Source organism: Protopterus annectens, chromosome 2.part1 (assembly GCF_019279795.1).
Source record: "Protopterus annectens isolate FY-2018-M chromosome 2.part1, PAN1.0, whole genome shotgun sequence".
NCBI lineage: Eukaryota > Metazoa > Chordata > Ceratodontiformes > Protopteridae > Protopterus > Protopterus annectens.
Window position 1 is genome coordinate 1,563,220,918 of NC_056729.1, and position 72,089 is coordinate 1,563,293,006.

Genomic DNA, 72,089 nt, shown 5'->3' on the forward strand with positions numbered 1-72,089 from the left:
TGAGTTGACGCATTTTTCAAGGATTTTGGAGATTGGGGAGAGAATGGCTATGGGATCGAAAGTTAGTGATATCTGTGTTATTGCCACCTTTGTGAAGGAGGATGAAGACCTTTTCCAGGCAATGGGAACATAGTACTCTAGAATGGATCTGTTTATAAGTATGCTTATGGGGCAGGAGATACTGTCAGCAGCTATTTTCGGGTATTCTGGGTGAAGATTGTCAGGGGCATTAGAGCAGGCTTTTAGTTTTAGCAATAGTCATTTTATGGTCGATGTTGCAGTGGACTTTAGGGAGAAAGAAAAATGCGCATGTGTATTGGGTTCTTCTTAGGACTGGGTGTGAATTGGGGAGGGGTGGGTGTGCCAAAATTTGTCTGGGAGAATTTTGTAGTGATGTTGGCTATGGAATTTTTGAAAAAGGAGTTAAAACAGGTGGCTTATCTTCTGGAGTTTTATCAGGATGAGGGCAGGAATTTTTTTGCCTGGGTTAAGAAGTGAGGTAATGGAGATCCAGAATATCTTTGGGTTCTGTTGGTGGCTAAACTGTCATTTTTGGAAGTATTCTTTTTTTATCTTTGTTTACTAGTCTTTTTACACAGTTTATTTATTTATTTATTTGCAATTTGATTACCGGGGAAGTCCACTGGGCCGAACTGACCCATTTTCAGTGGAGGCCCGGGGAGAAAAGCTCCAAGAATCATTATACAATTTAGATACAAATGATAGTTACTATTAAAGGTGTTATGTAGAATAGTTACTCATAAATGCATTCAATATCATGCATAGTTAACAAATTCATTGAGCTCGAAGGTAGGGATCACACAGTTTCATTTGAGGGAAACAGATATGAGTTAGGTGTGGAAACAGTTTACATACCTTTTAAGAAAATGTAAATACGCTTTACGTACACACATCAACAGTAGAATGCTATTTACAATATTTGCAAGGTTGGGCTGTGTGAGGGTAACTGTAGGAGGTGAGAGCTTAGAGAGAAGCTATAGAAATTGTTGAGAGCTTAGATAGGCTCATAGGAAGATAGCTATGAGAATTGTAGAACTTGGGAACCAGAGCGAGAACCCCCTTGGTTTAGGTTGGGTGAAGGCAGGTACATTTCCATTTAGTGGACAGGTGTTTGAATAGTTGGGTTTTGAAGTTTTCTGAGTTTGGTATGGTTCTTAGTGTGGAGGGAAGGGAATTCCATTTTTTGCCTAGTGAGAAAGATAGGAGAAGTTAGCCAGCAGGACGTTTAGGTTTATGGATAGTAATTAAGTTCTGATTTTCAGATCTGAGAGCTCTGTTGGATGTATAAGGGGGAAGGATGTTAGAGCGGGACATTTTGTTGGGTGAAATATGAGTCTGTGTGCAGTACTGAGTTGGAGATAGTCTAGGTAGTTTGGGAGTTCAAGCCAATTCAGGGTTTGTAGGGTTACGCAGTGATGGGTGGTATTTTTAGATTTAGAGACAAATTTAGAGATTTTGTTGTAGCAGTTTTCTATTTTAGAGGTGATAGAGGAGGACAGGTTGGTTAGGAGAGGGGCTCCATATAATAAGGAAGGAAGAAGATAAGTCGAGGCCAGAGTTTGCCTGGTAGAGTTGGAGAGAAAGCGATTATTCCTATACAGCATACCTAGCTTTTGGTGAGTTTTCTTAATATTTTGTTGAATATGAATATCAAACTTGAGGTGTTCATCTACAGTAATGCCAAGTAGTTTGGCAGAGGGGACTACTTCTATAGGTGAGTTGGTTTGACTATAGACTTTGAAGTTGTTTTTATCGTAGGAGAGGGGCTTTGTGGGAGGGAATAGTCGAATCTTTGATTTATTTGCATTGAGAGAGAGCGGTAGTTTTGGCGCATCCAGTTTTCAGTTGTTGAGAAGGCAGTTTGGGTTTTAGTCAGCAATTCAGAGAGGTTTGAGACAGAGCATACTAAGGCTGAATCGTCTGCATATTGAATGATTTTATCATCAGGAATAGCAGTGTGAACGTTATTGATGAAGATGTTAAAAAGCATTGGCCCAAGGATGGATCCCTGTGGTACGCCAGTTGGGGTAGGTAGGAAGGAAGAGATGGAGTTATTCCATTTGACTGCCTGTGATCTGTCTGATAGATAGCTGGAGAACCAGGATAAATCATTATGTGAGAGATTAAGGTTTGAGAGATGACAGAGAAGGTGCTTGTGGGAAACAGTATCAAAGGCTTTTAGACAGATCGAGTAAAACAGTAGAAATTAAGTGGCCTGAATCTTGGGCTGATTGACAGTTTCTAGGAAATAGAGTAGAGCGGTTATTGTGCTATGGTCTGGATGGAAGCCATGTTGGGTAGGAGTGAGAAGATTGTTTTGGGTCAGGAAAGGCATCAGTTGGAGGTGGGATGTATTTTTCTAGGATTTTGGAGATTGGTGAGAGCAAAGCAATGGGGCGAAAGTTTGAGATGCTGGTATTTTTGCCTCCTTTATGAAGAGAGAGAATATAAGTTGAGCGCCAGAGTTTGAGGATGTATGATTCTTTTATGGACCGGTTGATAATGATGCTGATTGGGAGTGCAATGCCATGAACAGCACATTTTAGGAAGGAAGTGGGAATATTGTCGGGAGCTTTAGAGCAAGGTTTAAGTTTGGACAAAAGTTTTTTTGTAAAGTTAGTGGAGATGGGCTTGAGTTCAAACAGATGAAGTGAGTTAGAAGGAGAGAGTGTAGAGCAGTTGGGTTATTATTGGGAAATGTATTGATGAGGGTAGTAATAGTGTCTATGAAAAATGAGTTAAATTCAGAGCCTAGTTCGAGATCAGATTTACTTGGGTCAGGACAGGGATTATTCTTGGAGCCTGGCTTGAGGAGTGAGTTTACTGAGTTCCAGAATTTTGGGGGAGGTTTATTGTTATTGGACTGAAGTTTGATATAGTAGGATTTTTTGTCTTTGATGATTAGTCGTTTTGTACGGTTGCGGAGCTGTTTATATTGGAGCAATGTATTGTCTAATTTATTGTTTTGGAAAAGCTTCCATAGTTTGTCTCTGTGGTGCATAATCTGTTTGGTGTCTTTGGATAGCCAAGGAGCAGTTTTAGTTTTTATCCTTTTGTTCCTTACTGGGGCTAGTGAATTTCAAGGAAGACAGAGTTGAAGTATTCTATAGCCTTGTCAAGAGGAAGGATGTTTAGAATTTGCCAGTTCATTTGTTTGAAAGTATTTGAGAAAGTAGTTGGGTTGAAGCTACTGAGGTTATGAGTTTGAATGTACTGATGCTGGTGTGGGGAGGAACTAGTTGAACGATGCATGAAGGCTGGGAGGTGGTCGCTAAAGGTATCAGGAATTGTGCCAGAATTGGTTATTTTATTTGGATCTGAGACTAGGATCCAATCTATAGTGGATCCAGGAGGGTTTATTTTGTTAGGTCGAGTGATGGAGAGGATTATTTGAGTGAAGTTATAGAGGTTACGGGATAGGGAAGGAGAGGGGCAATTGATTTTATTCCAATCAATATTCACATCACCAAGAATACAAGTTTTATAGTTAATTTCAGTAGAGGCCCATAGGAGAATATTTTCGAGTGTAGAGATATTGTTACCAGGTGAGATATATAGGACAATGATGCAGATATTTTTATGTTTATTTAGTTTTAGAATTCCATCAGTTAGTTCAGTGTTCTGGAATTGAATATGGGGATGAATTAAGGTAAGAAGGTTGGAGTAGACTAGGGCAGTGCCTCCACCTTTTTTATTTAGTCGGTCATTTCTGAGACAATGAAATCCTCGGGGCAGAATCTCAGAGTCATAGATAAAGGGCGTGAGCCAGGTTTCAGAGATGGCTAAGATATCTGGTTGGTTATGGCTTAACCAAGCTTGAAATTGGTGTACTTTGTTGTTTAGACTTTCTGCATTAATTGTAAAAATCTTTAGGGTGTTGAGATAGGAGGAAGATGGTAAGGGGTGAGTGTTGTTAATAAAGGATGTAGGACCAGGGTTAGGATGGATATCACCAGCTTGGACTAGGTTGTTGAAGGAGATATCCTTTAGCCATATTGGTCTGCCAGGCATGAATTTTGGTAGATTGTAGATTGGAGCAGGTGACAGTATCTTGATTTTAGAGGAGAGGAGTTTAGGGTGGAATAGGTGCAGAGGGTTGGGCTGAATGAGAGAAGAGGAGATAGAGTGGAAATGGGAGTAAGAGTGAGGGGGAAGGTGGGTTTGTATGGTAGTTGTCTTTGTAGGTGGTATTGGACAAGCATAGGTGGAATATGAGGTAGCATAGTATAAGGGAAGTAGGAACAGAAAGAGGAGGCTGGGGGACTGGAGGGTGTAATAACTTGAAGAGAGCATGTTGGAGCAAAGAGAGAGTGGTATGAGTGGTTAGGAAAATAGAGAAGACTATGAAGAAGAAAGGGTTTAAGAAGTGACGGAGGTATTCTAGAGATTTAAGGAAAGAGGAGGGGACTATGGTTGGAGTACAGATTACAGAGTTGAAGGATAGGTATAGGTGGGAGGAGTAATGAGGGGGAGCTGGTATTGGGTAATTAGGCTGAGAGGGTGGGGTAAGATGGGAATAAAGCTAGGAGTACTGGGGCGGGTGGGAAATGGGGGCAGGGTAGGGGAGCCGAGTGAGCCCATAGGGCGAACGGAGCGGGAAAGAACACTAGAGGTGAGTATGGCAGGAAAGGTATCAGCAAAGAGCAGTTTAAAGGCTGTAGTTGGAAGGTATGAGCTAAATATTTCCAGCCAGAAAAAGAAGGCTGCCTTTACAGAGGGTGGTTTAGCAGGGGGGAGAAGATATTTACAGTCTAAGGATATTAACTCATAACCAACTGTTTGTGAAAAAATAAAACTTGTTGGGATTATAAAGAATATCTAGGATTTATATTGGTAGATGCTGCCACCTAATGGTAGAAGAGATAGCAGACAGCAGGAATAGTTGGACCAGTCTTAGGTTTAAATGTATTCTAGGGTAGTGATAACAGGAGGGGGAGAGGGCAGATGGTCTGCGGTAGGCTGCTAGAACGCACACATGGGAGGGCAGATTAACTCTATAGATAGTACATCAAGTCTACATTTAATTAGTGTTAAGCAACATACATTTACACAATCTTAGGGGGGGGGGGTCTTCTCCGTAGTATTTTTCTAAGTACCAGGCAAGCTGGCCAATTCAGGGTGTCTTCATGTGATGACCGGAGGTATTCCTTTTGCATTTAAAGCAGGGAGGGAGCACCCAGGATGGATTACTGTAGAGGGAAACAACACTGAGTTATTTAATACTGCAGATGTTGAGGAGAAGGTAGAAGGTAAGGGATGTTTAGAGAAGAGAAGTTGCAAAGTTCTTTGTGTTTTTGTAGGTCTGAGATATTTCTGTGGGTTTGCCATGACTTCTATATTTTGTCTCTAGTATGCATGATAAGTCGAGTTGATTTGGGTAGCCAGGGGATGTAGTTATTTTTTATTCTCTGTAATTATAAAGGTGCAAGGCTGTTTAGAGTATTCATGAAGGTGTTATTAAAGTACTCAACTGCTTCATCTAGTGGGAGGGTTTTTAGCTGTGCCAGTTAATAGATTTTAGAATGTTGTTAAAGATTATAGGGTTAAATGAGGACAGCTTCCTTGTTTGTGTATATTGATGCTCCCTATGATCCGGAGGGGATGCTTGGATGATAAAAACCTGGAGATTGTCGCTGAGTGTGTTTGACAGTATTCCATGCTGATGTTATTTTGTTAGGGTTTCAGACCAGGATCCAGTCTAAGATCCATTTTCAGTCCCTTTGTTTGAGTAGGTGGGAGAGTATAAGTTGGGTGAAGTGGAAGAGATTAATGTTTGATGAGGGGTGGCTGGAGTTAAGTTCAAGCCAGTTAATATTGACATCGCCTACTATGAATGTTTTGTTTTAGATATTGGTGGAAGTCCAGGCTAGAATATCCTCCAATATGGGTATGTTATTACCAGGGGGTATATAGAGAGCTGTCAGGCATAGTTTTCTGTTCTTATTTATATTTAGGAATGATATGAGAATTCCTGCATTTGAGAACTGTGATATTGGGTTAGTAAATGGAATAAGACTGAGTGAGTTGGAGAATGAAAGAGTGAACCCACCTCCTTTTTTGTGTGTCCTGTCTAGTTGTATTGTCTGAAAACCTGGTGGGCGAAATTCAGTGTCTTTGATTTGGGATTTTAGCCAGGTTTCGGTGGTTATAATGATGTCTGGTTGTTGGTGAGTGATTCAAGCGTCAAAGTCAGAGATTTTATTTTTTATGCTACAGAGGTTTAGGTTTACTGTATATAGAGAGATTTTTGAGAGTTTTTGTTGTTGGATGTAGAGAGAGGGTTGTGTGTACTGGGTCTTGGATTGGGTTGTATGTCCCCAGACAGAGTTATGGTAATAGGGATGGGGGAATAATAAGATGGTGTTGAGCTCGTGATGATAATGGAATGATATGTTAGGAAGTATAAGTTTGGTAGTAATGGTGGTTGTATATGACTTTTAAATGTTGAATAGATGGGCTTTATTTTGAGATGGAGGAGGGGGGGTTAGTTGATAGAGACTTGGACAGATGTCACAAAAGCAGTTGGGAGAAATAGAGGGGAAGCTGAGGTCGGTGATTTTGGAGGGAGGTTAATAGGTGAAGGGTTGGGGTGTTTTGGGTAATGAAACAGTAAGGATAAAAGGAGTATGAGGAGTGGAACAGCAATTGAGATAGTTTTAGTAAAGGTCATGTTATTTGGAGTTGTATAGTTGTGTCATGGACAGGGTAGGAGATAGGGTTAAATATTGGGTGGGAGGAGAAAGAGAAGTTTAGGGAGAGGTATAGCTTATATGGAGGAAGGTATTACAATAGTAAGTAGTGTTAAGTATATGAAAGAAAGATGTAATATAGAGTCTAGTGAAGTAGGTAGCAGATGGGAAGTACTGTGGGGTGGCCTGAATTAGTGTTAGGTGATAGTTTACCTGGTGGTATGTGGTGGAGTAGTTGATTGGGGGTGGATAGGACTGGACAGAGTGATTGGGGAGTTACCCTGTTCTGATTGGTTAGCGTTAATGAGGGGGTGGTGTAAGTATAAATTTGGGGTAAGTGGGGGTGGGTGGAAATGGGGATAGGGGAGCAGAGTGAGCCCGAGCGTAGTGAGTTGCACCAAGGCTGGAAGGGTGAGTATGCCAGACAGTATAGTGACTGTAAGTAAATAACTTTGAAATTATGTTACCTTATAGTGTATAATTATGCTTGAAGTTGATGTAAAATATATACGGGGAGTCCCGGTTCTGTATGCAGGGGAGCTACTGGGGAAAAAGAAATAAGGAAGAGGAAAAAGACATTAATAACTAGGAGGTTTGCAAAGAAAATATGAAACATGATAGGTACAGTGCATTATTTTCTAAATCAGATAATAGCAAGTCTGAAAGGTCTCCAAAACAGAAAGTATTTCAGGGGAAGAAATGATGGTAGCTAAGCTAAAAACACAAAAATACTGGGGTAGAGAAGAACGAGGGTTTAAGTCTACACACATGGGAGGAGAGAAAACGTACAGTGCATATGTAGCTCTGTTTAGTTAATGGGGACTAAATGCAGTCTGCTTGCAAACAATTATGTTGCAAATAGGTCTGATATTGCACTTGTTTCTCAGTTTGTTACTTTAAATATCTGTAACTTATATCAGGTAAAGTCGCTTTTTCAGCTCTCTGAAGCTTGGATTACTCTGCTGGCCACCACGAGGATCTTGTGCTGAGTAGGTACAAGCCAAAAAACGCGCGTTTAGCGTTTTTTATATCAGGGGGCTGAAAGAAGCTAGGAACTGGCCCAAAACGACCAATAAACTACAAGTTGCTGGCTGAAACCTCACAAAACTGGACCAACAGGCAGCTCAATGCTTCCCACTCCCACTGGATAGCAAAGGAACTTCCTCCTTTCCAAATTAGGTAAAGAATCAGTAACAGGAACTGCAAACAAAGTCCAGGGATCAGCAAGCTCTGAAACTGGACTAATCTAGCTTAGCAAGGCGGGTAAACAAGAGATATTTTTGGGTTTTTTCAAGAGACAAGCAGAACAGATACAGTAAACACTTATAAATGCTATAAATCGGCTATCACAGCCTACACAAACAATTTGCAACAGTTACAGATATTTAAAGTAACAAACTGAGAAACAAGTGCAATATCAGAATAAATGCAGAATAAAACAGTAGCAATGTATCAGCAAACAGGCGAGAATACAGTAGCAAGATAAATAGAAGTGGAAAGCCACAAAAAAATACTTATATCAGGTAAAGTCGCGTTTCAGCTCTCTGAAGCTTAGATTACTCTGCTGGCCACCACGAGGTTCTTCTGCTGAGTAGGTACAGCGTTTTTTATATCAGGGGCTGAACGACCAATAAACTACAAGTTGCTGGCTGAAACCTCACAAAACTGGACCAACAGGCAGCTCAATGCTTCCCACTCCCACTGGATAGCAAAGGAACTTCCTCCTTTCCAAATTAGGTAAAGAATCAGTAACAGGAACTGCAAACAAAGTCCAGGGATCAGCAAGCTCTGAAACTGGACTAATCTAGCGCGGAAAACAAGAGATATTTTGAGACAAGCAGAACAGATACAGCAAACTCTTATAAATCACAGCCTACACAAACAATTTGCAACAGTTACAGATATTTAAAGTAACAAACTGAGAAACAAGTGCAATATCAGAATAAATGCAGAATAAAACAGTAGCAATGTATCAGCAAACAGGCGAGAATACAGTAGCAAGATAAATAGAAGTGGAAAGCCACAAAAAAAAGTTCCTAGCTTCTTTCAGCCCCCTGATATAAAAAACACTAAACGCGCGTTTTTTGGCTTGTACCTACTCAGCAAAAGATCCTCGTGGTGGCCAGCAGAGTAATCCAAGCTTCAGAGAGCTGAAAAAGCGACTTTACCTGATATAAGTATTTTTTTGTGGCTTTCCACTTCTATTTATCTTGCTACTGTATTCTCGCCTGTTTGCTGATACATTGCTACTGTTTTATTCTGCATTTATTCTGATATTGCACTTGTTTCTCAGTTTGTTACTTTAAATATCTGTAACTGATGCAAATTGTTTGTGTAGGCTGTGAAAGCGGATGTATAGGATTTATAAGTGTTAACTGTAGCTGTTCTGCTTGTCTCTTGAAAAGATTAGACCAGGTTCAGAGCTTCCGGATCCCTGGACTTTGTTTGCAGTTCCTGTTACTGATTCTTTACCTAATTTGGAAAGGAGGAAGTTTCTTTGCTATCCAGTGGGAGTGGGAAGCATTGAGCTGCCTGTTGGTCCAGTTTTGTGAGGTTTCAGCCAGCAACTTGTAGTTTATTGGTCGCTTTCCCCAGTTCTTTCAGCCCCTAATAGAGCTGCTACTGTTGCACACTAGGGCAGCGCCCGGTTAAGCAGATTTAAACTATTAGGCTACCTAAATTACACTCTTCAAATTTTCCCTTAAAACTACCTTCCTTGAACTATACTACTGATCTAATCAGCGTATCCTATAACTAAAGATCATCTCTACTTGACTCCAAGTAGACTGTTCTCTATCTGTTAAACCTAGCACTTGCTCCTACAGTACTTATTACCTTGATACGGCACTCTTGCCATAGATAGTACCCCAAAAGGCAAACCCCATTTCTGTCACCCACGCCCCCGAATCTTTTCAAACTTTTTGTCTATTCCTTCTAGCATGTCGACGGATCAGTTGCTAGTGTCCTCTCCTGCTCAGCTGGTGAACCTGGGAATTTTGAGGCAATGTTACAATTGCCTCATGTACCTGAACAACCCTCTCCTCCTCCCACAAAACACAAATACATGCGAGAGATGCAACTATACGGCCAAACTGGAGGCTGAGCTCTCTCAACATAGGACTGGCAAGACCAGTCAGGAGGAGAAGGTTACCACACACACTATAGACCCAGTCTCACATAGTACCATCACAACCTCAAATCATACACATAAACACACAAAGACATACTCGGAGGCTCTGAACAAAATCTACCAAAACAGCAGAGGCCACCTAAGCAGACACCCAAACAACCACCACCTCAGAACACAGCACCTGCAACACATAGACCTCACAGTCAGAGTGTCAAACAGTCACAGCCCTTAAGGCCAAACACAATGCCAGACACACTAGTCATTGGTGACTCCATAGTCAGACACACTGACGTCCGCTCACCAGACTGAGTAAGGAGAAGGTCACAGTAAGCTGCCTGTCGGGCGCTAGAATCCGCCACATAGCACTCAGGTCTCTCAACAGCAGGTACAAATATGACTCAGTCATTGTCCATGCTGGTGTGAACGACCTGAGACGTCCTTGGACTACATGAAAAGAGACATTGAGGAGCTCTCTGATTATGTAGCCCAGGCAGGTATGACCCTGACCTTGAGCAGTATCCTACCTTCACCAAGAATGATGCCACAATACAGAGATAAGATGATCAGCTTTAACAATTGGCTTAACCACTGGTGTCATTCAAAGGGGATCCAGTGTCTGTCTGCCTGGGATGACATGCTGGACAAGCCACCGGCTTGCACCTGTCACCCTGGGATTCCGGATATTGGCAAAGGCTCTTGCCACCCCATAGTGCCTTTTAGGCAAGGCTCAAATTCTAAACCTACCACCCTAGAACACAAAGGAAAAACCTAAGGGTAATGCTGCTCAATGCCAGAAGTCTAAATCTCAAAATGCACGCACTCGAGGCCCTTCTCAATATGGAGAACATCGATGTCTATGCTGTGACAGAAACCTGGTTCAAGGCTCCTGAGAGCACCCCAGCACTATCAGGTTTTACCTCATATCATGCCCGCCCCAAAATCCGGACAATACCAAGAAAGGAGGGGGGGTATCCATATTCATCAAGGACACCCACACCTCAAGACTGGTGGAAACGCACGATGCATCGGAGACCATCCAGGTGCAATTAACCATAGGCAAGACTGCTCTACAAATTGTAGCATGTTACAGGCCACCCTCACAAACTCAGGAACCTCACATGGCTTTCCTGAAAACACTAGAGGGGATAAATGTATCACCAAACACCATCATACTAGGTGACTTCAATTACCCTAATATAGACTGGGAACACTACTCAAGCCCAAACACCCTAGCCCAAAAGTTCCTGGAATTCATAAACTCAAATGCCATGGAACAACTAGTCACCATCCCCACAAAAGGAGATAACATACTTGATCTCATCATCACGAACATGGGAGCACAATGTTCAACACCAGAAGTATACCCCTCACTGGTGAGATCAGACCACAAACTAATCTCGCTGGAGGTCCTCATCCCACACCCACCTGAAATAAAAAGACCAGAGTAAAGCCGACTTCACACTTCTAAAGACTAGTGTGGTCTCCTTTAAGGCCCCGAGAAAACAGTACTCAAGCCGCTGAATCACTCACAAATGCCTTCTACCAGCACCTGCAGGACTGCATGGATAAGGCAATCCCAAGCAAAACAAAGACTCTCTGTACCAAAGGCAAGCGTCCACTCTGGTGGACCCCAGCCATAAACAAACTCTACAACAAAAGGAGAAAGCTACTACAAGATAGAGCAAAATCCTTAAAAGGTAAGACACCCTTGATCACTATAAGTAAAAACTAAGAGCTCTCATAAAATCATCCAAAGCAAATTTTGAGAGAAAAATAGCTAAAGACTCAAAAGACAATCATAAGGCATTCTTTAGCTATGTTAGAAACCTGGGAGGAAACTCCCAGATATGCTCAGAACTAGTCAAAATGATGTGAAGATTACTGATCCTACAGACATTGCCAACATACTGGCTGACAGGTTCAGTGCAAACTTCTCCCCTCCCCAAAAGGAGAGATATCTATACCAAACGATTGCAGCATCCCAAACATTTCCGACGCTCAAGTTAAAACTGCTCTCTCCACAGCAAAAAACACAGCATCCATGGGACCCGACGGTGTCCCCGGCTGTGTGCTCCACGAACTCAATGAGGAATTAAACCCACAACTAGGACAGCTATTTAATCAAAGTCTTACCTCTGGATATGTACCCAGGAGTGGCGCACTGCAACTGTGGTCCCACTTCACAAAGGCGGTGCTTCCACCGACCCTGGAAATTACCGCCTATTAGCTTGACAAGCCTTATCTGCAAAGCCATGGAGAGGATCATAATGGACCTCATAAATAAAGACATAGGGAATTTGCAGACCTTGGATCCAACCCAGTTTGGCTTTGTCAAAGGCAGATCATGCCTTTTAAACTTGGTTGACTTTTTCAAACAGTCACCAAAGCCATTGATGAGGGAAAGGCAGTCCATACAGCCTACCTGGATCTGGCGAAGGCTTCGATACAATACCTCACTGGTATCATTGAAAAACTCAGCAGCTTAAATGTTAACCCATACATCACAAGATGGGTTGCAAACTGGCTGAGTGACAGAACCCACAGGGTCAGAGTTGCTGGCGCCATGTCAGACTCAAAGCCTGTCACAAGTGGGGTCCCACAGGGCTCAGTCCTGGGCCCACTCTTGTTTGGCATCTACTTTTCCAAGTACAAGCAAACACAGGAGGGTTATGGCTGACAAAGTTTGCAGATGACTGCAAACTGGGAGCCATAGTAGAAAACACATCTGACACAGATATCCTTCAGAAGGGTCTCACAGAAACGGATAACTGGTGCCAGAGCCATGGCCTAAAGTTAAATGCCAAAAAATGCATAGTCATACCCTTCGGGAAAAACAAGGTTACCCCTAGCTACCAAATAGGTGGCAATCCACTGAGCACAGAAGAAGTTATCAGGGACTTGGGGACCCAGGTTGATTGTAGTCTGTCATTCGACACCCATGTAGCTAAAGTAGTTAGGAAGACCTTCTACATTGCCCACCTTATCATGAAGGGATTCTCATCTAGATCAAGGGAGGTCATGGTCTCCCTTTACTCATCACTCATCAGACCAATGATTGAGTACAATGCACAATTCGGAATGTATCTGACCCGACACTTGCAGCAGCTGGAGAGACCACAAAAGTTCCTCACCAAAAGGATAAAGGGTCTCAAAAATCTGTCCTATGCTGCCCAACTGAAAGAACTCCAGCTCTATTCAGTCGCGCTTGCTCAGAGGTGACCTTTGCCTAACATACAAGGCCATGTCAAACCCAGATTTGATGAATATGCTTCACCTCAAAAAATCTAGATCCACCAGAGCCACAAGGGCGGGAGACTTAAACCTCGACACGGCTATTAATAGGACGTGCTGGAGGGATAGATTCATCACCCAAAGACTCCCTATGCTGTGGAACAAAATCCCGGTATATGTGAGGCAGAGCACCTCGCTGGCCTTGTTCAAGAGAAATCTTGACCAATGGATGGGAGATCGCAAATATACCCCAGGGATTACCTCAGTGTCACTGCTCGACAGAGGCACAGCAAAATAATGGGTATAGTTCCCCATACTTAAGGGGTGGCGTAAGCCACAAAACGATGGGCTAGGCTTGTAAATGCCCTCGGGCAGATAGCCTAGTATGAACCTATGAACCTATGAAAAAATGAGCTGCTACAGAGCCTGGATACACCAGTATATCATACTTAGACTCGCTAACATCTAGTCTGCCATGATCATTTACACAAACCAATATTAGCAGTATAGTGAATACATATTAACAAAACAAATGAATGAATGAATAATACCTGAGTGGGGAATTGTGTCCAATGCTTTGGCCAGGTCAGAGTAGGCAGTATGTACTGTAGTACCCTCATCCATGGCCTTAGCTGCTTTCTCAAAGAAATTCACAAGATTCAGTAAGCATGCCTTGCCCTTGACAAAGTTGAATTGCGTCAGGTTCAGTGTGTGAAGTTTTCCTTTGTCATTCTGTCAGGTCCATGATATTCTTTCCATGGCCTTACATATAAGACTAGTCAAACATATGGGTCTCTAATTTCCAGGGTCAGTAGATGGTCCCCCTTTATGAAGGGGAATGATTTTTGCTATCCTCCACTTTATCAGGACAAAACCAGTCCAGAGGCTGTGGTCAAGTGCTCTCCCTTATTTGTGAGTACCAGATCTAGTATATTTGTTCCTGTAGTTGGAGCGCAGGCTGGCTACTCCAGGGAATTTGAATTTACAAAATCAAGAAATCTTTGGGCCTGCATGTTAGTAGCTGTGTATGCCTCCTAAAATCACCCATGAGTATACTGCTGGGCTGGATGGTGAGTGATTCTAGTAACTTCAAGTATAATGTGTGGGTTTCCTGGTTCATGCTGCAGCCAGCGAGGTATAGTAATTGATTTTTTTCCCATGGTTAATGTCTCTTGTTTGAGATGTCACATATCTACATCCAAGCCAACATTAATTCTGTCCACAGGTGTGTATGGCTACTGTGGCCACCACAGAGAAAAGCTAAATTTGCTCTACCTACAAAATACAACTATTAAGGAGTTTTTGACTTGAAGACCTAACACAGATGGAGATATTAACAGATAATGACTTCTAAAAGAACTCTTCTGTAAGCCAGTGTGGTGCCCCAAAGGCAGAGATTTACAGTAATTTGTTGAACTAAATGGGGCAAGAGAACAAGGATGGAGAAAGTAGCTTCCTCCAGGAAGGCATCCTTTGTTTTGGAAATGTTATCTGGTGACATGAAACCTCACTGTGCTTTCAATTTACTTAAATTTTACATTTAGCTGGCCGTATTTATGTCTGTTTACATTATGCTGGCCATAAGGTTAAAAAATAAATATCCCTACCTAAACCAGCATTTCTCAAGAGCCCTAGTAGGACTGCCTCTTAGTACTTACCTGAATCACAAAAACCTCCTAAAAGTAACCTATTTCATTTGCATTTATTTATGCTTTTGTTGATCACATTAGCCCCTCAATGCTGGGTAGCCTCTTTTCAGGGGAAAACTATGGTGGTATTTATGCCACTACTAAGAACCTAAGAAACTAGTTCACTCAGGAGCTACACAAACACACAAAACAGACAGTATACACTGTGATATGTACATCAAAGAGTAGCACTGACTTAGTTCAAAAGTCCATAAGGAAAACCTGTAGTGTACACAATCCAGTCTCCTTAGTCATAAGTGACTCCATAGTGAGACATATCTATACACTATGCACCATGATCTTCAAGGAGAGGGTCATGGTCAGTTGACTTTCAGGCACCAGGATTCATCACATTATGCCAATAGTCAGTGATGAGCCTCTTAAAAGTGACCTACCTAAAACACAAACCTCCTAAAAGCAACCCAGGAAAGAAGTACCGTCAGCTATCTCACAAACGGCACAGGCAACATCCCTGATGAAACATATATCTGAGAGTCACACTGATTCACTTTAAAAGTCCATTATGCAAACCTGCATGTAATCCGATGTCCCAAGTCGTAGGTGACTCCATAGCAAGACGCACCAAAACACCATCCTATGAGCTGTGCAAGAAGAGGTTCAGGTCAGGTGTCTATCAAGCTCTGGGATTCACCACATTACACAAGCACTCATGTCCTTGTACAAGTATATATATGACACAGTCATAGTACATGTGAATATAAATGACTTGAGACACATCTCCCTGGACTGTATAAAGAGAGACATGATAGAGCTCCAGTAATATGTGCCTGAAGCTGATATGAACCAAACCTTGAGCAGCATTCTACCATCAGCAAGTATGATGCCACAGTATGAACAAAAGAATATTGTTTTTAACAATTGGATTAGCTTGTGGTGTCATTCGGAGGTGGTCCAGTATATAGATTATCCTGGGAGGAGACAGTAGGCAGCCCTGCTTTACCAGGGATTGTCTGCACCTCTTTCCCCAAAGCTTTTGTTTATTGTCTAAATTATTGCCCACTCCCATAGTATTTTTAGTCAATGTCAGTCTTCTAGAACTTCCAGCATAACAAAACAGAATCCGGATTACATTAAGATATTGCTGCTCAGTTTTAGGAGCCTTATAAAAAAAAAAAAAAAAAAACTCCACTAGTTACCCTGGAAAACATCAATATATACATTGTCCCAGATACCTGGTTCAAGGCAAACAAAAGCACTCCGTCAGTGCACATTTTCATCACCTAAAGCACTAAAGGTGGCATTATCTCCAAAAATATACTTCACCTCTGGACTCATTAGACAAGATAACAACCTGGACCTCCTACTTGTCCAACTTACTATTAACAAAAATGTATGTCCCTTTCAGCTCATACCTCTTGCCTAGCTATTATTGAGTCTCTGTGTATTAAGCCAACCACCCATTCTCCTAAGAGACTTAAACTGCCCCTCCATAAACTGAGAGACTTGTACATCCTCAAACATGTATGCCATGAAATTTGTGGACATCATCAATAAAACTCTCTAGACCATTTTGTCTGCACTGCAACCAGGATCAACAAAATTCTGGATTTTATCCTTACCAATATGATGGAACTTTGCTCCCCACCAAATGTAATGTCCTACCTTGTCAAATCAGACCACTAATCAGTCACAATCACATTCATCATAAGGTTGAAACCTGAAGTAAGTAACTTGCAATACATCTGTATTCAGAGATTATGCGAAGGTTATTTTTCTAAAACTGAGTTGTAACCTGGCTAAATTCAAAGGTCTCTTCCATCTTGTTGACGCCGCTGCTTAAGTGAAATCCTTTAACTGCCATATTCTATAGACATGTAAATAGCTGCATATTTCTTTCCCTCTCAGAAATAAATATAATGCCAAATTGAACAATAGCTCCCGTAGTGGAATCCTAATATAAACAAACTCTGTAATAAAAGGGAAAAAAAATAACTGCATACAAAAATAAAATGCACATACTAAACAAGTAACTCCAAACCACGATAAACTTAACCAAAAACAGATATGAGGTAAAAATAGACATCAAGGTGAAGGATAACCACAACACTTTCTTTAACTATATTAGAAACAATGCCCAGCACTGTGCAGAGCTAGTAGTAAGTAATATCACAAAGTCAGTCCCAGAGGACATTGCCTATATAATAGCAGACAAATTTAGCTCAAACTTCACCTCTCCCAGCCAATATTTTCAGATTACATATCCACTTCTACACTCTCCTCAAATCTCCCAAGAACAAGTTCTCAAGGTGCTGTCTAAAAGGCCAAGAACACACTGCGATAGGTCACCAGGATTTTCAAGGAGAGGGTCATGGTCAGTTGACTTTCAGGCATCAGGATTCATCACATTATGCCAGTAGTCAGTGATGAGGCTCTTAAAAGTAAACCTACCTAAAGCACAAACCTCCTAAAAGCAACCCAGGAAAGAAGTACCTTCAGCCGTCTCACAAACAAACAGGCCTTTAGTTCTGTCTGAATCATGACTTCTCAGACACACTTGAGAAGCTATTCACTATCAGCCCCAAAACTGGCTTCTTTCCAGATGAATAGAGGATAGCAGCATTCATTCCCTTGCACAGAGGTGGGGCTTCAACAGACCTGGACCCAAACGCCTGACCAGCTTCTTCCATAAGGTTATGGAATGGATCATTATAGAATTAATAAGTAAGGATATAGGTACTCTACAGACTCTTGACCCAAGCCAGTTTAGATCTGTCAAAGACGGAATATGTTGTCCATTTCATTATGCATCACAAATAGGTCTTCAGATCCGTCCTCGGATACAACTTGGCCATTTTTTCCAGACATATGATCCAGGCCTCAAACTCCTCCCTCTCCTATGGTGCTTCACTCATCCTCAAACTCTCATATCTCATTTGCTGCTTTCCAGCACAGACGTGATTCCAAGCCTCCTGCCAGGTAAGTATAAAATTTTCCTTATTCCCATAAATTTTTTCTTAGTTTTTCTCCTTGGTAGTTATTCTTTAGCTTTGTCGTACCCTTAGCATTAACCTCCCCTCCCAGTTAAGGTATGCTTCCTATTTAGATAAAATAAAAACTTTCCCTGTATTTTTTCAGTTGTAGAATAGTTTTATAGTGTGTGTGTGTGTGTGTGTATGTGAGTAGTTCTTGTGTGTGTGCTACTGCCAGCTTGTCAGACAAGCTGGACAAACCCTCTGTCTTTAGGAGGTGTGCCTGTTGTGGGCATAAGATTCTCCAATCGGATGCCAACAAGAGGTGCGTTTATTGCTTGGGTCCAGGGCACATGGAGATGCCGTGAAATATTTGAGAGGCCTTCAATCCCTGGGCCCTTGCTGACAGGCGAAATAACCTTATTTTGAGACAGCTTCTTCTGACATCTGGAGCCCAGACCTCTGTTCAGAAGAAGCATGCCACCTCTGTTACTCTGGGGACATCGACTTCTGCTTCAAGGAACCACAGGAGGCTTTTGGATCTGTCATCTTCAGATTCCTTCTGCTTGTGCTTCTCTCTGGATCCTAGAGGGCCCTCAGATCCAGGGAAGATGGTGTCAGCCAAACTGTCCTCTCTACCAGACCCTCAGACTTCAGGTCCAAGCAGACAGTCGCAGCCTGTGGAAACCATTCGGATCCACAGCTCTTCTTTTCCAGAGTGGGCTCCAGGTCAAACTCAACTGGATCAGAGATCCCAGAGTCACAGTCCACACCAGAGTAAATCTCCTTCACCAGTTCAGATCGGCCAGCTAAGCATGTTGCCGGTTCGGTCAGCCCATTCCTCCGTTTCCTCTAGATCCACTTGGCTGTCCCACTCTGATATGGATCAGATGATGAGTTTTCTCAAAGCCCAGATTCAGCTGGGGATTTTGTCTTCTCCAACCCATGCTGGATCTGTGATTACTGGAGCCTCCTCCTCCGATCCAGTCTTTGGCTTTGGAGCTGCAGGGCCTAGCACTCCCAAGTGGACCGGCATCGGAGCATGGGATATCTCTTTTTTCGACTCTGACAGTGTCCATGACCAGCTTGGCCCCAATTCCATCGAATTGGAGTGGGTCCCGGATCCGAGACATCTGTGCCGGGTCCTCTGGATTGGTGTCATCGCTTCCCCAGGGGCCTTGGCCTTAAATTGTTCTGGCCCAGTGCCTTCTGGTGATGTCAGATCTGAGATGACCTTGTCATTCTCTCCCTTAGTGGCTTTGGCCTCTGGGGTTAGGGTGCAGGTTCACCCAGCATCGTTGGCATTCCTGGTGGCAGAGAGGGCTTTCTCTACACCGCAGGACCTGGTCCCTCTTCTATCAGGCCCTTCCCAGTCCCCTGCAGATCAAGGCTTTGCTCCCATTCATCCAATCCATGGTCAGTCCCTCCCAGAGGGTCTGTAGCTTACCCCTCAGCAAGGGGTCCCCTGTCTTCCAAGTCCTTCCCCGAGTACCCAGTGGAGGACATTCCTTGGAAGCGCCAGTGCAAGAGGACACTGATTTTGGCGAAGGGGAAGGGTCTCCCCAATCTCCACCAGATGATATTTCCTTTGGGTATATCTTAGAAATTCTGAAACAAAAGGGTGGATGGTCTTCCAACCCCCCTTCCTTGGAGGAGTCCGTGTTCTTGGAGGCATTCAGGACGGGACCATCTACATCCTGCTTGACCTCCCCCGGTGGACCAACTCCTTGACCTTATCACCTGCTGGGCTTGGAAAGAACCTGACACCATGTAGCCAGTCCCTAAGTGCATAGACAAATATCTCTGTTCCCCCTAAGGATTGCCAGTTTTGGAGTAAAGTTGTCCCGGTTGATGGCATTGTGGTGTTGGCAGCCACCAAAAAGGAGCTCACCAAAGAGAGCTGTACTGTTCATCCCCCCCCAAACAAGGAGGCTCGGGCTTCGGACAGGCATGAAAAGTGCGTGTATGAGAGTAAAGAACTGGATAATAAGGATGAGGGCAAATATGGGGAAGGGTCTAAATGATAAGATCTCCATTAGACCCACCCTGGTCAATAGACCTTTAGCTAGTTAGGATATTCTGTTATATGTATTTATACACATATGTTAGTGTTCTTAATAATATTGAAGTACTGTTTTTTTAATGTTTTATATCTTTAAACAGTTTCTAATTAGTTCTGATTTATGATTGGCTGTTATTTATTTAAAAGTATTGCAGTTATGCATTCCAGTTGTCTGATTAAGCGGCTTTGGCTGCGAAAGCGCTCACCTATCTGTTTTAGTAATAAATACTTTTGGATTTTAGTGCTGTGTTCCGTTGCCTCCTTTTGCTTTTGTTCCTTGTATGTTTGATTTATTAGAGGAATGGTTTACGTATGCCATTACATTTGTTTTTTACTGTACTTCTAAGCTGTGTTGGGCTTTTATGAAAGGGGTTTTCCTCATAGGCCTCCGATTAAAGACCCTTCTCCACCTTGTGATCATACATTGGTACATCAGGGACTTGCCCAGAAACCTTTTGAACCTGCTAGCTCATGTGAGTTAAAATTTTTGTTGTGGAAGATGGCCTTTCTAGTGGCCATTACTTCAGTTAGAAGAGTGTAAGAATTGCAAGTTCTGTCTTCTCAACCACGGTACATAACTTTCTTTAAATATAGTCTCTCTTAGAATGACTCCTTCATTCATACCGAAGGTCGCCTCAGAGGTGAACATTAACCACACCATCCACTTGCCCATATTTTTCCCCTAATTATTTCAGTAAAGGCGAATGCATGCTACATTCCTTGGATGTTCACAGACAATTGCATTTCTCCTTACACAGAACTAAACCTCATAGGAAATCTGAACAATTGTTCATTGCCTTTTCCCCAAATAGACTAGGTCAGGCTTTATCCAAGGTTACCTTAGCCAAATGGATTAAGGATTATATTTCTGCAGCTTATTCTCAGCAAGGCAATCTTGTCCAAGCTTGTGCCACTTCCCAGTCCCTCAGATCCCCCAATATGCTAATGTTAAAGGTTTCCCGCTCCCACAACTACCACGGAGACTCCCTTTACTCCCACAAAATAGCCAAATTATTGAACACACTTCCACAGCTCATCACACAAAATCCTCACCACCACAAGTTCAAATGACTCCTAAAGAACTACCTAGCCAAACACTGGCTCTGCTCCTGTCATTCACCACGCTAACGTCTTCCTATTTCCCTGTACCTTACCTTATTCCTCTACTTGATCTCCTACTATAATCCCTCCATCTCTCTTCAAACTCTGCTGACCCATAACAGCTTTTTCACTGTTTAATTAATGGACAGGGATTCTTTGATTCCAGCCATACTGTGCTGACATATGGAGCAGTAATTTATGTCATTGTTTAGATACATCCATACTGTCTCTGAATTTATTCTATGCACAGTGTTTTTGTAGTTAGTATTCTGTATAAGTTTACAACAGCTTGTATTTGAAACTCTGTATACTTGAGTACACTGTTGATTGTATTCTGTACTGAGTGTACTGTATTATAATAGTTATTATTATTGTAATCTTTTTTACTGCATGTGGAGCTTTTCTGACTGGCCCTCCGCTGAAAATGGGCTTCTAGCCCAGTCGGACACTACCCGGTTAACAAATGTAATAAAATAAAAGGCAAGCAACTTCCCTGTCCAGTTAGAGCACACTCTACCAGGTTAATGTCTACTTCATCAGCCTCCTCCACAAGAGCTCCACTTGACAAAATCTGCACTAATACGTTTGTATCTCACTACAAGTTGGGAATTATTTTCAGGAAAAGCGCATCCTTTGGTTCCGCAGTGCTCAGGCATATCCTTCCTTGAGGTCTTTCCAGGATTTTATGTAGCTGGAGACTCTGATCCATTCGTGATGCATAATGAAATGGACAAAATCAGATTAGAAGTTATGTACTTACCATAACTTGATATCTGTGCTGTCCAGTTTCATTATGCATCACATCCCACCCTCCTTTCCCCTTTCTTGTACAGCTGAGAGCGATTTATAGGATAAGGAATACTCTGGTTGGTTACTCTTTTTTTATCTCTAATACAGTTGTTATGACCATCTTTAGTAAGGGGCAGCAAATTCGATCTGAGGGTTTGAAGAAGAGTGAGGCATCATTGGTGAGGCAGGAGTTTGTGGCTCAGATCGTATGTCTGGAAGAAATTATGGAGTCGAATCCAAGGATGGACCTGAAGACTCATTCATGCTACATAATGAAATTGGACAACACAGATACCAAGTTATGGTAAGTACATAACTTTTATTCTGCCTACTTGATTAACTTTGTTGAAAAAGCTACTGTAGCAATGGATGAGGGAAAATTAGTACACACCACAAGAGGTTCTCCTGTTCAATTATCGGCTGGAGTGCCTTCTGTGTGGAGTCTGCATGTCCTCCCCGTGGTCGAGTGGCCTCCGAAAGACGTGCGTAAATGAGTGTACCTTCGTTGAAGGTTGGGCGTCGCACTGGCAACTCGGCACCATAAAAATCGACTGCCAGTCATTAGCGGACCAGAGTTCCACTGTGGCGACCCCTAACTGGGAAAAGCCGAAAAGACACACAAACATATCTAGACTTCACAGAGGTGTTTAACACCATCCCACACAAAGAAACTGTAGATAAACTCTTTGAACTAAATTTACATCCTTATGTAAAATGTTGCATAACAAATTAGCTTACAAACAGAACCCCCCAAAAAAGAGGATGTACAGCTCTACTTCCACCAAAATACCTGTCACTAGCAGTGTACACTAGGGTCCAGTCCTTGGGCCACTCTTCCTTGGCATTTACTTCTCAGAGGTCAAAGTAGTGTTAAGGGTTTGTGGCTGACTTAAGTTTACAGGTAACTGCAAACTTGGTGCCATCATAAATTTTCCAGAGGGTACCATGATACTTAAGGAGGGCCTATCCCAAGCAAATAGCTGGTGTTAAAACCATAGACTAAAACTAAATGCCATGAGGTGTATAATAGTGTCATGAAATGTATAATAGTGTCATTCTGCAAGCATGACTTCCCTTGTAACTGATCACATTAACATACCTTTAAAAACTGATCTTGTATTTAGGGATTTGGGAACCTGTGTCGAAAATGAACTGTCCTTTGATCACCGTGAGTCCACTTTTATAACAAAGTCCTTTTTTCATGGCGCAGCTTATATCAGAAAGTATGGTATCTATGTCCAGGGATGTAATCATTCCACTGTACATGTCACTCATTCGGCTGATCATTGAGTATTACTCTCCCTTTAAGTATATACTTGTCCATACACTTGTCACAACTAGAATGACCACAGTGCTTCCTCATTTAGGGCTTAAATCATAAAAACCCTGCCCCTCTTCTCAGTATCATACAGGCTAAAAAACTATTAAGTCCATAGGTCCCAAGTTAATTTAAATGGTTATCCAAGTTTTTAAAAATAAGATCATACTGGTTTTGATGTGTTGTGAAGGAGGGAGGTTCCATAATTGATTGTTCAGTTATTCTGTTTCCTATATAAATTGTTAATCAGTTTCACATTTTTTGTAATCAAAATCTCAAGGAACTGTTTTCCAATTTTATTAAAAAAGGACGTTAGTTGTCTGTATAATGGGAACCCATCAATGGTGATATTTGGAAAAATCAAACCCTTAGAGTAATGTCTTGTTTAATGCATTCCAGAAAGTAAGAATTGTCCAGTTGAAGTGTTTTGAATGTATACATCTTTTTGTTGAACATATCTAGTTGTTTAGACAAGGTGTGACCCTCAGTGTTGAGTATTGAGAATTGTATACCTGATGTTGAATCCAAACAAGATTTGCTACTTACCTTAGCAGAGTCGTTGGAAGATGCAGCATCCAGGGCAACACCTTAAGCACAGGTTTTCTTCTTGGATTTTTAACACTAGCAGATGTTTCCCCTACACAAATTGCCTTGCTCAGTTGAGACCACATTTTCAGTTAACTGTAACAATAAATCTGTAAGGCCAGATGTTTAGTATTACTATTGTGCATATGAGAATCAGGACAGGATCCAGGAACATTGTCAGTCAAAACTTGTGAACCCATCCCAACCTGAAACCAAGAATCCAGTGACAAAAATAGCAGACAGACCCCAGCCTATCAACTGAAAAATAGCAACCATAAAAGGAAAATAAATCACTTCAGTTGGAAGTGCACCATGTTCTGGCAGCTTGCTTTTTTCTTTTACTTTACTGGGGCATAGTTTTAGACAAGGTGAGTGCTGTCTTGAGAGATTTGCATTGGATCACTCCTGCTGTTTTTACTGCACTGAATCTGTGCCTGAATATTTAGCCTGCTTGTATCAAGCTTTTTAAAGACTATACTGTATGTTGTGCTTACTTTTAAAAATCATATTATTATAGCACACAGGTGTTTCTTCTGCCTGTGAATGAATTGCAACAGTTAATGTATTTTTTCAGTAAATCAGTCAGTAAATTAAACAAATTAAACATAGTGTCAGACAAGATCACAAAACATTTGAAGAAAATTTATGTAAAGTTCTGCGGTTGTCTTTTTCGTCTATTCCTCAGCTGATAGGTCTCAGATCCAACTTTGGCCACTTCGTTCGACTTTGGCTCTTTGTAGTTTGAGCTCCTCCCCTTACCCGTAATCATAATAATACTAGATCAAAATTCTTTTCTGAGCCTGTTTCTTCGAGGCTGCACTCACCCTTCTTGCAGGAGACAGCTCGAGGGATGTCTACACCACCCTCAGCCTCTTCATCCCTCAGGTCATCTAGGAGCCTAACAGAAGCAGATGTGAACAGGATGATCAGAAGGTTTTTCAGACCCCAGATTCAATTGAGAGTAATCCCACTGGATCTGTGAGCCTACCACCAGTTAAACCTCAACCTTTCACTCCTACTGCAATCTGTCATCTGGTTTCATAGTCTAGGGATCTGAGAATTCTGAGCTTCTCTGTGATAGATCCTAAATCTTGGCCCTTGTTGACTCCGATAGATTCTTTGAGCCAGATTGCTCTGATTCTGCTGGAGCCGGAAGGATCACGGAGCAATAGAATTGGTGTCAGGCCTGGAGGTTTGGGTTCGACTCAGATGTTTTCGTAGCCATCCCTTCCACTCGGAACCTTGGGGCTGGACAGCTCGGCTCCAACCTCTGCATTGAGGCAGGATCTTGGGATGTTCAGTTCCATCCTGGACAGGTGGCTTTGACTATTACCACGTCGATGCATGGTTGTCCCATGACTTCTGCCTTTGAAGTAGTGGAGAGAACATTTTCCACTTCTGTGGAAAAGGCATCCTTGCCACCCCCTTGGGTTGACCTCCTCCAGAGCTGTCTACTTTGGATCCTGAGTCTTTTTCTACTCTTCCATTGGGATAGCCAGCCCAGTCTAGCCTACAGACAGTTATCATCCAGGACTCTGCTGCATGTGTGAGTCCTCCCCAGAGCTTCCCACAGGTGAGTCCTCTCAGAAGCGTATGTGCAAAAGGAGACAGATTTCCCACAGGAGTCTTTAACAGAAGACACTGACTTTGACGAAAAGTACTTAAACTTTTGAGACAGAAAGGCGGTTGGTCTTCTGACAACCCCCAACCCCTGGGGGAGTCAGTGTTTCTTGAGGCTTTTGGAGCCAGCTTGGCCATGTCCTGGGTAGTTCCCCTGGCAGATGAGAGATGGAGGACCTCATCTCTTGCCAGGCTTGGAAGGATTCGGATGTCATTGAAGTTATTCCCCGAGAGGTCACATAAGTATCTCATTGCTCCCAAGGATAGGTCTTATTGGAACAAGGTCCCCCAGTGGATGCAGTGGTGGTAGCAGTGGCCACCAAGAAAGAACTTGGTGATCAGAGTTCTTCTATCCATCCCCCTAATATAGAGTCCAGGGTGCTGGTAGATTTAGGAAGTGTGTTTACACTTCACCGACCTTCTCCCTCAGGTCATTGAACTACTTGGCACATGTTACAAAAATTCCGAGGGAATTGATCAAGGAGCTTTCCAATACCCTCTAAGGGTCCATGTCTGTGAAGGACAGGAAGACTGTTTCTTTGCAGTTATCCACCCTGCATTCCCTTTACTCGGGAAGAGCAGTCCAAGGCACATGGTTTCAGCTGGAGGTCAGTCTTCACATCAGTGTCCTAGAAATAAGAGCAGTCCTGTTGGTGTTGCAGACATTTCACAATGTTCTCCCTCTAGGAATGGTTGCTTTTCAGTGAGGCAGCATGTCAGTGGTCTGGTACGTCAACAAAGAGGGGTAACCCGGTGTTGCTTCCTATGTTGAGTTGCAATGAGAGTGTGGCAGTGGGTGATCTCCTCCAGCCAGTTTCTGCTGGCAACACATATTTCAGAGAAGTCCAACTTGCTGGCAGACAAATTGAGCAGATCCATTTTACTTCCTCATGAGTGGTCTCTCAGTCCTTTAGTGGTGGAAATGATATTTTGCCAGTGGGGCCGACCATGTGACCTATTTGCTTCTCCCCTCAATTCCAAGTGCAGCAGGTACTTTGCCCTGATCCTTCCAGAGGGGAAGTCACCACAAGAGACACTGATTCACAGTTGCCTCCCCCCACGTCCTATATGCCTTTTACCCCACCCCTCTCATTCTCAGGTTTCATCAGAAAGTATTTCAGTCAAAGAGCAACATAGTCCTTGTTGCGTCGTTCTGGCCTTGAGAAGTGTGTTTTCCCTTCCTGTGGCCTCAACTAGTTCAGATCCTTCTGAGGGGCTCCTATCTCACCCATCTGGGATACCTCACCCAGATATTTGAACTCTCAAGTTGATTGCATGGTTTCATCACTTTCAGTGATGTCTAGACACTCCAGGGTTTCTTCCCTGGTTCATCATATCCTTATATCATCCCAGAAAGATTCTGCTAGAAAGATTTATAAGAGCAAATGGAAAAGGTTATCCATTTGGGCTTTCCAGAGACAATTATACCCATTTTCAACACCTATTCCCAGTTGTTATTGACTTCCGTGCTTCCATTTTAAATAAAGGAGCTCTTTACTCAACAGTTAAGGTTCAACTTGCTGCCATTTCTAATTTTCACTTTGGCGAAAACCATTCTTCTTCTTTGGCCTCACTGAGATTATGTAAGGCTTTACTTAAAGGTACGTTTTTACTTTGACCATCTATTAAGAAACCCACTTGTCTGTTGGGATTTAAAAGTAATTCTTTAAGCTCTGACCCTGCCTCACTTGTAGCTCCAGCTAAGGTGGATTTAAAGTTCTTATCATGGGAAATCCTTGTCCTAGTCACTGTTACATTTGCTAGATGACTGTCAATACTCCAGGCACACACTTTCCAGATGCTGTATCAGTTTTTTTTCTTAAGGATATTGTTTCCCTTTGGACTAACCCTTTTTTCCTACCCAAGGTGGCATCACAGACAACTGTCAACCAGTCCATCAATCTACCTGTTTTCTTTCCAAGGTTTTCCAGCAAAGAAGAATACATGCTGCACCTATTAGAATGTGAAGTTTTCTGTGAGCATCCATCGTCATAGAACTAAAGATTTCAGAAAAATCAAACCAATTGTTTGTCTCTTTTTCCAAAGTTAAATTGGGCAAGGTTGTATCAAAAGTAACTTTAGCTAGATCACTCACTGATTGCATTCCTTTGCTTATAAAAATAAAGGGTTGACATTACCCAAACCTCCTAAAGGTCATTCCGCCAGATCTATGGCTACATCATCTGCTTTTTGGTCCAGAGCTTCCACAAATGACATTTGTGTCTGGTACCTTTACCTTTATTGTTTGTTACAAATTGGAAATCTTATCTAGAAAAGGGCAACATTTGGCTCTGCTGTACACTGTAATATTTTTACTTGAGGACCACCCAGCTTTACTCTAGTTGGGGACTCTGTCCCATCAGTTGAGGAATGGATGAAAAAGATAACATGAAATATAAAAGGTATGTACTCACCATAACTGTGCATCTGTATGGTCTGTTTTCATCTTACTCAGCCCCCTTCCTACTTTGTAAGTTCCTTTGATTTGGGCTCCTAGTATGTTCTGAGGAGTAATTACTGCCAGTCTTGCTGAATGAGTTCCAGTCTTCTTCTTTTTGCTGTAGCTGAAATATAATTTAATCTGGGGTAGCCTTACTGCTGGTTGTCTTTTTTTGGTGTAAAGTGGTTGGCTGATTAAATGACAAACTCATTCTGTGGTACTTAAGGAGAAGAGAGGATTATGGGTAAGTTGAGGAGCTTGAGCTACAGAATCAAAGCCTATTGAAATGCCCAAAGCCAGATCCGAGGTCTAATCTGAGACCCATTGGTTGAGGAAAGATGAAAACAGACAACACAGATGCATAGTTATGGTGAGTACATAACTTTTATATATAAAGCATAATAAAAAAATTCTATAGATACATAAGATGTGGAATGAGTAAATAGATAAAAATTGAAAAAATTATAGATTCTAAAATTTATTCATAGACACAGCAGATTATAGATATATTTACACAATCTTATATAAGCAGTTTGGCTGCACAAAGGGGGTGATAAGTTGTCATAGTGACGTCCAGGTAAGCTCAGATAATGAAATCAAATTAAATTATATAGAAAAAGCCCTGGGCAAACTGGATCCAAACAAAGCACAGGGAGGAAAAGGAATTAGTAGTAACGACCTGAGAACACTTCAGCAAGAACTTGCAGTACCATTATATCTATTATTTACTAGGTCATATTAATACAAGGAGATTCCCCAAGATTGTTAAACCTGCCTTTAAGGAAAGGGAGAGTAGGACAAGCCCAGAGTCATACACACCCTCAAGTCTACTTTCATGTTGCTGAAAAATAATATAGATGGTAATATTGGATAAGTTACTGTCAGAATTGGAAAAGTTGGGACTTAATACCATATATCAGCATGCATATGTTGAAATATATCTAATACCACCTGTAACATGGTGTTCCACATCAATAACAGCAGCTATGAATGAAAATTTGTGCTGTGATGTAATTTGATTTAACTTCAGCATTTCTAAGGGTCATACATAAAACACTGATCAATACATCAGAACAACTAGGTATCAAAGTGCTCTTAATATGATGGATAGCTGCATGGCTTGCAAATAGGACATGGCAAGTATCATACAGCAATTTGACAGGTGAAATTCTTGGTTACAGTCAGGGTGTCCCACAGTGCTCTGTCCTAGGCCCATACATGTTTAGATTGTATCTTTCAGATCTATCTATTTCATTTGAGGTGTTCTACATTCTGTATACAGATGACTTGAAATTAGGTAAACTGGTTACATGTATTACAGATAGGGCATGTCAGCAAGAGAACATGACTAAATTGACCATTTGGGCACAGGAGAGTAATATGCAGATAAATAAAATATGAGATTTGGGAGACATACATTGAAAGGTGAATATTTAATACACCATAAAGTGATTGAAGCTGTATATTCAGTCAAGGACCTGGGTATATGAGTAAATCTAGCTGTGAGTTTTTCTAACCATATCAACCAGTTGATACCAATTAATGATAGTTATAGAAGTATAAGTTGTATAAAAAAATCTATAAAGTCTAGGAAATCAGAAATTATAAAGTCATTGTTTGTTAGGTACGTTAGACCCAAACTTGAATATGGAATAACAGTATGGAAACCTAATAAAAAAACAAGCATGAGTAAGCTAGAGAGAGTACAATGGAAATATACCAAGGGCACCTGTGGGTGTGAAACTTTAAGTTACTGTGAAATAGCTAAAATACCTGAACTTGTGCAGTGTGTCATACAGATATTTAAAAGAAGACCTTATTCAAGTATTTTTTTTATTTATTTTAACATTTGTTTACTGGGAAAGCCTGACTTGGAATGAGCCAGTTTACAGCAGAGGCCCTGGGAGAAACACTCCAGATGCATGTCTTTGTAATGTGGGAGGAAACCAGAGCACCCAGAGGAAACCCACATGAACACAGGGAGGACATGCAGACTCCGCACAGAAGACACCCCAAATGCGAATCAAACTGGAGAATCTCTTGCTGTGAGGTGACAATGTTGACTACTGCACCACTGTGCTGTTCATAACTGACACGAACACAGGGAAGACATGCAGACTTAGCCAGGACTCGAACCTCTGGGAATGTTTGGGGTTATCAAAAAGTATTAGACAATCACCAAGCAACCTGTGTAGAAGATTCTGTAGTAATGAGAAGTGTACTAATTGGTTCTCTGAGAGAGCAGCTGATGCATGGATTAGGCAGTTATTTTGGTATATTGGCAGGCTAGAAGGGCATTAATGCGTGTGCCTGAAATATGTGCATGCATGTGTGTATGAATGTTATAATCATGAATGTATATTTGGGATAACAGCACAAGTGGAAACTTAGCTGAAGATGTTGGTATTTTTCTGTTATAGTGTGCAACATCATTTCTATGTGGGGATCCTGCTGGTTTCATAAACACACAGTGGTTGTCCTGTTTTCTGCCTTGTTGGGAACACTTGGGAATGGCTGATAGTTGCCCTTCTGTTTGTCTGGGAGATTTTGTGAACAGGAATCAGCTTCATTTAGTAAATAAGTAAGATGATTGCTGTAATCCGCTATGTAATGTGAATTCATACTGGGTACAGTGATTTGTAAAATTTGTATAAACTGTTCTGCATTACTCATGCTGAGCAAAAATTAGATATATGGCTGGCTGTACAGTTGTTGAATTTCACTGCATTTTGAAACAATGAAAACACAGACTGAAAAAAGTCTGGATGGTACTTTGACTTTTTGGCAACTTTCAAGCTGTTCAAGGTTTCTAAAACTGAATTCTTCATATGTTCTACATTTAAATGATTGGTTCCTCTACTATTAATTGTTTTTTTTTTCCTGTTAGAAATGTTATGCCCCATCATTTAAACCAGCTTCCACTCTCAGCTTGAACTTTGTCTTGGAAATCCCCTTTCCTAATTGTAGACACTTGCTCTAGTCACATTTTAGCGCTGCAAGTATTGGCTATATTTGAATTTCTTGGTTTTCTTTTTTTTCCCCAATAGTATTTTATTATTTTATGTAGGAGGAATCAAACAGTGAGTGAACATATATGCAAAAAGTTCTGAAACAGTATAAGCATAATTTAGAAATCTTGCTTAACACTATACAACCATCCAAATCATAACTATATACATATATACAGATATATATAGAAAGTGCTACTGCAGTCGTGAAGAAGGAGCCAAGTTGCTTCTAGTAAAAGACTTGGTAACTGATTCAAGAGGAGAGAACATACTTATAGACAAAAAAGAGATTAGTAAGGGCAATGCCCAAGTTGATAATTATAGTGATTCTGTTGATAGTAAATCCAAAATAATAAATTATATCTTAGGAATTTGATTAATCATTCCCCCTGAATGAGGTCAAAGATAAGTTTCCAATATTTCTGGTAGTATATTTGTTTATTAGGGTTATTTATAAAGAGTTTTTGTGAAGATACGTATTTCACTGCTAAGTTCCTAAATCCCTTCCAAGATAATTTGGTGTGGTCCAACCAATTTTTGGTTATATAAAATTTGATTAGTAAACAAAGGGTAATGAGGATGTGGTATTTTAGTTTAGATATTCTAAGATCTGTAATATGAAGTACCGCTAGTTCCCAAGATAGGGTTGACTTTTGATAACCATTTTTTTCTAATCGCACTTTGAGCGAACACCAAAGCTTATGTGTGTGTTTACAGAACCATAAGATGTGCAGGAGGTCAGCTTGTGGAAAGGATCAGCATGGAGATGATGGGGAAACATTAGGGTTAAATTTATTTAATATAGAAGGAGTAAAGTAGGTATTAAGTTTTTGGTCCTCCCTGAATTCGGTTCTATGTTGGTCCCAATAACTAGAAAATAGTAATATATTTTGATATTTAGAGGCCACAACTGTTTTATAAGTATTTGATAGCATACCTGTTTTCCTGGTTAGACTTTCAAGGATATCTACTGCATTAGCTATATTTCTTTCAATGTCTGGCTCATCAATGATTAATGTTATAAGTTCCCTGATCTGACGTAAAATAGTAGTGCATTTATATCCTAATTTTAGTTCATTTCTCAGTTCTTGTAATGATTTCTCCTTATGTCTATGGATATCTCAAACAGTATACTCTTTGATTAAAGGATAGTCTGAGAGGTTAATCATTTTGTTATTAAGTCTGATATTGGGGTTCATATGAATTGGTTGGAGAAAGCAGAGTGTCTTATCCAGCTCAATGTGTTTTATTAAGCCCTGAAAGATTTTAACTCTGTTTCAAAATACTGTTTACAGAAGAATTTCTTAAACTTATTGAGGGCTTTTGGGTTGAAATTATCACCTCTTAAGTGGTTGTGCCAGATTTTAACCCATGAGGAGGCACTAGGTGTCTTTCTTTGGGTTGAAATTTGAAATTAAGATAATTCTGTTTGCACAAATGATCCATTAGTATAATTGAAAATCTGGCAAACTTAATCCTCCCTTTCTTTTAGGGTATATTATTTTTTGATAACATCCTGATTTGGGAAACTGTATGAATTGAGACATTTCCTTGTTAATTTTTTGAAAGAAATTATTTGGGATGGTCAAATTTGAAGTGTTAAACTGATATAAGAGTTTAGGTAAAACATTCATCCTGATAATTGCTGCTTTAGATAGCAAGGATAGATTCAATTGTTGCCATCTATGAAGATCTTGCTGAGTGTTTGCCCACACTTTCATAAGGTTGTTCTGATACATGGATGAATGGTTACGTTCATATTGTATCCCTAAATATTTGAAAGAATATTCTATTTTGAAAGGAGATTCCTAAAGTAAATATTCTTTATGGTGTAGAGGGTTACTAGGAAAAACAAGTGACTTCTTTTGGTTAATTTTTTAGTTCGAAATTTCAGAAAATTTGTCAATTGTGTTAATTATCTTCTTTATATCTGAAATGGGACATTCAAAATATATATTTAAATCATCTGCATATGCAGATATACTTATTTTGGTATTCATAATTTTAGGGATGGATTGAAATGTAGCTTGAGATATGTATAACAAAAGAGCCTCATTATACAAATAGAAAAGATGAGTGGAAAATGGACATCCCTGTCTAGTTCCATTTAATATTCTGATAGGTTTGGATAACATTTTGTTAATGTAGAGATAGGTATAGGACTTTATTATGTAAGGTTTTAATTAGGTTAATGAACCCTCTGGGAATGTTGAATTGAGCAGTAGCCGCAAATAGGAAGTTCCAGCTTACCCTGTCGAATGCTTTACAAGCATTAAGTATTAATCCATATCTTGGATTTTTTTCATTTTTGGTGAGATGTAACATAGCATCTAACGTTAAAGTGTTATCCCAGGTCTGCCTGTTTGACATGAATCCAGCTTGCTCAGGGGAAATTATATAGGGCATAACTTTTTTCAGTTTTCAGCTAAAATAGGGGACAAAATTTTAATATCTACATTAATTAAGGATATTGGCCTGTAACTATGTAGACTAGATTTATCCATATTGTTTTTCGGTATAAAGATTGTTTTGGAGTTATTTAGATAATAATCAGATATACCATTTAGTTTAATGTAATTATATACTTTCAGAAGAATAGATGACAGTTTTTGATTAAAAGGTTTTATAAAATTCTGAAGTATATCCATCTGGGCCTAGTGCCTTGCCTATTTTGTTTCCCTATGACATCCGTTATTTCTTGCTGATTAAGAGGGACATTTAGAAGCTCTATGTGATTTTCTTTTAACTTACAGAACTCAATATTTTTAAATAATCCTGCAATTTCTTCAGAAGAAGATTGTTGGGTGTCCAAGCCATATAATTCTGAATACATTTGATGAAATATTTCTATTATCTGTTTTATAAACCTTATTTTGATACTGAAGTAGTGAAATGCTAGCTGTTTCTTGTCTGTTTGCAATTATTCTAGCCAGTACTTTAGATGGGAATTGTGCCCATTCTGAGTATTTAGCTATGCATCTTAGTTCATGTAGGGAATAGTTGTGTTGGTGTAGTTCAGACAATTGTCTTTGTGTATTATTTATTGATTCTTCAATCTCAGAGTTTGGTTTGAGTTGAAAGTTATTTTCTAGCTCTTTCAATTCAGCCACTAACTTATTCTCTTTTTCTTTTACTAATCTTTTAAAATATGTGGCTTTCTGCATTAGTACCCCCCCTCAGTTGTGATTTGCAAGCTGCCCATTGGACATCATATGGGATATTGGTGCTCTCCGTATTCATTTCCAACTCTAGTAAGATGTCTGATACCTCTCAAACCACCTCTGATTTAAATAATAAATTATTGTTTAGAGACCAATAATAATTTCTAATTCTAGTTACTGGTTTATCAAGGGTACTAATTTTCAAGGTAATTTTTGAATGGTCTGATAAATGCCTTGGTACAGCGGAGTATTTAATATCACCCTCTACCAAAGTCTCTGAATTGAGGAAAAAATCTATCCTTGACCAGGTATTGTGGTATTTAGAGTAGTATGTGTACAGATTTTTCCTTTCCTTTCGGATGGCACAGTGGTGCAGTGGTAGCGTTGTTGCAACACAGCAAGAGGTTCTCCTGTTCGATTCTTGGCTGGGGTGCCTTCTGTGTGGAGTCTGCATGTCCTCCATGCATTTGTGTGCTTTTTCTCCGGGTGCTCCAGTTTCCTCCCATGTTCCAAAGACATGCGTCTAGAGCGTTTCTCCTCGGGCCTTCGCTGAAAATTGGCTTCATTCTAAGTCGGACTTTCCCAGTTAACAAATGTTAAATAAATAAAATTTCCTAACCTTCACCAAATGAAATAGGATCTATCAAGCATGAGTCAACCATAAGTTCACCCAGAGCAATTGACGCTTGCAAGTTATGTTACCTAGAGATAATTTAGTTCCATTAACTAAAGTGGATATTATAGGGATTCACCTTTCAGGCAGCGCCGGATAGTCAGTATTAAGCAATGCTTCTAAATATAATTAGATAAGAAAGTTATTCAGAGTCTTGACATGAGCGTCATAGTATACAACCACTATTAATATGAAAATCTACGTATAAAATTCCTGACTCCTAGGTTATTAGAAGCAGCTGTATCAAAGCCAATAAAGAAATTTAACAGTGGCATAAATTGCTGCATTACCCAAGTATCTAATGCCTTAAGCAGTTTCTTGTTACAAGCAACACGTAAAACATTTCTTAACTGCCTAACAGAATACAGTTTGAGATTTCCATTTTTCCTTAAGTAGACTGAGATGTTCCAGCTATTAGGAGTATAACACCTCTCCATATTTTGATTTTTGTACAATAAGATTGTTATCGGCACAGTTCCATTCCTTTCAGCATGAATGAGACTGGTTTAGATTCCCTTTATACAAACTGGGTATCATTACATATGTGACATGTCTCCCCTGCATTCAATACATTCCTATGTCACAGTCCACAGATCTTCTATTACACAAGTAATATAAATAGCAGTTTACAAACTCTATAGCATTACAAAATGACCCTAGAATTATAATCTCTCAAATTTGAGATCAGTTTCATATTTCGAAGTAAGTGTAGGGCTCATTTTTAACATCAAATAGTCCCGGACTGTATCCTGCATATTTCTGTATTACATGTTATATCTTCTATGTTTTTAATCACAAAGACTGAAAGTTATATTTGGAAGTTTAAACTGAGTTAGCCTTTCCGAATGTCTTTTATCACAGCAAGAGTTACACGTAATTGACTTTTGATTTATGCGAAACACATAATACAAGATTTACTTTACCTTAAATGTTGAGCCAACTGTAATACTTGCTTTGGATTTACCTTTAAAGTTGAACTGAATATTTGCTTTGGATCGTTTATATACATTTCTGGAGTATCATTAAAGCGTCTGGTTCTTGTGAAGGAAGTTTTTATTTCTGGAGCCGGAAGTTGTCTCTCAAACTCTAACCTACTCCCTAACAGGAACGAACATATTTGTTCCTCAGAGGCCATTTCCTGCCTCAAAGTGTACTTCCGGTTACATTTATAGAACAGAGCTAGTTTATTGGCTAACTGGGATTTTATTTGCTGACAATTTCAACGTATGAGACAGAGAATAGAGGAAATACATCAGTGATTCTGCTCTCGAAGATGTTTACGACTCTGGTGCTTTGCCAATGCATTTAATGAAGACATCTTTCACTTCTTTAGGTGAGTCCACTGCAAATTTGGTATCATTGTTAAAGAAAACTAGTGTGTTGGGGTATCGCATTTGAAATTTAATTTTACACTTCATGAGCTCTATGCAGTATAGCGTGAGTTTTTGTCGCCTTTCTTTAATAGCTATCGGGGGGGGGGTCTTGTGATAATGTGATTTTTATACCCTTTCCACAAAATCTGATTTTGTTTTTTGGCCGGTGTCAGTGCTCTTTGAACATCCTGCAAGTTTAACAGTTTAACATAAATCTGTCTAGGGGTATTGGCATTCTGTCTTCTGTATAAGACCCTGTGAGCTCACTCAGTAACTATCCGTCTTCTGTATAAGACCCTGTGAGCTCACTCAGTAACTATCCTGCCTGCGTTCGCTTCAGTTTGAAGTAGGAAATCAAACAATTGCAAGATTATTTTGGTCAGTTGGTTGTGGTCATAGGATTCTGGTATACCTCTTATTAAAATATTGTTGCACCTACTTCTCACCTCTAAATTAATAAGCTTCTGCTGGCTGTCTGATAGGGTAGAGTTTCTGGTGATTAGTTCATCTTTTAGCGAGCTATCTGATGTTCATTAGTTTTGGGTTTTTTTTCTGTATACTATCCATGCGTTCTACAATTTGGTTTATTTTGTTGCCGAAACTAGATAATTGTTCGGAAAAACCTTGCGCTGCCATCCGAAGTGGTAAAAGAGCTTCTTTGAGTTCATCCATGTGGATGCTCGAGTCAGGCTTCTGTTTTGTGTTAGTTTTGGTTAATTCCTGCTGTTTATTTAATTTTTACCCCTTGGTTATAATCTCCTTTTCTGGGGAGACTATTGCAGAAAGTTTAGTTTTACTGGTTTGTCTCTCCATATTTTCGTTTTCTTTCGACATTTCCTTTCAGTAGTAGGAGTCTGGTTCCGACTTGAGCCTGTGTTATTGATTGCTAGAGGGTGGTCTCCCGATTGTTCGGAGGCTTAATTAGCAGATATCCAGATATAATGATGGAACACCTCTTTTATTTCAGCTATATTTGAAGGCTATGTACATTATCGTGATTATCTATTTTCAGATTTATTTAAGTATCTAGTTGTCCAATTTTGTTGATTTGGATAGGAGATTCATGGAGAGGGTGTTCACGTCCACCATCTTTGATCGTGCAAGAAAATATTTCTTGATTTTCTTTAAAGACTTAGTTTTCTTTGGTATTAGCCCAAAGGATATCCCTGAACCAGAATATTCACTTACCGTTGTCTGTTTGAATAGTGTAATTAATAGAGGTTCAGAGATGTTGCACACTATGGATGTTTATAGTTAGCTGTGGTTCTGTCTGAACACAATGAAATCCATCAAAAAGTGTCCTCATTTCTGTCTGACTTTTTACAGAAAATAATGTAAGACAAATGGTCTTTGTAAGTAGCTGACTGAATATGTGTTTTACAAAAAATAATGTAAGGCAAATGGTCTTTGTAAGTAGCTGACTCTGAATATGTGGTGTTTTGCTATGATACGTACTGAAAATCATAGTCTTCTGCCTCTACGAAACACCCATCCTGAGGAATCTGTGATGTTGGATACTTTATTTCCCAATGTTTTCCATTAATTACATTTGCAATTCAACAGCATGGTCATTGTTTCTTACTTTAATGTAACATTTATGTTGACTGACCCTCCAGAGCATTGACCTTCTTTTGAGAGAGTTGTTGTTTTAAATGATATTGTTTGGAATCTTACTTCGCAGGTTTCTCCTCCCATTGAGTCTGTGTACCATTAACAGCTCTGTGTAATAAGTAAGGAACCTGCTTAAAAGAGTGTATCAAAGTAAGACATTACAGTTATTTGAGATGTTCACCAAAACAGTGTATCTTTGAAACTATGACTCCGGTTGCAATCCTCTCTACTAGGCTGTGGTATGCTAAATTGACCGGCCTAAGTCAACAAAAATGGAAATGAAGAAACAGTACAGGTATAACAGTGCATAAGATAGGGATGGGGATGGTGATGGGGGCAAAGCCTTCCACACAACCCTTCTAGAGAGCTTTGCCTGTGTACCCCCAATACTCAATATAACCCACTTTGTGGTTTTACAGCCTCAAGTAAAGTTATGAATTTTTGAATCACTCTGTCCTCACAATTGCTGGTCTGAGTGAACTACCTAGATAGCCCTTATAGTCTCTAGGGGTTTACTTTTCAGATAGAATAAATTCTGTTCAGGTTTGTTCTGGATTCTCAGAAGGATTTCAGGGAGCTAGGTAGGTCCTTTCTGAAAGAACCAGTAGTTTCACAAATGTAGGCAATCTCACCTAATAGGTGTAAAGTAGCCCTGACATATGCAGTTACTTGTCCAGTAAGTATGAAACCTACTGCAAGAGTATTTTCTCAAAAATGCCCTATTCTGGTAAGCATCATGCATAACAGTACGTAATTGCAGCACGTCGAAGGTTATCATTTACCTAGAAATTGAAAGAAACTTGTTTTGAGCTGTTAATTGTATACATTTTTGCAGTAACCTGTCATTGTCTAAACTGATTCTCAAGACAGTGATTAAGCTGAGAAAATCAGTCTTCTAAAGGCGATTTTTAATTTCAAGATTGATTAACTGCTTTGACTGGGTTGTTTCTTATTGTTCACTGCATTTCATCATGTGCATCTTTCCTCAAATGGTGATTCCAGCCTTCCTGGCAAGACTTGTACATATTTGACTGGAATTCTTAGACAAGTCTGATGGTGTATGCTTAAAATGTTAACAATCCGGAATGGTTTTGTGTGGAATCAAGTTACATACAGAAATGTATTAGAGAATGAGTGTGTCTGACTACGTATCTGAAGCAAAATAAATATATGATCTGAAGTAGTTTACTTAATTTTGTCTTCAACCTGTGGGATTCGGATCCACATCGGATCTGACATGGCCACATTTTCCAGCTATGGATCTGAGCTCCAGACTCCTCCCTTTGCCCATAATGCCCCCTGTCTCCCCCCAGATTTCATTTGCTGCCATAGTGGTTACAAGCGTGGTTTCTGAGCTCCAGCTAGTGGGTAAGTAAAAGTGAACTAAAGTTTTTTTTTTCTCTATGATTTCTTTCTAGTTTCTTCCTTACATCCTTTACTTTCCTCCTTCGTCGGACAAAAAAAAATTCTTCTCTCTCTTCTCTTTTCTATCTTAAGAGCGCCCGTGCGTATGTGTGTGTTGTGCGTGTGTGTGTGTGTGCGCGCATTTTGGGCCTGTGTTGGGTATGGCAGAAGCCCCTAAGGCAGGTTTTTGGGCCTGTGTTGGGTATGGCAGAAGCCCCTAAGGCAGGTTTTAGGAAATGCACAGAGTCTGGCCATAAGCTATTCCCGGCGGACGGGACAGGACCACGGACACCTCCTAGCTAGGGGGAGGGGCACTGCTCAGGAAGGACGGTCCAAGGCATGTGGTCCTCCTCCGAGACAGAGTTGCATATCAACATTCTAGAGATGAGGGTGGTTCTTCTGGCGTTGCAGGCACTTCATGACCATCTTCCTCTAGGGATGATTGCCATTCAGACGGACAATATGTCAGTAGTCTGGTACATCAACAAACAAGGGGGAACCAGATCTTATCCCCTCTGTTGAGAAGCCATGAGAGTATGGGAATGGGTGATCTCCACTGCCCGCTTTCTACTAGCAACGCACATTCCGGGGTGGTCCAACATTGTAGCGGACACTCAGCAGATCGATCCTGATGCTTTACAAGTGGTCTCTGAATCCTTCAGTAGCGGAACAGATCTTTTTAAAGTGGGGTCGGCCTTGCTGCGATCTCTTCGCATCTCCTACCAATGTGAAATGCAGCAAGTCTTTCACTCTGAACCCGCAGGAGGGGGAAGCCCCCAGAGACGCACTAGTTCATGGTTGGCCTCCCGGTCTCCTCTATGCTTACTTTGTCGAAGTGACTTCAGAAAGGCTCGAAGGCTGGGGAGCACTGTGATCCTCATAGCCCCATTCTGGCCTCGCCAGGTTTGGTTCCCCTCACTATAGTCTCACCTAGCTGTTCCTCCATGGACGTTGGATCCAATTCTGGATCTTCCTTCTCATCCCTCAGGGATCCCTCACCCAGATCTGGACAGTCTGAAGCTCACGGCTTGGCTGCTCTGGTTCCCAAGATTATCAGGACTCCCAGATTGTCATCTCCTGTAAAGTCCATTTTGGTTACGGCTCACAAATCCTCCACCAGAAAGGTGTATTGTAGTAAATGGAGACTTTTTCTATATGGGCCACTCAGTGGGCTTCGGACCCTTTCACGGCACCTCTTTCAGCGGTCTTAGACTTTTTGGCAAGCATCTTCCATCAGGGTGCTAGTTCTTCTACAGTTAAGGTACAACTGGCAGCTATCTCTAATTTCCATGTGGGGGTGAATATGTCTTCCCTGGCTTCTTCCAAACTTTGTACAACCTTCCTTAAAGGTGCCTTTCTACTTAGACCTCCGGTTAAGGACCCTACACCTCCATGGGTTTTTACCTTAGTGTTACAGGCATTGGTTTCTGCACCCTTCAAACCTGCAGCATCGGTTGATTTGCAGTTTTTGACATGGAAAACTGCTTTCTTGGTGGTCATTACCTCAGCCAGAAGTGTCTCAGAGCTTCAGGCTCTTTCTATTAAGGTGTCTTACATGACCTTTCACAAGTATAGTGTATCGTTGTGTACTAATCCATCTTTTCTTCGTAAGGTGGCCTTGGAAGCCAATATTAATCAGACGATAAATTTACCAGTTTTCCCCAACCTCCAGAACAAAGGGGAAAACAAGTTGCATCTGCTTGATGTTCATAGACAACTAAGATTTTATTTACATAGGATGAAACCTTTTCATAAGTCTGACCAGCTATTCGTGTCTTATGCAAAACCTTTTTTAGGCAAGCCAGTTTCCAAGGTAACAATTGCTCGCTGGATTTTCATTGTGCATTGCTCGTCCTGCGATGTGAAATATGGGGTCCCTGCCAGGACAAGTGAAGGTACATTCCAATAACCAAATCAACAGGAACTGCCAAAATTACTACGAACTCTCCTCAAAGATCAGCAGAAAAACGGATGGAACCACTCGCCACTCCAGAGACCAGTCTTACGCCACCAATATGTATTACAGTCTTTTATTGAACACTAAACACTCCAAGACCATGAACGCTTTAGTAAAATCACACACTGCAGTGTGTGATTTTACTAAAGCGTTCATGGTCTTGGAGTGTTTAGTGTTCAATAAAAGACTGTAATACATATTGGTGGCGTAAGACTGGTCTCTGGAGTGGCGAGTGGTTCCATCCGTTTTTCTGAAGGTACATTCCACCCGATCTATGGGTATGTCAACTGCCTTCTGGTCCAGGGTGTTTCTAGATAATATTTGTTCGGCAGCTACTTGGTCCTCATCTCATGCCTTCATTTCTCATTATAAGCTGGATATTGTGTCTCAGAACAGAACATTCTTTGGCTCTGCGATGCTCCGGAATATCCTTCCATGGGGGCCACCCAGGAATCTATGGTAGCTGGGGACACTGTCCCACAGGGTGAATACCAAGTAAAGTAAACTACTTCAGATAAAGAAGTTATGTACTCACCATAACATTCCATCTGAGTAGTTGTACTTCATTTGTTTTCAACCTTCCTTCCCACTGACCTTATTACGGATGCAGTCTGTATTTAGCTTTGCATAAAGTGTGTGACCCTCGACCAGGCCTGGTGGTGTCATGGAGATTCTTGTTATGATGAGGTGATATTGGGACGGGTATATGATACCTCTTAGGCAACAAACTCTATCTGAAGGGAGACAGGGGGCATTATGGGTAAGGAGAGGAGTCTGGAGCTTGGGTCCATAGCTGGAAAATGCAGCCGTGTCAGATCCGATGTGGATCCGAAACCCACAGGTTGAAGACAAATGAAGTACAACTACTCGGATGGAACGTTATGGTGAGTACATAACTTCTTTTTCCACCTATAGAACATTTTGCCTTATACTCATTTTACTACATGTAATGCTAATAGGAGCTTTGAAATATGTAATTATATTATGTTGTAGAACTTAGTGGATGATTTACATGGCACAAAGTATGTGCAGATTGTTCTGTATAGGTCTGACTTCCCAGATATTTACAAAGAGAATTGGTGAGCTTCTTAGTGATATTAAATATGGCAGGGAGAGGAATGCCCTAAACAAACATAAAAAAAACACACTTGCATGCTAGTTTGTATTTGTAGAAGTACATTGGGTAATACCACATATCAGGAGTGAGACTGATTAACATGGAACGCTAAACATAAAAGAAAGATTTTGGTGTATTAGTACTAGAGTGAAACTGATTTGCATGGAGTGTTGAATATAAATGAGAGATCCTGGATTGTTAGTACTTGAGTGCTTTTTTTCCCAGGTCTAAGTGAACAATATTAATTGTGTGGTGTTTCTAGAAGGTATTATGGGTTGAAACAGGGTAGTACGTAGGTATGATGATTGGTTACTTTGATATTAAGTCCAAATTATCTGCCTGCAAATATTAGCAATTATTTTGTTGTTTAAAAAAGCTTACTTAAATATGTAGTTGGCAGCAGTTGAGTATTTATGCATATCATTGTTCATATACTGCTACAACCTGTTTGCAATCTTTGCTGTTGCAAATAAATTTTATTTCCACTGCCATGGGCTGGAAGTTTGTTGTTTTGTGTGTGTGTGTGTGTGTGTGTGTGTGTGTGTGTGTGTGTGTGTGTGTGTGTGTGTGTGTGTGTGTATAGCTAACCTAGTTCACGTGTCATCTGGATCATATGGACAATTGGAAATTCAATGCTAGTCTTGCACCTTTGTCTTTAATAGACAAATGGTTGACCACATTACCCCTAACCTACATATATACCATAAAGTAACCTTAGGGTACCAAAACTTGTCAGAAATAATTGGGAAACATGTATAGGCTTAAAAAGGACCCTGTGGCTATTATTGTAGTATACATGTATGACCATATATATGTGTGTATCCATATCTATAGATATATCTATAGCTGTATCCATGTATATTTGTGTGTGTGTGTGTATTTGTACACAAACACATAAAATGAATAATTAAGATAACCATTAATCACACTGTAAATTATTATAAAATATAGTCAACACACTCTCTATCAAAAATAATTATAAAGATGAGAAAAAAGTGATCTGATGTTGTCCTTTTCATTCCTCACCTGATGGGCTTGGATCTGGGAACTGCATCTGACTCAGCCACTTCTGCCAGATCTTCAGCTCCAAAACTCTCAAGCTCCTCCCTTTACTCACAGTGCCCTGCCAACCTGACACACTCCAGTCCTCGTTTGCTGCTATTCAGCTTCAGAAGTGGATCCTGTTGCTCTCGAGCTTTTGGAGTTAATATCAATCTTTTTTATGAGTTAGTTTATTATTATATCTAATCTTACATTTTCCTATCTCCCTTGCCAGTTTTTTAAAGTCTTTAGCAAATTTCCGTCTTCTAATAACTACCGATTTGGCTGTACATCTCCAAAGTACCATCGTTGGTGCTGTACTTTTTCAACTTAAACATCCTCATTAGAATACCATTTACATTATTACATTGTTGGTAGTTCTTTTCATCTATTTCTTTCCTTTATTCTTCTCCTTAAAAAAAATCTTTATTTACATAGTTTTTAGATAGTTTCTTCCCTTGTAGTTATATGGCCAACAAGCCTACTGGTTTTAAAAAGTGCATTACCTGTAGGTATTAAAATCCCTAACTGGGATGCCCACAGGAATGTGCATATTGTTCTGGACCCATGCGCTTGGACGTGGATTCCTCTATTTGCTCAGGATTCAATGCCAGAGCTCTTACCTGACCAAAGGAAAAAACTAGTGCTGAAGGGCCTTCTCCCTTCTACCTGTTCTGCTTCCGTAGCTGGGGCTCAAACTGCCTCCACAAAACCAGACAAAGGGAAGCTAGATTCAACTTCTAAGGATAAAGAGTGGTGCAGGAGGTCCTCAGACCACTCTTCCTCATCCGCTCCTTCATTGGAGCCTCCTACTGAGATGTTAATAAAGTCAGCTCTGACAACTTCTTATCCATCTGACTCTAAATCCCCAGATCTGAACTCCTTCTCTCCTGCTGGATCTGGCCACTTCACAACTCCCTTCACCTTTTTTGAAGGGATCCACCCACCAGGCATTTCAGACCACCATCCACCACATCTTCTCTTAAGTCTTCCAGAAGCTTATCTGAAGCTGATGTGAATAGGATGATGAGAAAATTTCTCAGAGCTCAGAACCAGATAGGGCCGCTCCCGGCTTTGACTTGCACAGGATCTGTGAGCCAACCTTTGTCCATTTTGCCCTTGGTGTCTGCTGCTTCTATCCAGCTCACTGTTTTAGAACCCTTGGATCCAAGATGCCTGGAGGTGTCCTCATCAGATCTGAAGACTGTGTATTCTTCAACTCCAGTAACTTCCCAGCCTGACCCCACCCAGAGCCTTTAGCAGCTGAAGCATTGGCGCCTGGTCCGGAGAGTTGGGAACAACTTTGAAGCTCTGGAAGCCATCTCTCCCCCTCAGGGCATCGATGTTGGACAGCTAAGGTCAGACTCCTCCTTTAGGTGGAGTGCTTGTGGGGTTGCAGGAGCCAATGGCTGTGGAATGAAATTATCAGCTCTTTTGCCGTCAACGTCTGTTTCCTCCTAGGTGTTCTGCCTTTAAGGTTGTGGAGAAGGCCTTCTCTTTGTTTAGAAAAAAATGACATCCCTACCCTCCTTGGATTAGACAACTTTGCCTCCTCTGGTTCTCTGCTCTGAGCCTTGTTCATCTACTCCACTGGGACAGCCAGCCCAGTCTAATCTCCAGTCAGCCTCGCTGGACATCTTCATCTCTTCTGATACTTCCCCATACCACCCCACTGAGGAAGTCTCTCAGAAGAGAACATGTAAAAGCAGACACATAGATTCCTCTCAGGGATCTCTCAAAGAAGAAACCAGTTTTGATGAAGATTAGGGTCCCCCAAATCACTACCTGAAGATATCTCCTTTGGAGACATCCTAGATCTCCTGAAACAAAAAGGTGGTTGTTCTTCCAATACCCCCTTCCAGGAGGAATCAATGTTCCTGGAAGCTTTTGGGTCTCACCCATCTACTTCTTGGGTGATTCCCCCAGCTGATGAACTCATAGATCTTGTTTGTCGCCGGGTGTGGAAGGAGCTGGATACTATAGAGCCAATCCCTAAACAACCTGATAAAATTCTAGCTCCCTATAAGGGCCAGACACATTAGAGCAAAGGATTCCTGAGAGATGCCATGTGTGTGGCAGCAGCCACCAAAAAAGAGTTTGCAGAAAACAGTTCTTCTGTCCATCCCCTTAACAAGGGATCTGGGGCTTTGGATAGATTTGGTAAGTGCATGTATATTTTAGTGATCTTTCCACTCTAGTTTCTGAATTATCCAGCACATTTTAAGAGATTTGACCAAACAGCTTTCCATATCTCTTTCTGGGACTATGACTGCTGAATATCAAAATTGAATCTCCTTGCAAGTGGCTATCATCCAGTTTATTTCTAATGCATCCATAAGGCTCATCTCCCATACAGTGGAAGGTACCTCATGGGTGGTGGGTTCAGGCATAGCCATTAGGAGATATGCCTGGATGTGACTGATTTTACGGAGCACTTTAAGTCTCTGTTCATCAATGCGTCCTTTGATAGATCTTCCTTATTTGGCCCCAAGGTAAAGGACTCTCTCTCTCTCTCTCTCTCTCTCTCTCTGGATGTGAGTAAGAGTGAAAGATATACATTTTTCAGCTGCTCAAACACCTTTCTCAAGGAATCAACAGGGAGATAGAAAAATGTGGTTTCACAAATCCCAGGATCCTTTTCAAGACTCATATGGAGATAGTTCCCCCAGAGGTAGTGGGAGGAACTCAAATTGAAGATGCTGCCCCTGCAGCAGAGGTGATTTGCAGAACCAGGCCTTCCGGGATTCCTTCTCTGATAAGCTCTACCTACGCTCCTGAAGGGAGGCCTAACTTTTACCCTCTAGAGGCAGTCTGGAACACTTGTCTCTGCACCAAAGAGCTTGGGTAGCTACAACAAAAGATACCTGGGTGCAGAAAATCATATCCAGAACCTATATAATACCGTTTTCTCATATTACCCAGCCAAAATTAAAAGAATCCCAGATGTTCCACCCAATTAGAGGGAAGCAGCAGCATTTCAAATTAAAAAGCTGCTAGAAAAAAGAATCATGCAAGAGGTCCCCACAGACTAGAAAGTATCTGGGACCTATTCAAGATTCTTCTTGGTGCCAAAAAAGACAGGGACTTGACACCAATTCTGGATCTCAGCAAACTAAATCAGTTTGTGTAATATTCAAAGTTTTGGATGATCGTGGTTCAGTCAGTTTTGCCACCACTGCAAAAGGATGATTGGATATGTTCAGCAGATCTTCAAGATACTTACTATCATATCAAAAGGAACAGGCCCCTTCAGAAGGTGTCTTCACTTCTAGTTGGGAGCCAGTCATTATCATTTCAGAGCACAGCCCTTTGATCTCAACACAGCCCCCAGGGTGTTCACCAAATGCATGGCAGTGGTAGCAGCTCATTTGAAACTGCTGGGATTCTGAGTGTTTCCATACTTAGGTGACTGACTGCAATCTGCCCCACCCAGGCATCAACTCCTACAAGCAAGGGAGTACTTGCTCCAGTTATGCATCCATCTAGGCATCACAGTCAATTACAACAATTTCAACTCACACCTATGCAAAGTCTGGAGTTCATAGGTGCTTGTCTGTACACAGTCAAACAGATAGCCTCCCCTCCTTCTTTTCAAATCCAGGCACTGAGGTCCCAGGTTAAGGAAAGCAATTAAAAATTCTTCTCTTCCAGCACGACTAATTTTACAAGCCTTAGGATCCACTGCAGCTGGTATCACCCTCATTCCTCTGGCCATGTTTCACATGTGAATACTTCAGTGGATTTTGTCAAATCTCAATGGTCCATTCTTCATTAAGCTTCACTAACTCTATCAACCATTTAAAAAAATTTCAGAAACAAGGGCCGTCTAATCTCCTCCATTTTCCTTGACATGTCCAAAGCCTTCGATATAGTTTCCCATCAGAAACTCCTCAATGAACTTTCATCCCTTAAACTAAGCCACTGTGCCCTTCCATAGATTCATAGGCATTTACTAGGCTAATGACCACAAGGGCCTTTTTAAGCCTAGCCATGCATCCCAAATATTTGACAAGTTCTGATACCCTTGGTAATGTAAGCATGGGCCTGAGAGATAAACCATTTACAGGTTACCTGTTTGCATTAGAGACATAGGTGCCAAACCAGGGATGAATTTCTGGTTTCCCATCCAGTTGTCCAAGTTGCACTTTAATTGTGTTAGGGAGGAACTCTGTTTCACACAGATGGGGAGCCTGTTCTATAGACAGGGTAGTCTCTGGGATACATACCTATCTCTCCAGCAGGTCCTATTTATATCACAGGCAAGGTTTATGTCTTTAGAATGGGTAATTCTGCTACTGTTTGTTTTGTGGATATGCAGGCGGTACATCAGAGTGGGGTCTGAGAATGCCCTGTATGCCAGTCATAGATCTCCCCTTGAAAGCCTGTAGGAGACAGAATACAGGGATAGGGCATATTACTTGCGCCATGTATTCTTTTAGTGAGGGACCTCTGTGGGCATTCCAGTTGTTAGATATGCCTGGTTAGGCACATACCAAAGGGGGCATTGTACTCAGTGATAGGTCTGACAAATGCCGAATACAGTGGAACAATGACTTCCTTTGACCCAGATGGATAAGTTGCGCAGCATAGAATGATTTCCTCACCACTGTAGACATGTGATGATCAAAGGCTAGATTACTATCTATGTGTGTCCCTAAGTCCCTAACTGCTGGGTCAACTGTAAGGGTATGTTGTCAATGTGATAGTTACCAGAGATGGATGACTTCCCAAAGGATACTAGTATGCATTTCTTTGCATTTAGTTTTAGTCCATTGCTCTGACAGCAGTTATTTTTCTGTGTTAGCCCCTCCTGGAGAACATTTGTGTCGGTATGAGATTCAATGACAGTTCCTAATTTGCAATCATCTGCACATTTAGTCAGCCAGAGACCACTGAGATTGGCCTTGACTTCTGAGAAGTAAATGCCAAAAAGGAGCAGTCCAAGGACTGATCCCTGAGGGACTCCACTTGTGATTGGCCTTTGTTTTCAGGTGGACTCCCCATTTCTAACTTCCTGGGTCCTGTCTGGGAGGCAGTTGGCTATCCACCGGGTGACATACGGGTTTGTCCCTAACCTCTTGAGTTTGTCAACAATGCCCGAGTGGGGTATTATGTCAAATGCCTTGGCCAGGTCAAGATAGGCAGTGTGAACTATTTTGCCCTCATCCATTGCTTTGGTGACCTTCTCAAAGACATCCACTGGGTTGAGTAGGCATGATCTACCCTTGACAAAATCAAACTGGGTGGACCCAGTGTCTGCAGGTTTACTATATCTCTGTTGATCATCTCCATGATAATTCTTTCCGTGGTTTTGCATATGAGACTAGTGAGACTTATGGGTCATTAGTTTCCAGGGTCTATAGATGGCCCACCTTTGTGCAGAGGGATGACGGTTGCCTTTCTCCATTCATGAGGCACGAAGCCTGTTTCGAGGCTACAGTTAAATAGTAATTCCAGAGGCCCTGATAGGTCATGTTTCATGCAATTTTGAAAGCATCCTGGGATATTGTCTGGTTCCACTGATGCAGTGTTCTTGGTCTTAGAGAGACCATTAAGGACTTGTTCCCTAGTGATAGTAGGGGGAGTTATATTTGATGATAATTCCTGAGGGAAGGTTGAGGGGGAGAGAGGAGTAAAGTTGGAGCTGAATTAGGGGAGGTTTGCAATATCTTCTAGTTCAGTATAGGTGGCTCCATTTGCAATGAGCTCTACACACAATTGTGTATTGCCTTTTAGGTTGCGGACATAGCTAAAGAATGCTTTGTAGTTGTCATTGGCCAGGAGGCCAAACTTACCTCAAATTTGGCTTTGGTAGGCTTTATTTGCCCTCTGAGTTGTTTGTTTAGTTTGATGAGAGGGCTTTTATCATTCTGGGTGCTGCACCTCCTAATTTTTGCCATGATTTTCTTCCTCCTGTTATACTTCCGATTGATTTTGTGATTCCACCAGGGTGCATTGTTTTTTTGTTAGTTCTGTACTTCTTACTGGTGGGTCCAGCTTCCTCTATGTAGCTATTAACATGCTTGTACAGGGTTTCTGTGAACAGTTCTGCATAGGCAGAAGTGTTCTCAGGGTTTATAGGGGCTTGACATGTTGCAGGTTCTCACTTAATAGCAGGAGGTTAGCCTTAGAATAGTTCCTGAATATTGCCGGTTGAGTTAGGGGTCCAGGTTTTATTTTTACTTCAAAGACCACCATTTTGTGGTCTGACCTTACCAGGGAAGACATTACAGTAGGGAGTGTGCAACACTCTCCCATATTAGTGAGGACCAGATCCATTATAGTTGCACCCCTGGTTGGTGTATTGAGTCGCTGGTCCAGGGAGTTTGTGTGTACAAAATCCAGGAATCCCTGTGCATGTATGTTTGATGTCATATAGGATTCCCAGTTAATAGTGGGGGTAATGTCACCCATGCATGTGTTATTGGGTTGGATGGCTACTGTTTCTAATACGATTAAATACATGGTATGAGTTTCCTGTGTCATAGACGGGGACCTATATCTTGTAAAGAAGTGGCATTGGATTTTACCTATGGTGATTTGAACATGGAGCAGCTTAAGTGCATTTTCCTAATTTTTGATGTAAACTGAGACACCTTCACCTTTAATCCTTGCCTGTGAAGTAGGTGGTCTGTGTGTGCAGAAGGCATTATAACCTTGCACTGTTGGTGTGCTCTCCACAGCTTTAAACCACGTCTTAGAGACCGCACAGATATCATCATTCTCTAGGGTAAAGAGCGCTTCCAGGGAGTGGACTGGTTCCACAGTTACTTATCTAACCATCAGCAGGCTGTAAAATGGCAACACTAACTCTGTTCTCTACTTCCTGTCCCATTAGGTATCCCACAAGGATCCATTCTAGGTCCTTTCCTATTTTCCATCTTCATCAAAAAGCTTCACACTGCCACTCACCAGGCCACTACCATACAATATGCTGATGACCTGTCTTTCTAAACTCCAAGAATAACCCAAAAATATTTTACAGCGGTAGAATCTTGGCTGTCTGATCCTCGGTCCCAATAAAAGTAATCTTATGATTTTCTCACACAACAAACCATCAGACCTCTTTTTCCCCTTCATGATACATTGTTCTAGTAATACAAAAATAGAACTCATTTCTCACACTAAGCGTCTTGGTGTTACTGTTGAAAACAAGATGAGATCTGACACAAACACATTACCCTAAAAAGTTCACATTAAATTAGGCTCCCTCTACAGAGTCAAACCCTACCTCACTGACTCCCCAAGACAATCTTTTGCCAGAACACACCTAATCTCTACTCTTCTTTACGCCTCAGCCACTCTTATTAACCTGGACAAAACAGACCTGGCAAAACTAGATGCCTGCTACAACAAAATTGCCAGATTCGCCACAAACTCTCCTCATAGATCCCATCACTGTACTGCCCTATGCCGACTAAACTGGCTTGAGCTCCCCAGTTACCTCACATACACCCAACTCACTATGGCCCACTGCATAATTTACCTCCCAGACAAGTGTCCTGCAATCCGCAACCTATTTTAACTCCAGTCTATTAAAAGACTACTTAGATCTTCTGGCAAATGCCTCTCACAAGTCACAAAAGCTAACAACTTTTCTGGTGATTCTCTTTACTTTAACCACATTGCCAGAACGTGGACCTCAATCCCCCAAGACATACTTACCACACCAAATCAGCTACAGTTCAAAATTCTCCTCAGATTTCACCTATCTTGGCTCTGCTCCTGCCTTACATCTGGCCAATTCCATAGCCCCCTTTCCTGTCATCTTTATAGGCTTTCCTTCACCATACCTCACTGTTGATCTTTACTCACTCTTTCTCATCTATTTCCCCTCCTACTGTCTCTCTCTTTAGATCCTGTCTATTTCTCTGTGGCTCCTTCGTCTTTTTCTTTCTGAAATTCTCTACTTCATCTTCCTTTGTTTACTTCTCTCTTATTTAATCATTCCTTTTCAATCTATGTATAATAAATACTTCCCACTTTCATTCTCTTGTATAGTCAACTGTTCTGACTATTCTTGATTAATCTCTATTTTTTTCTTGTTTTCATTGTATGTACAACTGCTGTATGAGCTTTTGTATTGTATAATTTGTTATTTGTAACTATCCTTATTCTGTTTGGGGCCTTCCCCCTTGGCCTCCACTGAAAAAGGGTTTGTACCCAGTTGGACTTTCCCAGTCAACAAACATTAAATAAAATAATAATAATAAATAACACCCTTTATCTGCTCCAGTCAAAATCTCACAGGCATGCAAAAGGTATGATCTTTGGTAGATTCATTCATATGAACTCTGAGGGTTGTCCATTTGTTCTTCCCATGCCCACTGCCACTGTGACCACAGACACCTCCCAACTGGGGTAGGTGGGGCCCTACTTGGGAAGGACAGTCCAAGATACGTTGCTCCCCAAAGAGGCCAAGACACATATTGATGTCCTGGAAATGAGAGCAATTCTATCATTGCAGGTCTTTCAAGATGCTTTCCCATTCGGCACAATTGCCCCTCAGATGGACAGTATGTCAGTGGTCTTGTACATCAGTAAACGGGGAGAAACCAAGTCTTATCTGCTTTATTGAGAAGCAGTGAGAGTGTGTCAATGGGCGAGCTCTTCCAGTCACTTTCTAATAGCAATGCACATTCTGGGTAAATCCATCGTGATTGTGGATGAACTAAACAGGTCCATTCTGATGCCTCCCGAGTGGTCTCTCAATGTCAAAATGACAGAATTTTCTGTCGATGGGGCCAGCCATATTGCGATCTGTTTGCCTCTCCCTTAAATACGTGCAGCAGGTTCTTGGCTCTGATCCTGATCCTTCCACTTCCAGCTGGCGAGTAACCAAGAGATGGTCTACTCCACGACTGCCCCCCCGGTCTCCTTTATGTTTTTCCACCACTGCCTCTCTTTCTCAAATTTCTACAGAAAGCATTCTGTTTGAAGAGCGCATTAAGCCTCATTGCCTCCGTCTGGCCTTGCCAGATTTGTTTCCTCTTCCTCTGGCCTTATCTTCTTCATCCAACCTGGGTAATGGATCCAACTCCAGACCTCCTGTCTCACCCAACAGAGATGCAGCCATATTTAACAGGCCTCAAACTGACCTAATGGTTTCTCCAATTCCATTATTTTATTTTTTATTTATTTATTTTACATTTGTTGACCGGGCTAGTCTGGCTGGATACATGTCCATTTTCAGCAGAGGCCCAAGGAGAAAAGCTCCACTATATACTAAGTACATTACATAAAAAATAAATTTAATACTCTAAGATAATAGCTAAGATCAGATATTACGAAAACAAAAAGAAAGATAATTTAAAAAGAAACAAGTTTACAATAAGCAGTTCATTAAGTATACATAATTGTACCAAAAGTACATACTTTAATCTCAAAACAGTGAAAGAAACAAAACTGAGGTGGGTAGAGAAGAAAAGAGTGGAGGGGAAACAGGGTAAGAGAAAATGGTTAGTCAGGTGTATTGCAGGAACACAGCCAATGATTTTGGAAGTAGTGTTTAATTTTTTGTTTGAAAAGTAGCAGGGATGTAGTCAGAGTTATGTCACTAGGTAGGAGATTCCAACTTCTACCTATTGTGTTAGTGAATAAAGAATCACCTGCTGTGTTGTTTGCCTTTATAGATTTTGTCATGAGTTTACAAGAGGAGCGGAGTGAGTTGAGATTGTTGTAAGGGATTAGAAGTTGAGAGAGTATTGGGGTGTTGTCAGGTAGGTGTAAAATGTTGTGGGCAATAGTGAGTTGAGGAATTATAAGGTAGTTTTGAAATTGAGCCAGCCTAGTTGTTTTAGGTTTATACAATGGTGGGTCCTAAATGGGTTACTAGTGGCTGCGAGCTATGTTGTTATAGCAGGTTGCAAGTTTGTTGCGGTTACTTTTCTTAAGGCTAGTATAAATAGCGGAAGCATATAGGAGAGTTGATAAAAGATGAGATTGTGCAATTTTGATTCTAGTTGCTGGGGTTAGAAAAGGTTTGATGCGATAAAGGGATCCTATTTTTCTGTTAACTAACTTGATGTTGTTGTTAATGTGCTGATCGAAGGAGAGATTATTGTCAATGGTTATTCCTAAAAGTTTTGTAGTGAGATCAGGTGAGATGAGAGTACCATTATTTGAGGAAATGGTAAAGTTTAGAGGGGGGGACCGAGTGGTGGGGGAGAAGAGGAGGAGTTTTGTTTTTTTGGCATTCAGAAGGAGAAACCGTTTAGAAAACCATGTTTCTACGGAATTAAAGGTATTTTGGGTCAGTGAGATCAGTTCTGTAGAGGATGGTGCCAAGCAGATACGGGTTGAATCATCTGCATATTGTATGCAGGTTGCTTGTGGGATTGCAGTCTGTAGATCGTTAATAAAGAGAGAGAACAGAAGTGGACCAAGAATGGAGCCCTGGGGAACTCCGATGGAAATGGGCAAGAGTGAAGAGATATTGTTTTCCCATATTACTGCTTGTTGTCTGTTGTTAAGATAAGATTTAAACCATTTAATGGCGAATTTATCACAAGAGAGAGATTCAAGAATGTTGATTAAGAGAGAGTGGTTGACCATATCGAAAGCTTTGGAGAGATCAATGAAGAGAGCGGAAGAGAGAGTATTGTTGTTTCGATTTTTGTTGATAGTATCTACAAAAGAAAGAAGGGCAGTGGTGGTACTGTGGTGAGGTCTAAAGCCGTGCTGACAGTTTGCTATTATGTTGTGAAGAGAGAGATAGTGCACAAGTTGCTGATGAATACATTTTTCCATGATTTTTGCTAGGGGTGAGAGAAGGGCGATAGGTCTAAAGTTGGAAAGGTCAAGGGAGTTACCACCTTTATGTAGTGGGATAATATAGGAGATTTTCCAGATGTCAGGGATGGTTCCCTCTTGGATAGTTCTGTTTATAAGTAAGGATATAGGGTATGCAATTTCTTTGGCAGCTTTCTGAAGGAAGAGAGAAGGGAGCTTGTCTGCAGAAGGGGTGCAAGGTTTCAGTTTGTGAATGAGTCTATAGATGAAAGAAGTAGATATGGGTTTTAGAGAGAAGTTATAAGAGGAGTTAGCTATATTATTTGGAATATAAGAGTTGTTGGTGGTCATTTGTTTGGCTAGGGATTGAATAGTTTCAGAGAAAAAAGAGTTGAAAGCATTAGCAGTCTGGAGAGGGGTTTCTGGGTCAGCATTAAGTGGGGATGGAGTTTTAGCAATTCCTGGGGAGAGAAGTCTATTTACTGATGACCAGAAATATTTAGAATTGTTAAGATGAGTTTCCTGAAGTTCACAGTAGAATTTTTTCTTGTCAGAGATTATTGATTTCTTAGCTAGATTTCTAAGTTGGCGGAAAAGAACTAAATCAGGGTTTTGTCTATGGCATCTCCATTTTGTCCATGCTTTGTTTCTAGTATGAATGAGTTTTTTAGTATTGTTGGTAAGCCATGGGGCTGTTTTGGTTTTTACTCTAATAGTACGTTCAGGAGCATGTTTATCAAGTATGGATAAGAAGGTAGTATTGAAAAATGAGACTGCCTCCTCCAGGGGAAGTGATTTTAAGCAATTCCAATTGCATGCTCTCAGTTCAGCTTGGAAGAGGTCTATGTTAAAATGCTTGATAGAACGGATTAGCCTAGTATTTGGGAGGTTAACACATTCTGATTTTTGTCTAGTAATGTAGGTTAGGGAGTGGTCGCTGAAATCGTCTGGCATAGTACCTACTTTATACTGTTCGTTGACTTTATTTGTGAGTATCCAGTCTAATATACTCTCTCTCTTACTGGGCTTATGGACTCTAGTAGTTGAGGTAATGGTTTGGGTGAAACCATGTAGGTTAATATGAGAGGAGGGATTGTCATCATTAATAGTGTTCCAATCTATGTTAACGTCGCCAAGAAATTATGGTTTCTTGGGGGTAGGTGGTAGAAACCCAGCTTAGAAAGTCTTCTAATATTGGAATGTTGTTACCTGGAGGAAGATACATGCATATAAAGTAAAGGGCTTTTTTGGCATTTAGTTGGAGTTTAATAATGATGGCTTCTATTTTGCTATCTTGGTTTGGACATGCTGGTTGGGTCGAGATGTTAAGTTGATTTTTGAAAAGTATTGCTACTCCACCACCCTTACGTTTTAAGCGGTCATGTCTTACTATATTATAACCTTGGGGTATAATCTCTGAGTCTTTTGTGCCTGGGTTTAGCCAGGTTTCAGAGAGGCAAAGGATGTCAAAAGAGTGAATTTCTAAGAGGGCATGGATGAAGGGTATTTTCTTATGTATGCTTTGAATGTTGAGGTGTCCTATGAGGATTTTATTGTTAGGGTTAGGTGAGCAGTTTTGGGGAGGAGGGGAGATAGGGCCAGGGTTGGGGTGGATGTCCCCATCTTGTAGGGTAGGATTAACTAGTTTAGTTAAAAGATTGCTCTTTAGAAATGTGAGAGGTTTTGTTTTTTTGTCTGATTGTAGGAGGTAGGTAAGGTGATGTAGCCTGTGGAATATAGGTCGATGATAGCTAGGGGTGGAATTAACATTAGAGTATGATGTGAAAGTGAATAAAGTAGAAGTGTGTTTTTGTGAAGCATTGTGATAGTTGTTAAGTGAAATTTCAAAGAAGGTGAGATGGTATGTTGAGAGAAGGGCGGTCAAGAGTAAGATTGAGAGTAAAGGCAAAGTTGGTATGTAGGGAGTCATTATTTAGTTTTCTGAGAAGTGGGGAGGAAGGAGGAAAGTACAAGGGAGAGAGGATGAGTGTGGTAAGGAGGAGAGGGGGTGGTATATCTTTTGGAAAGTTGGAAAATAAGAATTGGATGCTAAAGGGAATAAAGAATGATAGGACTAGAGAAGATAGAGTAGGGTAAAAGGAGAAGTATAAGTAAGGGAGAAATGTAATGTAAGAAATTAAGGTAATAGGGCAAAGAAAGTGATGGGGGGAGTGGAAGGGGTGTGTTAAGGCTTGGTAACAATTTGGCGGGAAGGAGAGGGATAAGATAGGAGGGAAAGGGGTGTGGTTGTAGAGGTATAAGACTAGGACCCCTGGGGGTGGGTGGGAATTGGGGGTAGGGAGGGGAGCGGAGTGAGCCCGCAGGGCGAACGGAGCAGGGATACACAAAGTAAACCAAAGAGGAAGGAAAAATTATCAGAGAAAGCTGGCTGAGGCCAAGTAAGTAGAGTATCTAGGAGGATAGGGCAAGAAAGGAAGAAGAAAGGGATAGGAATATGAGGGGTGAAATAGTCAGCATAGGGTAGAGATACAAAACTGGTACACAAGATAATTAAAGGGGAAAGGGAGACATATAGAGACATATAGTGGTCTCCCCTAGCAGATTAGGCAAACCTGCCTCCAAAGTTACATTGGCCAAATGGTTAACTGCATTAATTGCTATACAGTCCAGGCTGTCCTGCCCAGTCCATCATATCTTGTTATCTTCTCAAAAAGCTTCTACTAGAAGGATTTACGAAAGTTAATGGAAGAGATGTGTACTTTGGGCCCTTAGCAGGGACCTGGATCCCTTTTCAGCACCTGTGCCATCTATTCTTGGATTTTTAGCTTCAATTTTCAATGAAGGTGTTAGTTTTTGAACTAATAAGGTCCAGTTGGGTACCATTTCTAATTTCTACCTGGGCAAAAATAACTCTACCTTAGGTTCTTCTAAACTATGTAAAGCTTTTCTCAAGAGTCTTTATTACTTAGACTTCTGTTAAAGGATCCTACTCCTCCTTGGGATTTAACTGTTGTGCTTCAGGACTTAACCCAAGCTTCCTTTGAACCATCAGCTAGGGTAGATCTAAATATTTTTTTTCTTGGAAAACCATTTTTCTGGTTGCTATCACGTCAGCTAGTCGAGTATCTGAACTCCAGGCTCTATCTTCTAAACCATCTAACTTAGTTTTCCACAAAAATGGGATGTCCTTGCAGACCAACCCGTCTTTTTTTTTACTTAGATCCCAGTTTTCTTTCCAAGCTTTTCAAATAAGGTAGAGTATATGGTCCAGCAGTCGAATTTGACATCAGGAAACCGACCAGTTATTTATTTTCTTCTCCCCTAGCAGATTAGGCAAACCTGCCTCCAAAGTTACATTGGCCAAATGGTTAACTGATTTTATCTCCTTTGTTTATCGTAAAAAGGATTATCCTTGCCTAAGCCTCCTAGAGCTCACTCCACAAGGTCTATGGTGGTCTCTTCAGATTTTTGATTGAGCTTCCTTAGATGACAACTTGGACTAATACACAAACAGTAATATTCTTATATTCAATGATAGTTCTCTTTGTAATTCTTTCAACGTTATATCCTGTGATATCAGGATTCTAAAGGCTTTATATCTCTAGTTGTATTCCTTTGTTTATAACTTGTTCACCTCATGTATTTTTCGTTGTCTGTCCTACTAGCATTGCTTTTGAAGTGCTTACTATTGGGTATAAGTTTCTTCTCTTTTTTTCTATGTTGTGGAGCTTTTATCGCCGGGTCTCTACTGAAAATGGGCATGTATCCAGCTAGACTAGCCCGGTCAACAAATGTAAAATAAATAAATAAAATAAATAAAAATACACTTTTATAACTCATTACAAATTGGATTTGGTTTCCAGGAACAATGTGGCTTTTGGCTCTGCAGTACTCCAGAATATCGTTCCATAAGGGCCACCCAGGGTTCAAGTAGCTAGGGACTCTGTCGCAAAAGTTGAGGAATGAAAGAAAAGGACAACATCAGATAAAAACGTTATGTACTCACTATAATGTTCCATCTATGTTGTCCATTTTCAGTCTTCTTCAACTTCCCTTCCACCTGCCCCCATCCCTTTGCTTCTGGAAAGACTTAAGAGTTTTACAGGAGCCTTTGTTCCTTGTTTGAACTCCAGCTTCATTTTATGTATTTGTTAATTTTTTAACAAGTTGTGCCTCTATATCAAGGGGCACTAAACTTGATCTGACGTATGGTAGGTTGGTGAGGTATTATGGGTAAAGGGAGGAGCTCGAGAGTTTTGGGTCTGAAGACCTTGTAGAACTGTCCAAGTCAGATCTGAGTCTTGGATCCGAACCCATCAGTTGAGGAAGAATGAAAATGAACAACACAGATGGAATGTTATAGTGAGTACATAACTTTTTTTTCCCCCCAAGGGCATGTAACTCCCTCCACACAAACACACTTGCAAATTTATATTAACTAACTCACAGATCACGCAACAGTAGGAAAAGGATGGGTAGTTTTTCTTAACCCTATTATACAATACCTTCACTCCACATACCTTGCATTCTGAAGGCACTATACTTCCATGCAAGTAAACCTTAATTTTTTAACACACTATCTCACACATGACACACAATAATGTAACAATTACATGCATGCACCCTACAATATGCCAGTGTAACACACACACACATTTTTCAAATTTTTGCACATTAGGTCAAGGTGTAACATCAGCAGTGACAATTATCTAGAGCTAGTGGTCATACTGGTCACACTGCCGGTGGATAGAACTGCCATGGTTGTTAGTCAATACCCACCACATGCACTCTCAACTATTGCCCTTTTAGTGTATCCAGTCCACCTACTGCATATCTTTGGAATTTGGTAGGAAACCGGAGCACCTGGAGAAAACCTACGCAAACACAGAGAGGATATGCAGACTCTGCAGAGAAGGCACCCCAGCCAAGAATCGAAATGGATAACCTTTTGCTATCAGGCAACAACACTACCTGCTGAGCCAGTGTGCTACCTCTATGCCTTCACAATGTATCTTTTGACATATTGTATGTTTAAGCACTACTAAACTACTAATCACATTAACGAAACAAGAATCAATAAGAATGTACTATAGTTTTCATTAAAACTAAATCATTGCAGAACTATTTCTATCCATGTTTTCATATATATATATATATATATATATATATATATATATATATATATATATATGCATTCATATATGTGTGTGTGTGTGTATATATATATATATATATATATATATGTGTGTGTGTGTGTGTATGTATATATATATATATATATATATATATATATATATATATATATATATATATATATATATATATACATAAATACATGCACACAAAATTTGTGTGCCTCTTCTGAGGAGAGCATTTTTCTCCTGTAGAATGCAACATATGCATTATTGGTATGGGGAGATGAAAAGTATGCTTTGGTGTACAGAGGAGGCTAATGTGCTTCACAAGAGTTTTAGGGAGGTTTGATGTCAGTAAGTCTGTGAATCTTTCATCTTGTGTTTTGTTGCAGTTTGAAATCTAACGTGAACTGATCTTCAGAAAATTAGTATTTTGTATCAGCGTGAGGCTTCACCTAGATGTTTGATACCCAAGAATGACTTTTTTAATAGCTTGTTAAGAAAGCTCAGCTGTTGGAATACTGTTTGAAGCCCGCAGGCCACATTACCGCAATACACTCAAGCTGCAGCTGTAGATAGCCAATGTGCAATAAAGCTGTTTCGGCTTTTCTTGCAGAAACAGATTGACTATATTGTGTTGTATTAGGTCCCCTGTCCAAGGTCACAGTGATAGTAACACACCAACAGTATGCTGCTGAGATCTGTAAGTTTAGTTATACATTTGTAAAGCTGTACAATAAAAAAAAAATTAAACTCACAGATCTCAGTTGCATACTGCAGGTTAGTTATTACTGCACCTTCTCAAGTTGGTAATGGCAGAATTATTGACTAAACCAAAAGCAGTGTGGATTACGAGGGGCACAAAGGATTGAAATCAGGGACAGTTGTCAAATATTGTACTACATGTCTTGTGCAGGTAATAAAACAAGATATTTCATCTACATTCAGTTTCTGCAACTTGCTGTGTTTAATTATGGTGGCTGCCAGAAAAGCAATTACTAGAAAATGGAAATCAGAATCTAAACCAACTAAATGGGAATTGTGGGAACAATACTTACAGGGAAGGAATGAAGTTTAATAGAAGGCAGGACTTAAATGATCTATGTAATGATGTTCATCGTGTTTCACTGTTGCAGTCATTACTGTTGGGTTATCCTGCTGCCAGGCTACCCGCAGTCGGCCAGAATTCCGAAGTCTAGGTCCAGCGTCGGCTGCTGTCGCCCCTTCCCTGACGTCAATGCGCCAGGGGTATAAAAGATGCAGCTGACGCCATTTTCTTCAGTCTTTCTTGCCGTGCGGTGCCCAAAGCAAAAGCAGTTCGCAAGTGCCGGTCGGCCGACTCATGAGATTTTCAAATGTGAATTTCAGAACCAAAGTCTTAATTAAGGCTAAGTACCCCGTTGGGGAAACTTTTTTCTTGCTCCAGACCGATGTCAGAAAAAGTTAACAATTGTATTTCTTGTGGGAAGCAAATACCTCATAAGGATTTTTACTCTTACTGTATTCCTTGCCTAGGCCCTGATCACAACATTGCTAGCTGTCGGTTTTGTGCTAGATTCAACCAACGCACTATCAAGCGTCAGTTCAATTTTGCATTTCATTACTTTGGCCGAAGATTTAATTATATAATGCCGGCGGAACAGCCGACAACTGGAGTTTACAAAAAACGCAAGGACAAGGATAGGCATCCAAGGTCCAAAACCGACGACGAAGCCTCTTCTAGGCCAGTCGCCGGTTCTCAGTGAGGCACTTTCGCAGCCCCTGGCGCCCGCTACCGACTCCCACGTGTAGCTGACTGGGCCTCTGGAAACTCAAGGTATTGGACACTTGGAAATCAATCCCTCAGATGGGTCCGGAGCTGCTGAGCAGGCATTGGCTTCTGAGGGTGTCTTCAGACCTACACAACTATATGTTAAGCCATCCTCAGCTTCAAAGACAAAGACTAAAGCAGCTCTAAAGACAAAGAAACAAGCACAGCATTCTCCTATTCAGACTTCCATGCCTAAAAAACAGATGCTCAAAATGGCCGAAGACCTAATTACTTTCATCAGGGGCTCCCATCCCCCTCTTGATAAGAGTCCTAGGCAAGAGACAGAGTATGATTCTTCGGATCAGGTATCTATTCCCTCTGATTCCTCTTCTGAACAGGATTACTTCATGCTTCCCTATGAGGATTCTGATGCTGAAGAATCCATTCCTTCAGCCTCTCCTCCTGAGGACTATTCTTTTGGGGAAACACTGCATACTGTGAGGGAGCATTTCCACTGGGAGAGCCAAGATTATTCTGAGTCTAAGAAAAGGCTCAGAGACTTCCTGCTTCTTCCTCAGCACAGACCCCTTGCTATTCCACCTGTTCTAGACATTGTAGATGATGTATTTTCAGAGTCCGGACTGTCCCCTGACTCTTTACCCCCTGCACCTGCTAAGCCAGACAGATACTACAGGGTCCTAGATTCTCATAAATTCCTATATAAAATCCCCGCTGCTGACCCAGAAACTATATCTCAGGGTCCCAAGGGGGTTAAAGCTTCCACTACAAAAAAACCTGTTCCCTCTGATAGGGATTCTAGGGCTCTAGACAGATGGGGGGAAAAAGTTTACACTTCTGCCACCCTGGCTGTAAGGGCTTTAAATTGTCAATTTCATATGCTTAAATATCAGCAGTATTTAATGTCACTACTTAAACAGAAAATGTTGACAAATACTGAATGTTCAGAGAACAAGGAATTGCAGGATTTATTGCATGCAACTCATGCTGTAGGTGGATTGGATACTCTAAATTGGCCCTAGGTGTGAGTGTGTGCATGTGTGTGCCTTCTGCGGAAGGTTGGGCGCCGGGCTGGCAACTCGACACCATAAAACTTCACTGCCAATCATGAGCGGACAGATGATCCGCTGTGGCGACCCCTATCCGGGAAAAGCCGAAAGAAGAAGAAGAAGATTGCATGCAACTGAACAAGTGGGAAATCATACTTTGCAATGTGGTTATGATTCACTGGAGGCCTCTTGCAGGGCCACTGTTACAGGTTCTGTTATTAGAAGGCATGCTTGGTTAAAGGAACAAAATCTGCCTGATGATGTTAAAGCAAAATTATTACAGCATGATACTTTGTTTGGTACTAAAGCAGAAGAGGTGTTAAAAAAATGGAGGATAAAGCAAAATCCATACAGACAGTCAAGGATTTCTTACAGGTACAGCCACCCAGGTTTAGCAGGAACTGGCCTTCTAAAAATTGGTCCTTTCCAGTCTCAGACAGACCACAAAGAGGCAGTTACAGGCGTCCCAGAGGCAGATCACAGCCCCAAGGCTCATACAGGCCTAAACAATGGGGTGCTCCTACCTCCAAAAGCGGAGAAGACAAATCACAGCCTTACAGGAAACAGTCCCAATGACTTTCCTCTACCAGTTCCAAACAGTTTTCTTTTGACAGCCCCCTTAGGGGGAAAACTAGCACTTTTTTCATCAAATTGACAAATCGTTACCCAAGACAAATGGGTTCTGAACATAGTGTCCCAAGGCTACAGGTTCCATTTTCACACTCTACCAAGGTCAAAGGACATGCCAGACCTGCCACCCAATCAATGGGCAGAGCACAAAAACAAATTACAGCCCTCATGGACATGAGGGCCATTCAGCAAGTACCACAAGAGCAGGGGCAAGGATTTTACTCCAGACTTTTCCTAGTACCCAGGAAGGACAAAACCTGGAGACCAATTCTGGATCTGTCTATACTAAATACGTTTCTGGAAGTTCCAAAATTCAAGATGTTGACAATTCACCAGCTACTGCCCATGCTGGGCAAGAGAGCTTGGCTTGTAACTTTGGACCTAAAAGAGGCATACCTGCATGTCCCAATCAGACAATCTTGCAGAAGATACCTCAGATTCATAGCTGGCTCAATGCATTACTAATTCTCTGCACTGCCCTTTGGTTTATCTACTGCGCCCAGGGTCTTTACAAAATGCCTGGCACCAGTAATTGTGTTTTGCAGACAAAAAGGAATTCAAATATATCCCTACTTGGACGACTGCCTAATTCAAGCAGAGAACAAGGACACTCTTCTAAAGCATCTGGCATTTGTAAAAAGATTACTAATTGGCCTAGGGTACGCAGTAAACGAAAAGAAATCAAAACTAGTGCCCTCTCAAGAGATAATATTCCTGGGTGCAAGCTTAAATACAACTGCTCAGATGGCTTATCTCACGCCAGACAAGCAAAAACAACTGACTACTTACTTCATGAAATTGGCAACAAAAACCCACTTATCTGCAAGGAAACTCCTGCAGGCCTTGGGTTTCATGGCATCCTGCATTCTACTAATTCCATATGCCAGACTGCATATGAGGAAACTACAATGATATCTGAAAAGTGTTTGGAATCAGCATTGCCACAGCCTGGAGACAGTAATTGTACTCATTCCCTGCCTACAACAGGAGTTTCGATGGTGGGCAGAAGCCTGTCACCGCAACAAGGGTCTGCCATTCAGTTTACCCACAGCCAGACAGACACTGACAACGGATGCATCAGATTATGCCTGGGGGGCCCATATGGCAGGAAAATCTATTCAGGGCACATGGCCTGCAATCCAGATGCATCTTCACATCAATCAAAAAGAGATGCTAGCTGTTCAAAATGCCCTGACAGCTTTCAAGGACCTGCTTCATCCAGGACAATTACTGATAAAGACAGACAACACTACGGTCATGTGGTACATAAACAAGCAGGGAGGTACTCATTCCTACCCCCTCTGCAGACAAGCAATGACCTTATGGGACACAGCATTGGCTTTTCGAGATCACCTGCAAGCACAATTCCTGCCAGGAAAAACAAATACTCTGGCAGACGAACTAAGCAGAAACCTCATGGATCCCCACGAATGGAAACTGGATCCACAAGTCTTCAGGATGATAATAAGGAAATCGGGATGCCCACATAGATCTATTTGCCTCCCCTCCCAACTGTCAATTTCAGAGATTTTGCACAAGGATTTACCACAAGCAAGCATGGAAAGTAGATGCCCTATCATTCAGCTGGAAAAATCTAACAGTATATGCTTTTCCCCCACTGCCTGTCCTTCCCAGATTACTCCTAAAGGTCGGACAAGAGAAGCCAAAAATGATTCTGATTGCACCAGACTGGCCACGCCAGCACTGGTACCCAATCCTAAAGAGCTTGTCTCAAGGTCCAGCATGGATATTGCCTCAAACTTCTCACTTGCTGACCCAACAAAACAATCAGATCCTGCACAGCCAACTCAGGACCTTAAATCTGGCAGCATGGCAGATAATGTAGCCATTCAGAAAACTCCTCTTTCAAAAGCTGTTATGGATGTTATCTTGGAGGCCAGAAGGCCCAGTACCAGAAAATCTTATGCAGAAAAATGGAAGAGATCCTGTGCTTGGAACCAGGAACAAGGCATTGACACGTCTGTACCAAATATTCCCCAGATTTTACAATACCTAACTGAGATGCTGAACAAAGGCCTTTCTTTCTCGTCAATTAAGATTCGTGCCTCTGCCATTTCTGCACATTACAATACGGAACCACCTATCTTTTCTCATCCTTTAATAAGGCAGTACCTCAGAAGGGCCAAAAACATTAGGCCTCCAAAGAGAGCACCAATTCCGGCCTGGGACCTCAATTATGTTTTGGAAAAACTCACACTGCCTCCTTTTGAGCCAGTATCAACAGCAGATATTAAATTCTTATCCTGGAAAACAGCTCTGCTCCTAGCCATAACCTCTGCAAGGAGAGTCTCGGAGTTACAAGCACTCATGGCTGTGGAACCTTTCATCATTTTTCATCCAGACAGGGTTTCTCTGAGGACAAACCCTACATTTATGCCTAAGGTGGTGTCCCGTGTGGCCCTCAATCAAACCATTCACTTGCCAACCTTTTACCCAAATCCACAGAACAAGGGTGAGAAAATTCTGCATTCTTTGGACATACACAGGCAGTTATGCTTCTACTTGGACAGAACTAAAGCTTTCAGAAAGACTGAGCAACTTTTAGTGTCATATGCTGCAGGATCACAAGGAAAGGCTATCTCAAAGCAGACTATTTCTAAATGGATAGGCCATTGCTTCCGTTTCTGCTATTCTCAACATGGCAAATCAGTGCCTAAGGGCATTAGGCCTCATTCCACCAGAGCAGCTGCCACTTCAGCAGCCTTCCTCAGAGGAGTACCAACCAAAGAAATCTTAGAGGCTGCAACTTGGAGTTCAGTGCACACCTATACAAAGCACTACCACTTGCCTCTACTCTAATTCCAGAGCAGGCTTCGCCACTGCAGTTCTGCAGGGCCTTATAGCCTCTCCTAATCCTATTTAGCCCAGCCACCCATCCTCAGCTTTGGGATTCAACCCAAGAGTAATGACTGCAACAGTGAAACACGATGAACATAGTACAGTTGTGTACCTACCATAAATGTAGATGTTCAAGTGTATTCACTGTTGCAGTCCAGGTTATCCATCCACCATCCCCCTTCTCTTTGCTTGGACTTATCTGCACTTCTCTATCCTATACAACCTTTTTGGTGTATTTGCTTGTAGATGAAGGAAATGTTATTTTTGTGCATGCATTTCTTATTGCTATATTTTTCAGCCTACCTATTTGGGGCACCTGACATCTGGGGCAAAAAAAACTGAAGAAAATGGCGTCGGCTGCATCTTTTATACCCCTGGCGCATTGACGTCAGGGAAGGGGTGACAGCAGCCGATGCCGGACCTAGACTTTGGAATTCTGGCCGACTGTGGGTAGCCTGCCAGCAGGATAACCCAAGAGTAATGACTGCAACAGTGAATACACTCGAACATCTACATTTATGGTAGGTACACAAATGTACTTTTGACTGAAAATGATTGTATAGATTATAAGTGATGAATAATGTTTGCAACTGGGATTGTGTCAATATGGTTTGTGATGTAAAATGTTTGCAAATAGAATTGTGCCATTGTGGTTCATTTTCATTTATATAAATTAATGATTGCTTGTGTCATAACTGATGATTTAATAAAGGTTATAGGGTTGGGAGGGTGGCCTAATGGTTAAGGTGTTTGCCTTACAAACACAAGGTGCAGCGTTTGAGTCTCACAAGGGATAATTGGCTAAGCTTAAAATGGCTCGCAAGGGCAGTTAGCTTAGTATTAATCTATGAACCTAAGATGTTTCTTGTTTAAAAAAAAGGTTAAGAATTGAATAATTTATGTAATGTTGCTTAGGTTGTATGATGTATAAGAATATATGTGAAGTATAATGTTTATTAATGTTAATTTAAAACAATTTGATTACTTTTGTATAAATGTAAATTTACCAATGTTACAAGTGATAATTCACTAAAGATGTTAAAAAAAAAAAAAAACATTCAATTTCTGCACAGTAAGAAGTACAAGACCGTAACAGTTTGGCGTTACTGATTTACTGAAATTCTCCGTGATCTATAGGAAATGAGTAACTTTTATGAAGGACTGGGAAAGCATGTGATGTAAAATTAAGGATGTTCTTCAGAATCACAGACAGCTGAGAAATGTGTGTGCTAACATAAAAAAGATAGCTGCTGTCCTTCCTGTTCTTCAAATAAAAAGCTGAAATGATTTTCTTGCACATTGGCTATCTACAGCTGCGACCCAAATGTGCTGCAGTAATGTTGCCTGCTACCGTTAAATCTGCCAACTTGCAAAAGTATTTCCTCAGCTGTTTCTTACAATCTGCTTAATTTCAGTTGTAGAAAAAAATGCAGGAAAATGCTTTTTGTTTTGAGAAATGCACAGATTTATTCTGATTGAATTCCAGTTATTAAGCTCTACTAAGTTTCTAACTGTAATTGCAGTTTTCTACTGACATTTTTTGTTGTGTGCCTTGAAAGGGTAACTAAGTGAGGATATTTTTGCTAAATACAAGCCGATTTCAGTTTACTGTATTTCAAAAATGAAATTGTTATACTAAAACCATGCTCACTTTCAATTAAAGTGCTTTTTTAAAATGAAGGTTATGACTTCTTAACTAGCAAAACACATTAAATCAAGTTTTGAGATTAAAAGAGCGATAATATTTTAGTTTATTAAAATTGATTTTGCACTTAGAATCCTACAGTCAGGGTCAGCCAGGTAGTTGTAAACTATTTTTCCTGAAGTCTGTAACAGGGAGACTGCTGTGCTAGAAATAATTTAAGGGCACTTTAGTGGAGTTCTTAGTAGACAGCATGGCACCTTGCTATCTAAGGGACAGAAGACCAGCTGGTCAGAGCTGGACAGTTGAATGGAACTTTCAGGACTTCAGTTTTATAATTTTTCCAAGGTTTGCTGACCTTACAGTTAGCTGTAATAGAAAGGGAGATACTGAGAGTCTCCCCTGCAAGCAGGATGTGGGTGTGAGTTCCGTAAGAAAAAAATTAGTTCAAAAAGTTCATTTCAAACAACTGATCTTCGGTATTACCAGATCCGGTCTTCAGGATTCCAGGTAGCTTTTATTTGCCAATCTGATCTCATGCCAAAAAAGTCTGATTAAACTGGTGTACTTATAAATTGTACATAGCACTGGGTAGTGGTGTCACAGTAAAGGTCTGGTGCATGATTCTGGAAATAGACAACTGAATACTGAAGTAATGGCTGCTTCTAAATAAGCTCTAAACACTGAAGAAGTGTAACTTAATTGCACACTGAATATTTTTTTGAAAGGATGTACTGTCATGTATGGTTTTAAATGCTGGATGCTAAAAACAAAACATAACAAAAAAAATTAAAAAAAGATGTTGCAAAGAGCAATCGCAAAACCAGTTCTTACAAGTGCATTTGTGACTAATAGATATATTCTCCTAATGTAACAGCACAGTGCTTAGGATGTAGGATAAAGGTAACAAAATACAAATGGGAAACTACAGTGAGATGATAGAATCCTCATTGGCTGACACACAATGCAAAAGATTAAAGGGCCAGCTATTGTAAGGTGGAGTATGTAACAGATGTAGTTTTAGCAGAGAGCATACCAAAACTAGCAAACACCAAGGAATGTGAAATATTAATGCAGTGACACAGAATTGTGGGGAAGGAGAGAATCACATGCTTGAGTGAAGACGGAAAAGAAGCCATTCACTAGCATAGAGAGAATGCTTTTATTACAATCCCCATTTTGTTTTCCTGTGAAGTACTGCATAACTGATCAGATTCTGTTAAAGGACAATTAGAGGCTGTAACCTGGAGATGCAAGTCACTTATATAATGCTTAGTCAACATTATGTATGCCATTACATATACCAGACCTTCTCTTGGGGATAACCATGCACAGTGGAGGTTTCGAAGCACTATGAATGGATGGAAGTTACTCTTGAGTAGTGGCATAGCCTTCATACTTAGTACTCCCATAGTGATCCTAGGGCAAGGGTTGCCAGCCTTTTTGACCAGAGTGCCAAAAAATTTAAGAGAATCACAACTTCTACTTTAGCAGGATGGTTATGTGTCAGCCAAGCAAACTGCTGTGGAGGGTAATGATGCTTATATATTTTTAACATTTTTTGACTGTTTGTTTCATTGTATATTTCTCAGCATGTGGTGTTCCTGCTAATAAACTTCCTTCCTGAGCCCACTGAATACACCTTTTGCTGCATTACAAAGTACCCACCGAAACAGCAAAAATGTGTTGGCCTGAAAATTTAACATAGTTGATGTGTGACATGCTTGCCTTGGCCATTGTGGAGCTTTACAAGAATTAGGATATTTCCCTGTACTAATTCTTGATAAAATGCCAAGCTATATGTTCTTCGGTGTTGCCCTTTGCAACTGGTGCTGAGGGCTGCTTACTTCTTGTTTTGGAGGGTCATGGTATAAAGATCCATTTTTACAGAAAAAAAACAACAACCTAGTATTCATGTCAGTGGGTTTGTTTTCTAAAGGTATTGCCAAAAGTTTTGGGTATAGAGTATAAGATAATGTATGGGATGGGGAGAGCTGAGAGCTTTTATATGTACAGTGTCATCATTACATGGTTTGTAATAGGCTAGATGACTCTCTGGGAGTTTTTGACCATTGTCATTTTTGGTTTCAGATCTAGCCACGGCCTATTAACTGCCTATGTACATGATCAAACATTTCATTAGAATCATTGTGACAATTAAAGCTGCAAGGTGAAATGGTATAGTGTAACAGTTCTATCTGACACTGGACCTTATTTCAGATACATTTCCATGTCTGTTTTCTGGTAGAATTCTTTTAAATACAAGGTCTTCAGTAAAAGTAAGCTGGTCAGTATCCTCATTCTTTATTTTTTAAGAAATTATTTCTTTGTGCATGACAGCATTGGCTGCAACTTGAACCTTTTTAGTTTTCAGCTGCATGCTATACCTGTCCCCATCTCCCTTTTTTGCCTAAGTAGTAGTCTGTTACTGCTTCCTGAGATGGTTTGCCTGTAGCATCCAGGCTTGTGTAGTTTATATCTTAAGTGCTTGCAGCTTACTCAAATGTAACTGCTAGGCCTATCAGTTTATCTGTTCTATTGTTTTTCCTGGCACTTTGAGACTAGTTTCATTTACGGATTTTGGATCTTGTTACTCCATAAAGATGTGAATGAGTTGGAGAACATTCAGCAGGTGTACATTTAGCCTGTTTCTTTTTAGGTTTTGCTGGTTTCCTCTTTACTATTTCCTGTTAAAAATAGAGTATCTTTTAAATGTTTGCTGCTACTAGGACTAGTTGTAGTGAGTATAGGGGTCAGGGTGCTAGAAAACGTTCTTTACCATCTAAAAACATTCACACTGAAACTTCACAGATTCCCAGACCAGGCAGCAAAATGCTGTCCATGTCGTATAGTGAGAGCATAAGAAGTGGGATCAGTAAGTACCATTCTGATTGGGGTCTCAACCACATCCGACATACGGACGTGGTGGAAATGCAGCGACTTCGAGAGGTGAGAGTGGCAGCTCAAGCTAAAAACATGGAGGAATTTCTACGAATGAATGGTCTTTCTCTAGATGACTGCACTGCCCAAAAGACAGGCATGAAGTATAGGTAAGAATATTTTTATTCTTTGATTTGGTCCCTTTTGTAATGCAGACTGATTCTGACAGATGGGATGTCCAGTGCTGTTTGCATGTTTGTCGCCATTAACAATCACTTATGTACTGCTGTGTATGTAGACTCAGCTCTGCTTATTACTGTTTTTGTGCAGTTTGTATTAAAAAAAAATAAAATTGATAATATAAAAAAGTCAATAAATTTTAGCATACTGTAACAAGCGTTTAATTGTAGGGATAGCCAAAAAGCAAAAACATTATTACTTTTGGAAAGGAGGTAAATTTGTTGGATCATTTAATGCCAGTGAGTCAAAAGCTAGTAGCAGAACACTTATAACATTGTATAGTGGTATCTTGAAAAACTTTTAATAGATTTTATCCCTTGTTTCTTCATACTGTAAAGAGGAGAATGAGGATTAATTTCAACTAGAAAAATGCTTTTATTTTGAAGTCAGTGCAATCTAAAATAACCAAGGCATATCGAAACAATCTTGGCTTGAAATGACTAAAGATGTTTGCATTCAATTTTAATAAAACAGTTGTTAGCTTACTTATTTTCATATGCTGGTCATTAATTACAGAGTTTGGTTTAGAAAGATGGAGTAAGTTAGACCTGCTTTTTAACACTTTACTCTTTTTTATTTTCCATCTTGTTTTTTAAGAGCTGTCTATAGTTGTGTTCTCTGCTGTAGTGTATCCTGTCCATGTCTGCAATAAAAATGTACAATAACAAAGGTTTATTAGAGGAATAATATAAGTCTGAATTTATAGATATTTCAGATTCAGGTGAAAGCATTTTAAACTACCATCACCATATTCTAAGTTTGATCTGTTACTCATATTTCTAAATGGCAGAACTATTGTATGCACAAAAGTATGCACAAGGCTGACTTGCAAAGGTGGTAGATCAGGTAGCTGTATCACTGTATCCCGCCAGCACTTAAAAAGGACAGATATTACTAATCATAGATATATGAAATGTATTGACTCATTTGTGTGTGTGTGTGTATTTATTTATGCATAGTTATCTGTTTGTGAATAAAGATAGGAAGTTTTAATCTTTGCAGCCGCAATAGTCCTTAAAATCAGTTTTCTAGTTTGTAGGCAATGATCTGATGTTGTCAGTCTTCATTCTTCCTTAAAGTATGGGTTCAGATCCAATACTCTGATCCAACTCAGCTGTTATTCTAGTTTGTGGCCTCCAACAAACTCTCAAGGTCCTTCCTTACCCATAATGCAGCACCCATAACATCCCTCAGATCTTGTTTGCCGCTTCAGAGTTCAGACATGGTTGCTTTCAGCTCTTGAGTTTTCTGTGAAAGATAAGTTATTTCTTATTTTTTCTTCCTACCTTTAACAAATTACTATTTCTTCAACAGTTATTGTAGTTCTTTAAATTCCATTGCTACAGCCTTGGTTTATATTGTTTAGGGCTGCAGTTTTTATCACAAGTTTCTGAGGACAGGAAAGAATAAGCTGATGTTAAAGGCTTTACTGCTGTCTTCTTTTTTCTGAAGCCATTGCTGGGGCTCATCCCCCAGTGCAAAATGTAAAGACCTGTCAAAAGGTCTACTTTGTCAGCTTCTCTAGTTCCTGCTTCTTCAGAACTGAAAAGAAAGAACAAAAAACTGTATCCAAAGCCATGTCCGATCCGACCACACAGTACAGAACACGAACAAAAGAAGAAATAAATTAATATTGAAAGGTTGGCTTATAACTACCTTTTTCGCAGAACATTGTTGGAGTTTGATATTCAAGGACCCTTCAAAAGGTCCAGGTATCCAAATTCTTTGGCTTCATCTTTGTTGTAATTTAAAAAAAAAAAGAGAGAGAGAGTCTGAAAGAGTTTGGATCCTCCTTGGATCTGACAGGTTCGACTACTATCAGCTCATCCTAATTTTTATTTTTTTTTGGATCCGACAGACATTTTTATCTTCAGACAATTATTACGAATCCAAAGTCCCTTAGGGCTCTTTTCGGACCCTAAGTTCTCTTCAGATCCGACAAGTCTGCTGTTACTTCTGCATTAGATCCTAAGCCTTCAGATCTAACAGACACAAGTTTTATTATGGAGACATGGAGTGATTTTCGATCCAAGCTCTCTGAATACAAAACATTTTTAGCCTCCTTCAGATCCTAAGCTTTCAGATCTGACAGACAGAAGTTTGACTCCAGAGAAACTAGGAAGTTTTTTGGATCCAAAGCTCCTAGGGTCCACTTTGGATCCTAATTTCAACTTGCAGTGTTAAAGATAGTATTGCATTTTATTTTTATATTTATTTGTTCAGAATATAGTGGTCAGTCTACAAT